Genomic DNA, 71,132 nt, shown 5'->3' with positions numbered 1-71,132 from the left:
CGATAGGTGGATTAACAACAAGCTAAACTTTGTTTTGGTATATTTCACTTGTGATTGCATGATTATAAATATTTTTTGTAATATTTTTGAATCTGATACGTTTGGGAATTTTCTTCTGCCTTTCAGGACCGGAACGAGGCTGTAGTTTTCTGAACATAACGCGCAACCCAAATGGCGTTTTTTTGTTATAAAAGTAATATTTATCGAAGAAAAATAACATTTATTGTGTAACTGGGAGTCTCGTGAGTGCAAACATCCGAAGATTATCAAAGGTAAGCGATTAATTGTATTGCTTTCCTGACTTTTGTGACCATGCTAATTTGGGGCTAGCTGTTCTAGCATTGATTGATACACTCACAAAAGCTTGGATTGCTTTCGCTGTAAAGCATATTTTCAAAATCTGACACGATAGGTGGATTAACAACAAGCTAAGCTGTGTTTTGGTATATTTCACTTGTGATTGCATGATTATAAATATTTTTTGTAATATTTTGCACCCTGCAATTCAGCGGTTGTTTAGGAAAATGATCCCGTAAAAGGGATCCGTAGCGCAGAGAAGTTAAAGTAATAACACATAAACAATTATATGTTTTCATGTCTTTATTGAACGGACTGTGTAAACATTCACAGTGCAGGGTGGGAAAAGTACATGAACCCTTGGATTTAATAACTGGTTGACCCTGCTTTGGCAGCAATAACCTCAACCAAACGTTTTCTGTTGCAGATCAGACCTGCACAGCAGTCAGGAGGAATTTTGGACCGTTCCTCTTTACAAAACTGTTTCAGTTCAGCAATAGTCTTGGGATGTCTGGTGTGAACTGCTCTCAAGGTCATGCCACAGCATCTCAATCGGGTTGAGGTCAGGACTCTGACCGGGCCTTTCCAGAAGGCGTATTTTCTTCTGTTGAAGCCATTCTGTTGTTGATTTACTTCTGTGTTTTGGGTAGTTGTCCTGTTGCATCACCCAACTTCTGTTGAGCTTCAATTGGCGGACAAATAGCCTAACATTCTCCTGCAAAATATCTTGATAAACTTTAATACATTTTTCCGTCGATGATAGCAAGCTGTCCAGGCCCTGAGGCAGCAAAGCAGCCCCAAACCATGATGCTCCCTCCACCATACTTTACAGTTGGGAGGAGGTTTTGATGTGCTGTGTCTTTTTTTTTCTCCACACATAGTCTTGTGTGTTCCTTCCAAACAACTCAAATGTAGTTTCATTTGTCCACAGAATATTTTGGAACATCCAGGTGCACTTTTGCAAACTTCAGACATGCAGCAATGTTCTTTTTGGACAGCGGTGGCTTCTTCCGTGGTGTCCTCCCATGAACACCATTCTTGTTTAGTGTTTTACGTATCGTAGACTCGTCAACAGAGATGTTAGCATGTTCCTGAGATTTCTGTAAGTCTTTAGTGGACACTCTAGGATTCTTCTTAACCTCATTGAGCATTCTGCACTGTGCTCTTACAGTCATCTTTGCAGGATGCCCACTCCTAGGGAGAGTAGCAACAGTGTTGAACTTTCTTCATTTATAGACAATTTGTCTTACCGTGGACTGATGAACATCAAGGCTTTTAGAGGTACTTTTGTAACCCTTTCCAGCTTTATGCAAGTCAACAGTTATTAATCCTAGGTCTTCTGAGATCTCTTTTGTTTGAGGCATGGTTCACATCAGGCAATGCTTCTTGTGAATAGCAAACTCAAATTTTGTGAGTGTTTTTTATAGGGTTAGCTGACTCCTGACTCCAATTAGCTTTTGGAGAAGTCATTAGCCTAGGGGTTCACATACTTTTTCCAACCTACACTGTGAATGTTTAAATTATGTATTCAATATAAACAGGGAAAATACAATCATTTGTGTCTTATTAGTTTAAGCACACTATGTTTGTCTATTGTTGTGACTTAGATGAAGATCAGATCAAATGTGATGACCAATTTATGCAGAAATCCAGGTAATTCCAAAGGGTTCACATACTTTTTCTTTCCACTGTGTAATTTAACCACTGATTTTATGTAACATATTGCATGGATATGTATTGCTTGATCATATCTTTCCATAAATGTTCCTATGGTTAGATGCTCCCAGATCTACGATAAATAGAATACATTGTACAGTAATATTGGGGTGTGCTTTAAATGGAGAGGATTTCTGGTTAAATAAATCTGTTCTATCACTAAGTACTGCTGGTAAGAGATACACACCCACCATCTAGTTGTTCTGCTGCAGTGACTCACTTCTCACCCTGCTTATGGAATCCCACTGGGGTCTAGGTCCACTCGGTCTCTGGGTACAGGACACTCGAAAAGGATGTGTCATAGTGTGAGTGTGTATTGTGTGACATAAACAGTGCATTTTTTAATAAAGAACTCAGTCTGGGTCTCAACTTACTGTTGACAGTTAGAATAGTACAAGGTGCAATTTGATTGTGCAAGGTGCAATTTGATTGTGCATCAGCAGTTTTTCTCTTGTTATATCCAGTCACTGACAGTCACTCAATTAGCCATGTCAGCTAACATTTTTTAGATTGGTAAGTTAGTCTAGCCAGCTATCTAAACGTATCTAATCATGGTTGAATTATCGACCGGCATCGAAAGGCAAGTGCCCAGGGGCCCTGACCTCTAGGGGGGCCCCATTGATTTTGTTAGTCTCTCTCACTCAGATATCATATTAACATGGCGTAAGTCATGCAAAATGTGTAGAATTGCAGGAAATTAGCTTAAAAACTGCAAAAGATTATCTCGACTCTATGACAAGATATGTAGAATTGCAGGAAATTGCCTGTAAAACTGGAAATGTTTCTCTCCGCCGCATGGAAAAATATGTAGATTTACATCAAACTTGCTTTATAACTGCAACATTTTCTCTTCACAGTGAAGATGGGGACTAATAAAATGTTTTACCCTCGAAGTGGGGGGCCTCCAAACCAAATCTCACTTCGGCCCCCAAGAAGCTAGGGCCGGCCCTGTATGTTTTGTTCCGGAGTTCCAAATTAAGCAGCAGCAGCTGAAAAGATGAGCTCCTACAAATATTGAAATTTAAATGTTTTTTTAGAGTAAAGTACATCGAGAAAAAAATCAAAAGAAAACTGCAAACTGAATAGGAGACCAAACAAGCAGCAAACAAAGAAGAAAGGCTTTTGAAAAAGTAACAATTTTTCATAAAATTATACCGTTTTCTTAGCTAGCTAAGTTGTTTACCTGTTGCTAGGCAGTTGCTAGGGACATTCCTGAAAGAAGCTAGCTAGCTAACAAGGAGTGTCTAGTTGGCAGAAGAGAAGAAGGGACAAAGAAGGGACAAAGTGGGACAAAATAAGGACAGAAGAAAAGGGAAAGGGGACATTAAGGTGAAGCAGTCCTCTAAAGACACAAAAGACAATAATACAAGAAACAACACTTCTATTGCCTCTCCCTCTACGATACGCACTTCCGGTTTGGTTTGGAGCGAGTAGTTGCATTCCGCTTTGCTCCACAGGTAGTATTACAGGTAGTATTACATTTCATTTCATTACAGTACAACAGTTTGATTTGTTTGATCTTAGCTGGCTACATAGCCGTCTTTGTATCCAAGATAATTGTGTAGTCTAGAGTAATTGTCGAGGTTACCTAGCCAGTTAGAGGTTACCTAGCCAGCTACACTTTCAAACAAAGTCAACAACGCAGCCACTGCTAGCTAGCCTATTTCACCAGCCAGCAGTACTATATCCTTTTAGTCAATAAGATTTTTTGCAACGTAAGCTTAACTTTCTGAACATTCGAGACGTGTAGTCCACTTGTCATTCCAATCTCCTTTGCATTAGCGTAGCCTCTTCTGTAGCCTGTCAACTATGTGTCTGTCTATCCCTGTTCTCTCCTCTCTGCACAGACCATACAAACGCTTCACACCGCGTGGCCGCTGCTACTCTAACCTGGTGGTCCCAGCGCGCACGACCCACGTGGAGTTCCAGGTCTCAGGCAGCCTCTGGAACTGCTGATCTGCGGCCAACAAGGCAGAGTTCATCTCAGCCTATGCTTCCCTCCAGTCCCTCGACTTCTTGGCACTGACGGAAACATGGATTACCACTGATAACACTGCTACTCCTACTGCTCTCTCCTCGTCTGCCCACGTGTTCTCGCACACCCCGAGAGCTTCTGGTCAGCGGGGTGGTGGCACTGGGATCCTCATCTCTCCCAAGTGGACATTCTCTCTTTCTCCCCTGACCCATCTGTCTATCGCCTCCTTTGAATTCCATGCTGTCACAGTTACCAGCCCTTTCAAGCTTAACATCCTTATCATTTATCGCCCTCCAGGTTCCCTTGGAGAGTTCATCAATGAGCTTGACGCCCTGATAAGTTCCTTTCCTGAGGATGGCTCACCTCTCACAGTTCTGGGTGACTTTAACCTCCCCACGTCTACCTTTGACTCATTCCTCTCTGCCTCCTTCTTTCCACTCCTCTCCTCTTTTGACCTCACCCTCTCACCTTCCCCCCCTACTCACAAGGCAGGCAATACGCTTGACCTCATCTTTACTAGATGCTGTTCTTCCACTAATCTCATTGCAACTCCCCTCCAAGTCTCCGACCACTACCTTGTATCCTTTTCCCTCTCGCTCTCATCCAACACTTCCCACACTGCCCCTACTCGGATGGTATCGCGCCGTCCCAACCTTCGCTCTCTCTCCCCCGCTACTCTCTCCTCTTCCATCCTATCATCTCTTCCCTCTGCTCAAACCTTCTCCAACCTATCTCCTGATTCTGCCTCCTCAACCCTCCTCTCCTCCCTTTCTGCATCCTTTGACTCTCTATGTCCCCTATCCTCCAGGCCGGCTCGGTCCTCCCCTCCTGCTCCGTGGCTCGACGACTCATTGCGAGCTCACAGAACAGGGCTCCGGGCAGCCGAGCGGAAATGGAGGAAAACTCGCCTCCCTGCGGACCTGGCATCCTTTCACTCCCTCCTCTCTACATTCTCCTCTTCTGTCTCTGCTGCTAAAGCCAATTTCTACCACTCTAAATTCCAAGCATCTGCCTCTAACCCTAGGAAGCTCTTTGCCACCTTCTCCTCCCTCCTGAATCCTCCTCCCCCTCCTCCCCCCTCCTCCCTCTCTGCTGATGACTTCGTCAACCATTTTGAAAAGAAGGTCGACGACATCCGATCCTCGTTTGCTAAGTCAAACGACACCGCTGGTTCTGCTCACACTGCCCTACCCTGTGCTTTGACCTCTTTCTCCCCTCTCTCTCCAGATGAAATCTCGCGTCTTGTGACGGCCGGCCGCCCAACAACCTGCCCGCTTGACCCTATCCCCTCCTCTCTTCTCCAGACCATTTCCGGAGACCTTCTCCCTTACCTCACCTCGCTCATCAACTCATCCTTGACCGCTGGCTACGTCCCTTCCGTCTTCAAGAGAGCGAGAGTTGCACCCCTTCTGAAAAAACCTACACTCGATCCCTCCGATGTCAACAACTACAGACCAGTATCCCTTCTTTCTTTTCTCTCCAAAACTCTTGAACGTGCCGTCCTTGGCCAGCTCTCCTGCTATCTCTCTCAGAATGACCTTCTTGATCCAAATCAGTCAGGTTTCAAGACTAGTCATTCAACTGAGACTGCTCTTCTCTGTGTCACGGAGGCGCTCCGCACTGCTAAAGCTAACTCTCTCTCCTCTGCTCTCATCCTTCTAGACCTATCGGCTGCCTTTGATACTGTGAACCATCAGATCCTCCTCTCCACCCTCTCCGAGCTGGGCATCTCCGGCGCGGCCCACGCTTGGATTGCGTCCTACCTGACAGGTCGCTCCTACCAGGTGGCGTGGCGAGAATCTGTCTCCGCACCACGTGCTCTCACCACTGGTGTCCCCCAGGGCTCTGTTCTAGGCCCTCTCCTATTCTCGCTATACACCAAGTCACTTGGCTCTGTCATATCCTCACATGGTCTCTCCTATCATTGCTATGCAGACGACACACAATTAATCTTCTCCTTTCCCCCCTCTGATAACCAGGTGGTGAATCGCATCTCTGCATGTCTGGCAGACATATCAGTGTGGATGACGGATCACCACCTCAAGCTGAACCTCGGCAAGACGGAGCTGCTCTTCCTCCCGGGGAAGGACTGCCCGTTCCATGATCTCGCCATCACGGTTGACAACTCCATCGTGTCCTCCTCCCAGAGTGCTAAGAACCTTGGCGTGATCCTGGACAACACCCTGTCGTTCTCAACTAACATCAAGGCGGTGACCCGTTCCTGTAGGTTCATGCTCTACAACATTCGCAGAGTACGACCCTGCCTCACGCAGGAAGCGGCGCAGGTCCTAATCCAGGCACTTGTCATCTCCCGTCTGGATTACTGCAACTCGCTGTTGGCTGGGCTCCCTGCCTGTGCCATTAAACCCCTACAACTCATCCAGAACGCCGCAGCCCGTCTGGTGTTCAACTTTCCCAAGTTCTCTCACGTCACCCCGCTCCTCCGCTCTCTCCACTGGCTTCCAGTTGAAGCTCGCATCCGCTACAAGACCATGGTGCTTGCCTACGGAGCTGTGAGGGGAACGGCACCTCCGTACCTTCAGGCTCTGATCAGGCCCTACACCCAAACAAGGGCACTGCGTTCATCCACCTCTGGCCTGCTCGCCTCCCTACCTCTGAGGAAGTACAGTTCCCGCTCAGCCCAGTCAAAACTGTTCGCTGCTCTGGCACCCCAATGGTGGAACAAACTCCCTCACGACGCCAGGTCAGCGGAGTCAATCACCACCTTCCGGAGACACCTGAAACCCCACCTCTTTAAGGAATACCTAGGATAGGATAAAGTAATCCTTCTAACCCCCCCCCCTTAAAAGAGTTAGATGCACTATTGTAAAGTGGTTGTTCCACTGGATATCATAAGGTGAATGCACCAATTTGTAAGTCGCTCTGGATAAGAGCGTCTGCTAAATGACTTAAATGTAATGTAAATGTATGTAGGCCTAATCAACTTTTCAACAATTTAGGTTAATTTAGAAACCTCAAAGTAAGCGCTTTTTTATATTGTTTTCATTGTAGGCTACCATGGACATCTCATTGTAGCACTTCTGTTAAATAATAGTAACTAACAATAGACCACTAAAGCGCAATGTAATCTGAGTTATATCACTTATTGTAGTCTGATCAATACTTTAGTGACAATTTACACTTTTTTTCAATTTGTAATTTCACCACTGACTGTTGTTTTGGACCATCTCTATTTATAGCTAGCAGATTGTAACGGGCTAATATGATGCTCCATTAGCCGTTACAGGCAGTGGCGACCCGTCATTTTGAGCCCCACATTTTTATGGGGGGGGGGCTTTCCTGTTTTGCATGTTATTTTGGCGTTAATACGTGTCACATATCAGTTTGCAAACAATGTAAAAAAAAAAAATCTAAATCATTGAGTTAATAAAGCCGCAGTCAAACATGGTCTCTTTTTTGCTTTCTTGAGTAAGGCAGCTCCAAAATGCAGGTGTTTCAGCCTAGCTCAATGTTTTCTGTGGTGGTGGTACAAGCTAGCAGATTGTGTTATTGTGTTTTGGAAGGTGTTTTATGTTTTTCTGTTTTGTAATGTTTCAAGGGTCTATTGTTATACCGGCATGTATGTATGCTCATGTCTAGCTGGTTAATGTATGTAATGTAAGGTTGGGGTAAATTAACTGAATGTCAGACCATTCTGACATGCAGCTAGCTATGTCATATTTCACATTTAAATGAAGTCTCGGAAATATGTGTGTGTGTGTGTTAGTGTGTAAATCAAATCAAATGTTATTTGTCACATACACATGGTTAGCAGATGTTAATGCGAGTGTAGCGAAATGCTTGTGCTTCTAGTTCCGACAATGCAGTAATATCCAATGAGTAATCTAACATAACAATTTCACAACAACTACCTTATACACACAAGTGTAAAGGAATGAATAAGAATATGTACATAAAAAAATATATGAATGAGTGATGGTATAGAACGGCATAGGCAAGATGCAGTAGATGGTATAGAGTACAGTATGTACATATGAGATGAGTAATGTAGGGTATGTAAACATTATATGAAGTGGCATTGTTTAAAGTGGCTAGTGATACATTTATTACATACATTTTCCCATTATTAAAGTGACTGGAGTTGAGTCAGTATGTTGGCAGCAGCCACTCAATGTTAGTGATGGCTGTTGAACAGTCTGATGGCCTTGAGATATAAGCTGTTTTTCAGTCTCTCGGTCCCTGCTTTGATACACCTGTACTGGTTGATGCACCTGTACTACACGCTGCTGCGCCTTCTTCACCACGCTGTCTGTGTGGGTGGACCTTTTCAGTTTGTCCGTGATGTGTACGCCGAGGAACTCAAAACTTTCTACCCTCTCCATTACTCTCCCGTCGATGTGGATAGGGGGGTGCTCCGTCTGCTGTTTCCTGAAGTCCACGATCATCTCCTTTGTTTTGTTGACGTTGAGTGTGAGGTTATTTTCCTGACACCACACTCCGAGGGCCCTCACCTCCTCCCTGTAGGCCATCTCGTCATTGTTGGTAATCAAGCCTACCACTGTAGTGTCATCTGCAAACTTGATGATTGAGTTGGAGGCGTGCATGGCCACACAGTCATGGGTGAACAGGGAGTACAGGAGAGGGCTGAGAATGCACCCTTGTGTGGCCCCAGTGTTGAGGATCAGCGGGGAGGAGATGTTACCTACCCTCACCACCTGACGGTAGCCCGTCAGGAAGTCCTGGACCCAGTTGCACAGGGCGAGGTCGAGACCCAGGGTCTCGAGCTTGATGACGAGTTTAGAGGGTACTATAGTGTTAAATGCTGAGCTGTAGTCGATGAACAGCATTCTCACATAGACATTCTTCTTGTCCAGATGGGTTAGGGCAGTGGGCAGTCTGATTGCGATTGTGTCATCTGTGGACCTATTGGGGCGGTAAGCAAATTGGAGTGGGTCTAGAGTGTCAGGTAGGGTGGAGGTGATATGGTCCTTGACTAGTCTCTCAAAGCACTTCATGATGACGGAAGTGAGTGCTACGGGGCGGTAGTCATTTAGCTCAGTTACCTTAGCTTTCTTGGGAACAGGAACAATGGTGGCCCTCTTGAAGCATGTGGGAACAGCAGACTGGGATAAGGATTGATTGAATATGTCCGTAAACACACCAGTCAGCTGGTCTGCGCATGCTCTGAGGACGCGGCTGGGGATGCCGTCTGGGCCTGCAGCCTTGTGAGGGTTGACACGTTTAAATGTTTTACTCACGTCTGCTGCAGTGAAGGAGAGCCCGCAGGTTTTGGTAGCGTGCCGTGTCAGTGGCACTGTATTCTCCTCAAAGCGAGCAAAGAAGTTCTTTAGTCTGTCTGGGAGCAAGACATCCTGATCTGCGATGGGGCTGGTTTTCCTTTTACAGTCTATGATTGACTGTAGACCCTGCCACATACCTCTCGTGTCTGAGCCGTTGAATTGCGACTCTACTTTGTCTCTATACTGACGCTTAGCTTGTTTGATTGCCTTGCGGAGGGAATAGCTACACTGTTTTTTATTCGGTCATGTTTCCGGTCACCTTGCCCTGATTAAAAGCAGTGGTTTGCGCTTTCAGTTTTGCGTGAATGCTGCCATCAATCCACGGTTTCTGGTTTGGGAATGTTGTAATAGACGCTGTGGGTACGAAATCAGTAGTGCAGTGCGGAACATATCCCAGTCCACGTGATCGAAGCAATCTTGAAGCGTGGAATCCGATTGGTCGGACCAGCGTTGAACAGACCTGAGCGCGGGAGCTTCCTGTTTTAGTTTCTGTCTATAGGCTGGGAGCAACAAAATGTAATCGTGGTCAGCTTTTCCGAAAGGAAGGCGGGGAGGGCCTTATATGCATCGCAGAAGTTAGAATAACAATGATCTAGGGTTTTGCCAGCCCTGGGTATGCTGATATATATCGATATGCTGATAGAATTTATGGAGCCTTGTTTTCAGATTAGCCTTGTTAAAACCCCCAGCTACAATAAATGCATCCTCAGGATATGTGGTTTCCAATTTACATAGAGTCAAATGAAGTTTTTTCAGGGCCGTCGATGTGTCTGCTTGGGGGGGAATATACACGACTGTGATTATGATCGAAGAGAATTCTCTAGGTAGATAATGCGGTCGTCTTTTGATTGTGAGGAATTCTAAGTCAGGTGAACAGAAGGACTTGAGTTCCTGTATGTTGTTATGATCACACCACGTCTCGTTAATCATAAGGCATACATCCCCGCCCTTCTTCTTACCAGAAAGATGTTTGTTTCTGTCGGGCGATGCGTGAAGAAACCAGCTGGCTGTACCGACTCCGATAGCGTGTCTCGAGTGAGCCATGTTTCCGTGAAACAAAGAACGTTACAGTCTCTGATGTCTCTCTTGAATGCAACCCTTGCTCGGATTTTGTCTACCTTGTTGTCAAGAGACTGGACATTGGCGAGTAGTATGCTCGGGAGTGGTGCGCGATGTGCCCGTCTACGGAGCCTGACCAGAAGGCCGCTCCGTCTGCCCCTTCTACGGCATCGTTGTTTTGGGTCGCCGGCTAGGATCCGGTCCATTGTCCTGGGTGGTGGGCAAAACAGAGGATCCGCTTCGGGAAAGTCGTATTCCTGGTCGTAATATTGGTGAGTTGACGTTGTTCTTATATCCAATAGTTCCTCCCGACTGTATGTAATAAATCTAAGATTACCTGGGGTAACAATGTAAGAAATAACACATTAAAAAAACGAAATACTGCATAGTTTCCTAGGAACGCGAAGCGAGGCGGCCATCTCTGTCGGCGCCGAAAGTTCGCCGACAGAGATGTATGTAACAGGATAGCTGTTGTCTCACCTTTAGGACCTCTCTTTTAGAAATGGTTGAACTGGATCGAACTGGTATGAGACTTAGTCTGGTTGGAGAAGGGCAGGGAATGGTAAGAAAAATTTGAATAAGTATACAATACGTCATCTTTTCCTACACTGGAAAGACCAAGGCACTTAGACTTCGATGGCCTGGCCTTCAAGGGTGGACTGAGGCTTCGACTGTGTGTGTATTGAGGCGGCAGGTAGCCTAGTGGTTAGAGTGTTGGGCCAGTTACTGAAAGGTTGCTGGATTGAATCTGCGAGCTGGCAAGATAAAAATCTGTCATTCTGCCTCTGAACAAGGCAGTTAACCCACTGTTCCCTGTAGGCCATCATTGTAAATAAGAATTTGTTCTTAACTGACTTGCCTAGTTAAATAAAGGTCCAATTTTAAAAATTAGTTTTCCTGATCAGGGCCATTTTAATACCGTTCTGACTGACTCTCTCCTGATGACAGCTCTGGTTTTCCTGATCAGGGCCATTTTAATACCTTTCTGACTGACTCTCTCCTGATGACAGCTCTGGTTTTCCTGATCAGGGCCATTTTAATACCTTTCTGACTGACTCTCTCCTGATGACAGCTCTGGTTTTCCTGATCAGGGCCACTTTAATACCTTTCTGATGGATTCTCCTTTAATAGGTTTTTGTTTTGTCCAATAGGATATTTTTGCTGTGGCTATCTCTCTCATCACAGGGAAGATGGTGTACAATGCTAAGTTTGTAGAGTTCCTGACCCCTCAGGATGTCAGTGTGTTCTACAGCTTCACCACACCCTACCGCCTGCCCTCCTGGCAGTATGTGCACTGGAACAGGTACCTATGACCCTTCTACTCATGCAGACGTATCTCTTCCCTTCTACGCACTCAACGATACAAGCTGTACAGTAAATCAAATCAAATGTATTTATAAAGCCCTTCTTACATCAGCTGATGTCACAAAGTGCTGTACAGAAACCCAGCCTAAAACCCCAAACAGCAAGCAATGCAGGTGTAGAAGCACGGTGGCTAGGACAAACTCCCTAGAAAGGCCAGAACCTAGGAAGAAACCTAGAGAGAAACCAGGCTATGAGGGGTGGCCAGTCCTCTTCTGGCTGTGCCTGGTGGAGATTATAATAGAACATGGCCAAGATGTTCAAATGTTCATAGATGACCAGCAGGGTCAAATAATAATAATCACAGTGGTTGCCGAGGGTGCAACAGGTAAGCACCTCAGGAGTAATTGTTAGTTGGCTTTTCATAGCCGATGATTCAGAGTATCTCTACCACTCCTGCTGTCTCTAGAGAGTTGAAAACAGCAGGTCTGGGATAGGTAGCACGTCCGGTGAACAGGTCAGGGTTCCATAGCCGCAGGCAGAACAGTTGAAACTGGAGCAGCAGCACTGCCAGGTGGACAGCAAGGAGTCATCAGGCCAGGTAGTCCTGAGGCATGGACTCATGCATATGCATGAGGAAGCACATCTACACTCATATCCTGTGGATATTGATGAGCAGCAGGTAGGCTGTTGGAAATAGAGTCAACTGGACTCATCTGGCTGCTTGGATATATATTCATCCTCTCTCTCGCTCTCTCTCTCTCACGGAATCGTCTCCCACAGAGTGCATGCAGGTGAAATCCTTCTTCTACTGTGAGTTCGAGATGAGAGATAGAGCAGGAAACTATCGATCATAGTTCTAACAGTCTGACTCAGAGGAGTGAGAAGGGGGGGAATAGAGTGGTAGGGAGAGAGGACGGATGTGAAGGGGGATGAGGGAGTCAGTTTTGTTATTTTATCCCCACCTACTGGTCAGGGACTGAGGCGATCTGTATGGTGTAAAGAAGGAATTTAGTCTTGTACAGGGGGAGGTAGGATTGGTGTGTGTGTATATATACAGTGCCTTTGGAAAGTATTCAGAACCCTTGACTTTTTCCAAATTTTTATATGTTACAGCCTTCTAAAATGGATACACACAATACCCCATAATGACAAGCGAAAACAGGTTTCTGCACTTTTCATAAAAATAAAAAACAGAAATACCATATTTCCATAAGTATTCAGACCCTTTGCTATTAGACTGGAAATTGAGCTCCAGTGCATCCTGTTTCCATTGATCATCCTTGAGATGTTTCTACAACTTGATTGGAGTCCAAATGTGGTAAATAAAATGTACTGGACATGATTTGGAAGGGCACACACCTGTCTATATAAGGTCCAACAGTTGACAGTGCATGTCAGAGCAAAAACAAAACCATGAGATCGAAGGAATTGTCTGTAGAGCTCCGAGACAGGATTGTGTCGAGGCACAGATCTGGGGAAGGGGACCAAAACATTTCTGCAGCATTGAAGGTTCCAAAGAACACAGTGGCCTTCATAATTCTTAAATGGAAGAAGTTTGGAACCACCAAGACTCTTCCTAGAGCTGGCCGCTTGGCCAAACTGAGCAATCGGGGGAGAAGGGCCTTGGTCAGGGAGGTGACCAAGAACCCGATGGTCACTCTGATAGAGCTCTAGAGTTCCTCTGTGGAGATGGGATAACCTTCCAGAGGGACAACCATCTTCGCAGCACTCCACCAATCATGTCTTTATGGTAGTGGCCAGACGGAAGCCACTCCTCAGTAAAAGGCACATGACAGCCCGCTTGGAATTTGCCAAAAGGCACCTAAAGACTCTCAGACGATGAAAAACAAGATTCTCTGGTCTGATGAAACCAAGATGGAACTCTTTAGCCTGAATGCCAAATGTCACGTCTGGAGGAAACCGGGCACCATCCCTACGGTGAAGCATGGTGGTAATGTGGGGATGTTTTTCAGCGGCAGGGACTGGGAGACTAGTCAGGATCGAGGCAAAGATGAACAGAGCAAAGTACAGAGAGATCCTTAATGAAAACCTCCTCCTCGAGCGCTAAGGACCTCAGACTGGGGCGATGGTTCACCTTCCAACAGGACAACGACCCTAAGCACACAGCCAAGACAATGCAGGAGTAGCTTTGGGACAAGTCTCTGAATGTCCTTGAGTGGCCCAGCCAGAGCCCGGACTTGAACCCGATTGAACATCTCTGGAGAGACCTGAAAATAGCTGTGCAGCAATGCTCCCCATCCAACCTGACAGAGCTTGAGAGGATCTGCAGAGAAGAATAAGAGAAACTCCCCAAATACAGGTGTGCCAAGCTTGTAGCGTCATACCCAAGAAGACTCGAGGCTGTAATCACTGCCAAAGGTGCTTCAACAAAGTACTGAGTAAAAGGTCTGAATACTTATGTAAATGTGATATATCAGTTTTTTATTTGATTTTTTATAAATTAGCAAACATTTCTGAAAACGTATTTTTGACTTGTCATTATGCGGTATTGTGTGTAGATTGATGAGAGTATATATATATATTTTTTTTTAATCCATTCCATATATATTTTTAATCCAAGTTAAGACTTAATGTGTGAATGGGGGTATTTTTGTTGGTACTTTTTATCCCTTTTCGTCCCCAATTTTGTGATCTCCAATTGGAAGTTACAGTCTTGTCCCATCGCTGCAACTCCCTTACAGACTCGGGAGAGGCAAAGGTTGAGAGCCATGCGTCCTCTGAAACAAGACCATGCCAAGCTGTACTGCTTCTTGACACACTACTCACTTAACACCGGAAGCCAGCGGCTCAAATGTGTCGGAGGAAACTCAGTACACCTGGCGACCGTGTCAGCGTGCATGTGCCCAGCCTGCAACAAAAGTCGCTAGAGCGCGATGGGACAAGAACATCCCAGCCTGCCAAACCCTCCCCTAACCCGGACAACGCTGGGCCAATTGCGTGCAGCCTCATGTGTCTCCCGGTCGCGTCCGGCTGCGACACAGCCCGGGATCAAACCCACATCTGTAGTGACGCCTCTAGCACTGCGATGCAATGCTTTAGACCGCTGTGCCACTCTGGAGTCCTTCTCAGTACTTTGTTGAATGCCTTTAGCAGCCTTGAGTCTTATTGGGTATGACAATACAAGCTTGGCACACCTGTATTTGGGGAGTTTCTCTCAGTGCCTTAGACTGCTGCGCCACTCGGGAGGCCAGTTCTCTTGGAATTTAAATGAGAGTTGAAAAGAAATTGACCCAACCCTGTTATGTAGCCAAAAGCATACAGGGGTAGAAAGCATCCAATTACACACTCCTATACCCTGTCTGTCTGTCTAACAGTTCTGCAGTACGTGGAACAGCTTTTTGACCACTCAAACCGGTTCTGTGCGCGGAATGGCGAGTATGTCATCATAGATGCCAGCTGGTCCAGCTTCGTCAACCCCTGGAGCCGCACGGTCTCCTTTGACATCGGCAGGCACAAAGTCTGCATATGAGTCACACACACACACAAATTATTGGTAGTGACACATGAACAATATATCAGGCCAGTGAGACATCACTGGAGTGTCAGTTATGCATCAGTGTCTATGAAATGTAATTAGACATTTTGTCTATGATGTTTTAGGGGTCCGGTAAATGAAGACATGTTTGCAGTTCCTATCGTCACAGATGGGAAGTTAATGGACTCTGACATCCAGGAGATAACTGAGGGGATCCACAGACTGCTGCTGCAGGTCAGCACACAGACACACACACACTTTACAATTCGCATTCTTTCTCACATGGCACTATCCTCTGTGTGTTTCTATAACAACACTTTTTCTCCTACAACCGGTCCACAACATGGGCTCCAGTGGTTACGGTAGCCATGGCAGCAATGGTTTCCACGAGCAGCTGCTGAGTATGGGGTAGCCTAGCGAGACCAACGGGAACGCCCTTGAGAACAGGATTATAGTTGAGGAACCAGGCAAATCCAAGCTGGTGAGTTGATGCCACTCTCTGCATTTCTTCCCTGGTTGTCTTCAGTATTCTAAATCAATGTCTCATGATTTTCTTTGCTTGATCACTTGCTCTGTCACAGACAGTCAGTAGTGTGTGTGTGTGTGTTGGAAAATATTGACGGTTTTGAGCTTGTAAATGCGTGCGTGTGTATATGCACATGTCTGTGAGAGTGTGTGTTTGCTAACAGATGTGTGTCTCCAGCTGGAGCTTAGCAGCTGAAGAGTCCTGTGATGTTTCTGAAGGACTCAGCGGTGCCCCCTCTGCTGGTCAAGGACATTACTGCTACTGCTGCTGCCAGTGTGAAGGAGGTCACCTATAGCGACCAGACTGTCTACTCCTACCAGCAGATCAGCTGTCTGGACAGTGTCTGCAGGTCTCACAGGGTATATACAATATCTCCATCACACTGCTAAACGTCCCATAGAAACAATCACTCTAAGGCTTGATGTGTGAGCATAACTAATAGCAGTGTCTTCTTCACCCTCTTGTCCTTCAGATCTAGGCCTGTCTATGAAGGCCCCTAAGAAGCTTTCCTCTGGCGCCGCCCCGGTGGTGGGGGGGCCCCTGGCTCTGCCCAGCAAGGCTGAGAGCGTGGTGTCAATCACCAGCCATTGTAGCTATAGCAGCACCATTGTCCATGTAGGAGACAAGAAACGCCAGGCAGAATCTAGTGAGCATACACACACACACTGTGTTAGGTTTCATTCTAATTGGCTGTTTCCTGTGATTGACCTCTCCAGAGATTGCTGAGAGTCCCGCCCCTCCACCGCTGCCAGTCAGTGTGGTATCCCCGCCCACCCAGGAGAAGGAGGCCTATAAGAGGCTGAGGCTGACCAAGCAGGTGTTGTCAGCGCACACACAAGGAGGAGCAAGCCTTTCTTGCCCGCTGTAAGGAACTTCGCAACGCCAGAACCTTCCAGAAAGACTGCTCCACGTACCTGCACAGACCGAGAGGTCTGACCAACACCCAGGGTAAGCAAAATGCATAGTTACATACACACAGTATTGTGGAAATTTGGCTTTGGGAACATTTGAGCTAGACGATAAGATCCATCTCATAGATATTCTTCAAGACTGACTGTGTTGTGTGTCTTCTCTCCTCAGAAGCCACAGGTAGCGGGAACGTTGCTAAACAGAGCACCAGAGCTCCCCCGCTGCAGCCAAGAAGGGCAGTCGAAATAAGAAATCCAAGAAGCCCCGCGTGAAATGTCCTGACTCCACTGTAAACCCCGCCATCCCCTGCAGGGCCTGAAACAGATGCCCTGGTCCCCATTTGAAGCCTCCCAGTCCCAGGCCTTCTCTGGACCCTACCCTGCCATGGTGCCAGGCTACCCCTGTCAGGCTACCCTGCTGCCCCTACCGCCCCTGCCCAGATCACTCGCCCTGACCCCACTGTCTCCACTGGCTTTGGGGAGGGCCAGAGCAGCCAGGCTCCACCCACTGCTACGCCATACAATGCCCCTATCGTCACCCCCCTTGTGCCCAACTACCTATTCCCTCAGATGGGACAAATAGGACAGCTTAGTAAAATGGGACAGATAGGACAGATTGGTCAAATAGCCGCAGCACCTTCCTTCTTTCCTGAGCAGCCCGCCTGCCAGCCCCAACCCACCCACCTTTCCCAGGACAGATGGCCTACACAACCCATCAGGCCTTCCCGTGCTAGCCCTCCTTTCCAGTGCAGGCTCAGTTTGTCCCCCAGGATTCCTACCCCACCGAAGCCTTCCCCTTCGGCCAAAGCCCCGGCCATGGAGACCAGAGAGGGGGCAGTGTCCCGCTGCTCCATCCCTTCCTCAACTGGCCAGGAGCCGGCTGAGTCTCCCCCACTGTTTGAGTTTCGCTGCAGCTCTCCCCTGCAGCTCAACCTGCTGCAGCTAGAGGAAAGCATGGCACCCCATAGTGGGGCTCCAGGGAGCAGAATAGCAGCAGAGAAGAGTCTGGCAGCTCAGCCTGAGGAGGACCTACAGCAGGTGAGACACCTGTTGTAGAAGAGGAGAGGATGTGTTATAGATTTAAGCAATAAGGCCAGAGGGTGTGGTATATGGCCAATATACCACGGCTAAGAGCAGCCACGCAGCGTGCCTGGAAACAGCCCTTAGCCATGGTATATTGGCCGTTTACCACAACCCCCCCCCACCTTATTGCTATTATAAACATGTTACTAATGTAATTAGAGGAGTAAAAATAAATGTTTTGTCATACCTGTGGTATACGGTCTGACATACCACGGCTGTCAGCCAATCAGCATTCAGGACTAGAACCACCCAGTTTATAATGTATATTATAGGTGTACCTATTAGATGTGTAGGTGAAAGCTTATTTTTGCGTCCATCTCTGATCTGTAATGGTTGTTGTTGTACCTCAGTTGGAGAGTTCAGGTTATTGTGCCCACAGTGACAGCCACTCCTCTTCCTGTGACCTGCTGGACATCCTGCTGCATGATGAGACAGACTCAACCTCTGTGTCTGGCTCCCGTTCTGGATCTGGGTCCCGCTCTGGTTCCGGGTTCAACGGCAGGGGAACGAACATCCAGCAGTGCCTCTGGCAGCATGAACGGTCAGTACAAACACAGCAGTCATCCATACCTCACCTTGCCCAACCAAACTGCAGCACTGTGTCTCTCTCAAACTCTCAACCTCTCACGTTTAAATATTCCTCTAGTCTTTAGGGAGCAGTGACACTTGCAAATACATTGGCAGTGTGGACTGTCTGGAGAATGACCCGAAAGTCAAGGCTAAGGCCATAAAGAGAGTGGAGGCTGAGTCCGAAGCTGAACAGAGCCAAGTCTAGAGTCAAGGCCAGGGGGAGGGAGAACAATTCATTGAGTACGTCCTCCGGGAACCCCTCTGGCTGCTCATGGCCAACCCTGATGAGATCATCATGATGACCTATCAGATGCCCTCACGGTGAGTCATTGACAGGACCACCAACCAATAGCAGAAGGGGGTCATTGTGCGGATGTTTTTCTTATGAAATGGTTTTTGATTGGTATTTTATTACTGTTCTTATTTGATCTTGCTGGAAGATGTTGTCAAAGGCTGAAATTAAATTAATGTTTACTTGCTCTTTGCTTATAATTACCTCCTTTTTTGTTCGTAGCTTGTGACAAAACAATGTTTCACTATGTTGGTCATCAGACCTCAGTTCTTATCAAGCCATACTAACAGAATAACTCCAAACTATACAGACAATTATTTCTACTGACCTAGACTAGTGCATGTTATCTTTAGAGTTTCCTGAAAATCCATGAGCCGACAATACTCTGTCGATGTGCCCTTGAGCAAGGCACTTAACCCTAATTGCTCCTGTAGGTCGCCCTGGATAAGAGTGTCTGCTAAATGATTAAAAAAATAAAAAAATAATGTAATTGGCTATTAGCTAATTCAAAAACCCATGTTGGTAACACTATGAAGAGTAGCTAAGTAGATGAGAAGCACAGTTGTTAATCATTTCTAACAGAGCTATCTCTCTGTGTGAACAGGGACATCCAGAAGGTGTTGAGGGAGGACCAGCAGAGACTGAGACTGATGCAGAAGAGCCAGCCACATTTCTCCTCTGTCCAGCGGAGGGAGCTAGTGAAGGAACAGCCCTGGGTGAGGATGGGGGTTCTGCCCAAGGCCATCAACGTCAAGGTACGTCAAACATCTGGCTTCACACACACCTCTCACACACAAACAAATTTACCTCCCACTCAAACACACATGCACACATACACACACACACACACAGATGTGCCTATGTCGTCATGTGGGTCAATACTGTACTAACCTACACGTATCCTTGTATTTTATCAGGAATGTTTGTACTGTGAAGACTCGGCCTCAACCCCTATCGAGGAGGACCTTCCTGATATGGAGGAAGAGGAGGGGGACTCACAGGAAAAAATGGTCTGCGTGTCAGAAAAGGCCAGGGCCGATTTGTCTTCCCAGTCCGCCCCTGGCAGTCAGACTTGAACAAAACAGGGAAATTCAGACACATACAGTGCATTCAGGAAGTATTCAGACCCCTTGACTTTTTCCATATTTTGTTACATTATAGCCTTATTCTAAAATAGATTGAATTGTTTTTTTTTTGTGCCTGTCAAAATCAGTCTGCCTGGCAACCGGCCGTGATCAGGAGTCCCAAAGGGCGGCGCACAATTGGCCCAGCGTTGTCCTGGTTAGAGTTTGGCCAGGGTAGGCCGTCATTGTAAATAAGAATTTGTTCTTAACTGACTTGCGTAGTTAAATAAAGGTTAAATAAATAAACAAATTAAAACTATCATACCCCTTTAAAAGGTACTAAAATATTTTGTCTTTCCCATTCATCCTCTGAATGGCACACACACACACTTAAGGCTTAAAAATCATTCTTTAACCTGTCTTCTCCCCTTTATCTACACTGATTGAAGTGGATTTAACAGGTGACATCAATAAGGGATCATAGCTTTCACCTTGATTCACCTGGTCAGTTTATGTCATGGAAGGAGCAGGTGTTCTTAATGTTTTGGACACTCAGTGTATATTTGTCTCACTGCTACTTTGAGAAGCTGATATTTTAGCACAGTTCATTGCTATTTTGTAGGCGCTTTCCCCCCCAGTGTTAATTAATCTGGACAGGTAAGGGTTTGTTTTGTTGTGATGGTTTTCACCCTATATTTTACTTGAATGTGGGCTATAATAACATTTTAAGGCTGGAACCTGATGAAGAAGGCCAAAACTCAGATGGTAAGATTGTGTGACTATTGTTCAAAAGCAGCTGGCAATTTCGAATATCGACAGATTGGCTTCTTTGACTCAAATCAGTGTAGTCAATGGTAGGATTATCTGTTTATGAGTGTTGTGCTTGTGAAAGCATCAAACAGATCAGGGAAAGTGCACAACAAACTGTCAGAGCGGATGAAGGGCTAGGCTGAGGCGTTCTGTTGTTAGATCAATGACTGTTCTTCAGAGTCAGACAGTTGATAGGAGAGACGCATCCAAGGATGGAATGGGAGTCCCAGGGGATCCGTATCAAAGCCATATGCTCTCATTCACGTTTCAAATCCTCATGCCAACTGACACCGGCCACTAACCTTTAACCCCGGAATTCAAATTCACCGTCACGAATCCTCAGCTGATGCGTTTGGATGTTGTGCAATTGTTATTTTGCCCTTGTCATTCACGGATTGCTAAAACGAATTTTGTAATGTCGTCGACATGTCATATGTCATTTTAGATGAATGGTGATGGTGCGCCATTAGGATAATGATGGGAAACAGGCCCGGGGTCCCTGTTTTGATGCAACAGACTGCTTTATGCACATTTGGGACTATGGGTTTACCAAGCAACAACGGGCTTTGGGAAACTAATGGGGAAAATGGCTCATGATACAGATGTCATCATTTCAAAAGTCTATGATTTGGTCTTATAATAAACTATCTATATAATAGTTTTGTTATAGCCTAAGTTATTTGTTTTGTCATTCTTTCGGCCCACATTTCTTTAAAAATGTCCTTTGACAGGTGCAAAGACGAACCAAAGATATAGGCTACTGTGTCTGTGTCAGTATCTTTCAACTCCCCGACTTTGTCGCCATTCAGTCAAATGGTAGCCTGCCGATCCAAAGCTTTGATCAGTGTATCCTCCTCTGCTTCCATGCCCGCTGTTCACACCTCGTCAAATTCGCGGCACAGGTGTGAACAGCTTCAAACCCCCTGCGGCTGCTCAACGCTAATCCGACTTGTCAGCCATTCCTTCATCAAAAGCTGACAACAGTCTGTAAATCTATTAATGTGGATTTGACAAGAAATTAACATCCGTAATGAATGTATTTTTCAGTAAACGTTTTTCTTTTATGTAAGAAATGCCAAAAGTGCCCGTTGTTGCAAAATCACCCAGCCACCCATCACTGTTTTTTCCAGTGCTTTTATCTTCTTTATTGGTGGCACTCATTAGTGCACAGTCGGTTTATTGTACTTGTGATTGAAACATGTCTGTCTAAGCAAATCGATGAGCAAAGGATGTTGAATTTGTGTTCATATTCCACGGTGAGCTATGCATGATAGCCTAGTCTATCTAGCCTATAGGCAGGCCTGTCATTTTCGTATCGGTAGTCTATATGCAGGTAACCCAATTGCGGTTTCATAGTCAAAGGGCAAAGTAGGCTAATGGCTTTTGAAAGGGGCGCGCAATTATTATGGTTTAGCGTTAATATTCAATAGGAGGCATTGGAAATGGAAGCGCGCAGCACTTTCTAGGCTACTTTGGGCACACGTTATTTCAAGTCAAGATTTGGATTTATGGTGATTAGAATTGTACAGCAATGTGCCTTTTAAAATTATGTCAAGGAACTGTAGTGGTGGTGCCGGTTTATACAACCGACCGTGGACAGGATCTAACGTTGCTCTGTAGAATATGGCAACCAATGTACCTGACGTGTTACCAGTGACACTTGGTGTGGCAGGGACATCAGAGGTGCGACTTTAACCAGGTATTGGCGTTGCTTTCCGCTGCACTAGCGGAACGTTTCATGTGCGCACAGGACGCGAAGCGCGCCTTTGTACTCTAGGAGAGGACGCCTGTGGGGGAGAGGACGCCTGTGGGGGAGATATTTTAAAAATTGAACGTGGCTGAACTGGACGCGACACAGACCTTATAATTTATTCGACTGAAATGGGATGATAATGGAATCGCTCGATCATGTTTTATTACATGTTATAAATTACAGGCCTATCACAAATGTATCTTTCAAGATTGACTTTGCATTATTTATGGACTGTTTCCATGTGCTTTAAAAATAATGAATGAATAAAATGCCTCAAACACGGGATTTTGATAATGGGAGTGTGGCACTGGCCTCTTTTCATAGGCTTATCATTTTGTTTCAATTCGTTTTTAGCAATTGGATAATAACCTGACTAGCAAGAGTAAGTGTTGTTAGTTTATGTTTCAGGCTACAGTTCCTCTTAATTGCTTTAATGTTTGTCAATTGGGCGATTCAATTGCCATGTGATACAGTGGGGAGAACAAGTATTTGATACACTGCCGATTTTGAAGGTTTTCCTACTTCCAAAGCATGTAGACGTCTGTAATTTTTATCATAGGTACACTTCAACTGTGAGAGACGGAATCTAAAACAAAAATCCAGGAAATCACATTGTATGATTTTTAAGTAATTAAATTGCATTTTATTGCGTGACATAAGTATTTGATCACCTACCAACCAGTAAGAATTCCGGCTCTCACAGACCTGTTAGTTTTTCTTTTAGAAGCCCTCCTGTTCTCCACTCATTACCTGTATTAACTGCACCTGTTTGAACTTGTTACCTGTATAAAAGACACCTGTACACACACTCAATCAAACAGACTCCAATCTCTCCACAATGGCCAAGACCAGAGAGCTGTGTAAGGACATCAGGGATAAAATTGTAGACTTGCACAAGGCTGGGATGGGCTACAGGACAATAGGCAAGCAGCTTGGTGAGAAGGCAACAACTGTTGGCGCAATTATTAGAAAATGGAAGATGTTCAAGATGACGGTCAATCACCCTCGGTCTGGGGCTCCATGCAAGATCTCACCTCGTGGGGCATCAATGATCATAAGGAAGGTGAGGGATCAGCCCAGAACTACACGGCAGGACCTGGTCAATGACCTGAAGAGAGCTGGGACCACAGTCTCAAAGAAAACCATTAGTAACACACTACGCTGTCATGGATTGAAATCCTGCAGCGCACGCAAGGTCCCCCTGCTCAAGCCAGCGCATGTCCAGGCCCGTCTGAAGTTTGCCAATGACCATCTGGATGATCCAGAGGAGGAATGGGAGAAGGTCATGTGGTCTGATGAGACAAAAATAGAGCTTTTTGGTCTAAACTCCACTCGCCGTGTTTGGAGGAAGAAGAAGGTTGAGTACAACCCCAAGAACACCCTCCCAACCGTGAAGCATGGAGGTGGAAACATAATTCTTTGGGGATGCTTTTCTGCAAAGGGGACAGGACGACTGCACCGTATTGAGGGGAGGATGGATGGGGCCATGTATCGCGAGATCTTGGCCAAAAACCTCCTTCCCTCAGTAAGAGCATTGAAGATGGGTCGTGGCTGGATCTTCCAGCATGACAACGACCCGAAACACACAGCCAGGGCAACTAAGGAGTGGCTCCGTAAGAAGCATCTCAAGGTCCTGGAGTGGCCTAGCCAGTCTCCAGACCTGAACCCAATAGAAAATCTTTGGAGGGAGCTGAACGTCCGTATTGCCCACCGACAGCCCCGAAACCTGAAGGATCTGGAGAAGGTATGTATGGAGGAGTGGGCCAAAATCCCTGCTGCAGTGTGTGCAAACCTGGTCAATAACTACAGGAAACGTATGATCTTTGTAATTGCAAACAAATGTTTCTGTACCAAATATTAAGTTCTGCTTTTCTGATGTATCAAATACTTATGTCATGCAATAAAATGCAAATTAATTACTTAAAAATCATACAATGTGATTTTCTGGATTTTTGTTTTAGATTCCGTCTCTCACAGTTGAAGTGTACCTATGATAAAAATTACAGACCTCTACATGCTTTGTAAGTAGGAAAACCTTCAAAATCGGCAGTGTATCAAATACTTGTTCTCCCCACTGTATTAGGTACTCTGCCAATCGTTTAAAATGTTATGCAAACAGACGTCAAGTCATTCTAGCCTGAAATGCCTTTTAACTGGTTTACTTAGTCGTTCTGTAAGATGGTGTAAACAAAAACAAGCACAATTTATACAAGAAGATAGTCATTTTCATTAAATTATTTTATTAGTCACATTGACATTTTTTAGGACAAAACATTCTACACATTGTTAAAGCGTCAAGTGGTTGGGGGGAAATATAAGCGTTTCTCTTGAAGGTTAAATGGCGAATGAACTATAGGCTACACGCCCAAGGGCCTTTTTTCTTCACTGGAAAAAAAGATTTATAGCCTATTTGAGGCATTGCCGAAGTATTTCGGTCTCTAAAAGAGCTTTTTATTATGCAAATCCTCTATACATAATGAGATATTTACAAAAACAAATATGAGCAGTTCTCAATTGCGCAATAGCAGGAAGTGAATTTCCGGCGACATGCGCTTTCCAGGTAACAGACGATGTCACAGCCTGGGGCCAGGTAGACTCCAAACTATTCTATTAAATCCCAAAGGCAGACAGTTGACCAGTACGGGCCACTACCAGGGCCTCCACATGGATTTGGAGTAGGTGATAGTGGGCATGTTCTGGGCTTCTTGGTTCTCCAGTCCGTCGGTAGCGCGCTGGTTGTGCTCGCTGTCTGTCTCGTACTGGTCAGAGCACAGGTCCTCACTGGAGGCGGCGGGGGAGAGGGCCGAGGAAGAGCCGCTGGCTATACTTCTGCATCCGGGTGAGGCTAGGGCCACGCTCACTGCCTCGCCGGCTGGCCAAGTGCTGCCGTTGTTGCTGGAAGTGTCCGATATTATATCCATAACCATGTCCTGGAAGTGGTCCTCGTTCAAGGGCATACACTCCAGCAGGTGGTTCAGTAGCTCGGCCGCCACCGTCGCGTCTATCCCGGGACAGTTGGACACAAACATATGGACCTCATGCATGCACTGGATGTAGCCTGCTGCAAACCTCTCGCTGGCCTCCCGGTTCATGATGTCAGTCTCTGAGGAAGAAATTAAATTAGGCCTACTTAAATTCAATTGCACTCCCACAGTGGGCGTTATATGTTAAGCCGCACCTGATATGAGTGGAGGAAAGGGTCAATAGTCTGTACCATTGCTCACTGCTTACCTTGGGGACGATCCTTGAGAATGTGCTCCACTTTTTTCACCGTCATCTCCAGGACCTCTGCATTCTCCACCTTTGACTGAAACCGAGGGAAGACGAAGTGAAAAATATTAGATTTAATTCGCTTCTATTGTATGACCGGTATTATTGCAGAAGCTACGCTCAAGCCAATAAGCGCAGCCGCGCCAGGTGAGTCTATAGAGGGGTAGGTGCGCCAAACTCACGTCGGTGTCAGCGAGCAAGGTCCGGAGCTCCTGCAAACTCTCATTGATACGAGCACGCCTCTTCTTCTCCACCAAAGGTTTTCTCGCCTGTAACAATGACACATAGGCCAGTTAGTACGTTGTACCAATGTAATAACTGCATTACTAGGGTAGGCTACTCTATAGAAACGGATCCGCGACACAACAGCGACAGATGCCCCTTACCTTTCTATCCCCTTTATTAATCCCGTAGTAGTCATCCTCATCCATGCCAAATCCGTTCTTGATGTGCAGAGCCGAGGGGGCCATGTTGGTTTTGAGCCCGAGCGGTGCAGTCAGTCTGAGATCCCAGTTTGTATTCCACTGCTATTTTCCCGATCCGTGAAAGAGAGCAGCTGGCAAACGGAACCGGTCAGATAAAATGTATACACGACAGGCGAGACGCCCTGTGATTATTGTACAATCTTCGCGAGACGTACTGCTGGCACTATAGAGCTGTTGTAGGTATTTATAAGGACTCATTTGCATATGAATGTGTGGTTTGTCTGCACTAGCCAGGGGACAACAGAGCACACACCGCGAGAGCCAATCAGAGCCCTCTCCTTTGTCTTCCGCCAGCCCTTTCTGCGCGGTGAGAATCAGTAGTGGTAACAAGTTATCTTTTGGGTTGCGTATCCGGCGACAGTGTTTTTTGATGTTGTTGATCAACCGTAGGCTATTCACTTAGGCTACTGTTTAAGAAATAATGACAATTTTTGAGAAAAAAAAGTAGCCTACAAGTGCATTGCATGGTAATAACAACGTATGTAACTTATAACATGTTTATTAGACAGCTTTTGGCATCTTCCATCTTGTCATCTGTTTGTGTCCTCCATAACTGCACAGTATAGGCTACATTCTGTGAAAGGAAATAGGATGGGGTGTAGGCTGCTATCACAAATTATATACCCATTCAGTGGGTCATCAAAGCGCCAATGTGTCCAATGTATTTCACCAGGTAGGCCAATAGGACTATTTATGGCATAACACAGAGAGATATTATGCAGATGTGTCAAAAAATAATAATAATTACATTTTAGTGGCACATAGCTTTGGACGTGGAGAATTTGTAATATGTTTTTCATTACAAATCCTGACAATCTGCTGATTATCTCAAGACTCGGTCATTTTTTTCTCTTTATTTTCTTGCCCTACCCAGTACCATTTTTCGTATGTCCCTGTGCAAGGCTCAGAAGATTTCCCCAGTGCGGGTTCTCCGATGTAACGCGATGCCTTCAGTTGGCAGCTGCTGGCGGAGGCCCCTTGGCCTAAACTGAATCAGACTGGGAATTAAAGGCCCTTCCCCAAAGAAAGCGACAGGTGTTAGCCTGCCCCTCATTTGTTCTCTCACTTCTTTGGTGACTTCTGGTTTGGGTGCAACGGCACTCTCAGATGCCCCCTTCCCTTAAAACGCACAGAAGAAATAAGTACCCAAAAAAAGACTAAGTAGACCCTAGTTTTAAATGTTAATCTTTAGAGTTCATGCATGTTTGTATTTGCTCATCCCTTACAGTTAACAAAATAACTACAGGCTTATGTTCAAGAACATTTGGGTTATTATGGTTGAGTTTACAGAGTCAGCCCAATTCTGATCTTTTGCATCATTATTGGCAAAAGAGCTGATCTGGTTGGCCAAAAGACGTACGAGTGTAAAAAGATCAGAATTGGGCTGCCTATGTAAAAACAGCCTATGTTATGTCTAGAAATGGACTTATATCCATTAGCCCAATTTCGTTGTGGGTGTGTGCACTATTCTTTTATGCACAATTGTCTATTTGTTTACGTCTGATAGAAGTGTTCAACCTTCTGGGCTCGTTGCATGTATTGTGTATGTATACAGCGCATTGTCATGCAAATTACCAATACACAATAGCGCATTTGTGTCTATCTAAACCAGCAACAAATTGTGTCATGTCACTAAATTCTACAGGTAAACAACATGATACCATTACGAGTGAGTTTTATGCACAAGATTTTCGCTACAGCAATTAGGCATCAGTAAAATATCTACAACCTAAATGAACGCCGTGTCCAAAGGCTTTGAAGTGGAGGGGTTTGGCACCTCGCCACCCCACGCTCCGCTCCAGATCTCCTCTTAATGGTCTGGACTGGGGAGAGAGCAGCTGTCTCGGTCCGCTTTTGTTCGAGAACCCGCAGAGGGACCGGGCGCCCCTCTCCATCTTCTCGCTTCCCTCCCTTCTCTGCCACCACCCGGCGGCTTCATTAGCTCTGTGGCCAATTATTATGGGTTTATAGTCAGGAGGAGAGGGACCATTTACTACAGAAACGTTTTCAATTTTCGAATTCAATAATAATTTTTTAAAATGAGGTTCATTTGTCAGGATTTTTTAAATTCACAATTGAATGAGTGGCGCAGCGGTCTAAGGCACTGTATCTCAGTGCAAGAGGCGTCACTGCAGTACCTGGTTCGAATCCAGGCTGCATCACATCCGGCCGTGATTGGGAGACCCATAGGGCGGTGCACAATTGGCACAGCATCGTCCGGGTTTGGCGGGGTATTCCGTCATTGTAAATAAGAATTTGTTCTTATTAACTGACTTGCCTAGTTAAATAAAGGTTACATTTATAAAAACATGTTTTTAATTGTAAACAAATAATGGTTTGCCTATACTGTACTTGAAAATAATTATAAACGTGTTTCCTTCTACTTCAAGTCCAGTAGGGAGTACACAAATATTGCCAGCGATCAACCAACGTCATATCCCCTGTCATCTAACCACCGCACAATTCTGATATTTTTCACTAATTGGTCTTCTGACCAATCAGATCACTTCTGAAAAAGATCTGACGTGATTGTTCAGAAGAGCAATTATTGGAAAAAAAGTTCAAAATTGGGCTGCAGGTGTAAACACAGGCTAGAAACCACCGACCTAATTTCCTCACCACATACAGGTAACTGCCAAAATAAAGGAAACACCAACATAGTGTCTTATTAGGGCGTTGGGCCAACACGAGCCGCCAGAACAGATTCAATGTGACTTGACATAGATTATACAAGTGTTTGGAACTCTATTGGAGGCATGCAACACCATTATTCAACGATACATTTCGTAATTTTGTGTTTTGTTGATGGTGGTGGAAAACACTGTCTCGGGTGCTGCTCCAGAATCTCCCATAAATTGGGTTGAGCTCTGGTGACTGACACACACACGTTAAACCTGCTATGCTCCTTTGAGACCCCTTCTTCAAAGTCACTGAGATCTCTTCTAGCCATGGTAGCTAAAATAATAGGCAACTGGACATTTTTATACATGACCCTAAGCATGATGGGATGTTAATTGCGTAATTAACTCAGGAACCACACCTGTGTGCAAGCATCTGCTTTCAATATACTTTGTATCCCTCATTTACTCAAGGTTTCCTTTATTTTGTCAGTTCTGTCCTACTGGACTAGGTAATTTCTTTAATATTACTGAAACCATTTGCTTATATTCATTCACATTGCAAGCAAGAGTATAATATGAAATAAAATGAACGTTTTTAACCGTTTTTAATAGTTTATAAATGCACAATAATACTGTAGTGGCTGTAGGCCTCAGCATCATTCATTTCTTTTAACATGGGTTTATCTCATCATGTTGATAGGATCAAAACATATTTCAATATAAGAGAGAGAGAAAGTGTCTGTGTTTTTGTGTGTGTGCGCGAGCATAGGTGTACAAATAAAATTGATAACATCTACAGAAATTCCATACACATTTTTATTAATATTGGTTAATAATATACAAAGAAGGGAGCAGTACAAAAGCTATTTGTGACTAGAGCTAAGAAGCTAAATGTTTTATCTTATTATTTAATAAATAAAGATGTTAATACAATAAATACAAGAAAAAGATTAATAAGAGCCTTCTACAATGCAGGCTACGGAAAGTAGACTTCGGAGAGGAAGTACTGAAAGGTCTGTTTATATACCACACCTAGATCAGAAACGCAACCGCCCCACAATCCAAAACAATGTCTTCTGAGTAGCATATCTATAAGATACATAACAGAGGAGGGTCTAACATAGGGATCCAGCACACACCCAGAGGGCCGGTTTAGTTTACCAGGGCCTCCACATCTCCAGCATGCCCAGGTGGGGGCTCCCGGGCAGGAGCAGGGGCTTGTCCTGGGGCCCCACCACATGGCACAGTGGCCCCTCCATCTGGCCCTGCCTCCCAGACCTGGGGTCCCCTCTGAGAGGTGTAGTGGGGGCTCCTGGCCCCTGGCTGGGTGGGGGGGTGTCGGGCCTGAGGTTGGGGTTGGCCTGAGAGGGGTGCTCTTCGCTTGAGCGGGGCAGGGATTTGAGCAGGTGGTTGAGCAGGCGGGAGCCCAATGTTTTGTCCATCCACTCGCAGCTGAGCAGCATGTTGTGGACCTCGTGCATGCACTGGATGTAGCCTGTGCTGTACTTCTGCTGTGCTTCCAGGCCTAAGGTGGGGTCTGCTGTGGAGGGGAGGAGACACTGGGTCAAACATGGGTCATAGCACAATCTGTTGGTGGCAGGATGTATTGCACCCAGACTGGCCTATTCACCAAAATACATTTGTATAATGCATAATGCATTTCTTAATCCTGAAAGGGGAGCACATTTTTGTTTTTACCTTAACACTACACATCTGATTCCACTAATCAAATGTTTAAATGATGAGTTGATTAGTGGAATCATGTGTGTAGTGCTGGGGAAATACTAAAACCCTTTGGGTCCCCATGACCAGGATTAAGAAACATTGACTAATCAATTGTTTTATGTTGAAACCAAGAGAAAACCACAATTAAATCATACAACTATGAGTACTAATACTCAAAAAGTATTATTCTTATTAGGCAACATAGGACTGTTATTCAATCACTGATGAAAATACTCCCACCAGTCTCCGTAACTACTTTCTAACGTGCCGACTAGGCCCCCAACTGCTTTCATAGAGTATTGCATGCAGGCACAACTTTGAAAACTCACTTGTATGTTTCTTCCGTCAGGTCACTTTATTGGACACTTACCACTGAATCTATGTGTCTGAACATTCTGCAGGTGTTTCACTGTCATCTCTAGAATGTCCGCCTTTTCAAGTTTCGATTGCTGTTGGGGAAAATTTAAAGTTAGTGTCAAGAAATAACTTACATTGCGTCTTTCACACTCCATATAATTGAGCATTTCTAACAATTAAAATACAGTGTGTATATAGGCCTACTCACGTCAAGACTGAACGCCCCGACCACGGTTTCTTTCAGTTGATCCAAGCAGTTATTAATCCTCTCCCGTCTTTTCCTCTCAATGAGCGGCTTGCGCAACTAGAGATGGAAAGCGATGGGTTAATGGCGACCAGATACAGACACAAACTGGACCAGATAATCACTAAGCGTGAGCATCTCCGAAGAAAGACACATGTTGATGTTTAAGTGTATCTATCGACGGGGACAAAGGCAATACCTTTCTCTCCTCCTTGGCACTCGAGTGTCTCCCCACGTTGTGCGCCATGGCGCTGGTTGTCATCTCTCCTTTACGCTCGGTATAGTTGTATATAGAGTATAGCTCTCCTCTCCCGGCTGAGTCAAGGATCTGTCTGTAAGGCCCTCCGCGCGGCGCACCCCTCTTATTTATAGGGAAGAATTAGCATGTGAATGCTCGAGCTCTTTGGCTGAGGTATTTTCCCACACACGGTGTCGCTTCCATCAGTCAGGGATGACAGGTCACTGCTTCTTTTCAATAGCCGAGGTACCAGCCCTGCAAAAAAACACAAGCGACAGATGTCCAGCCTGAAACCATGCACCCTCCATCGACCCCCCCCCCCCCCCCTCCGCTCCCCCCTCTGCTCCCTCCTCTATCTCTCTCTCTCGCTCTCTCTCTCTCTCTCGTGAAGCAAAGCGCACGGGTCCCCTCAGGATTGTCATTCCCAGGGCCGAACAAGAGTGTGTAATTACCGTGGTTACACCAGGGACCCCCTCGGCCATTCATGCCAATGAGCTGGGAAAGCATTAGGCCTACCCGAGAAAAGGCGAAACCTATCCCCTGAAGTTTCACACAGAAAAAATACCCACAACGCCTAGTGGCCCTGTGGTCATTGTTATCGGTCTGTATCGTTGTCGATACTAACAAGTGCTCAGGGAAGTGTTGATGCTGAGAAACTAGTGATTAAATCCTGAGTGAAGAGTAGGACTAAACTAATTGCTCTGAGAATTTAAGCCACAAGCCTACAGTATAACGAAAAGTGTTCATATTTTAAATTGAATGTAGCCTATGTTTCTCCTGAGATATAGCCTAAATTATGTTCGCGCAAGGGATATATACTGTATGTTCATGACTGGAAAACCTATTGGCAATTACACTCAAAGTTAAAGAAGCTTATTTTAAACTATTTTCAACTCTGCACTGGTTTAGCAATTCAGTAGGTCTAGGCTACTCAACGAATTATCAACAGGTGGTCAGGTTCGATTACAAGTGTTTTATGTTCTGAATTTCGTTGAAATAAAAATGAAATCCCTTCACCTAATGGTTTTGGGGGTATGGGTGGGGGTAAATAGGCCTATTTCCACATGAATTCCGATGCTCTTTGGGTTGTCTAATATCGACAAGGACAAATGACTTCAATATCCTTTCGGATATTGATCATGGCTTATTATTAATCAAGACTTCTTTTTTTTTATGTACAACTTTTGTTAGCCTAAGCCAGGTAGAGGAAGCGTTTTTAAACTGTACCCTAAACATATATTGTCAACTTTTTCTAACTCATTGAGTCAGGGAGAGCAGATGTCAGAGTGACCACGCAGACAGATGTCACACCCGCGCGCTGGCCCTTGGCGTAATGGATTCATGGCGGGGGCTCTGTGTTTGACTTGAGCCACGCGACTGTCAGACGAATGCTCGAACGTGGGAAACTCCGCCGAACAATGGGCGGTATTCAGCCGAACCTAATCACCATGAAGAGAGTAATAACCCTGTGGAGGGAGAAGTGGACGGTCCAGCCCGGGAGAAGGCTCTCTCTCAGTGAGCCCCGGAGCAGGAGGTGACTAATGGGAAGTTAAGGCAGGTGCGCCCTGACCCCTGGTTTTCGGGCAGGTGTGTGATCATCACAATAAAGCGTCAGTATGAGCAATAGCCTATGTGTGGTCCTTGACCACTTTTATTGGTTATTCATGCAATACATTTTGATATCACATTGTTATGCATGAGACTAACATATGGGCCTATTTGTGAATGCAACAGGTATTAATATAACGCATGTTGAATTTGCAAACATGAAACAGTGTAGCCTAATGTGGTCAATTCGAATTGAAGGCAGTCAATTCAATACGTAATTAGAATTTATAATACAACAATTTAAAAACTTTGGAAAATTAATAGCTTCTGCTTTTCAGTTTATTGAGAAGCCATTGAAAATAAATAAGAAATGTTCAATAATTGAATTGAAATTTCAGTTTACTTCCAATTGCCTGAATGACTGCCATCAATTCGAATTGACCCAAACCCTGAATAGTAGCCTATTAACAATACAAGAGATGTCCAAACAGGTTAACTCATTTTTGCATAGGCTTTGGATGATATTGTTGTTATTTATTGGAAGGATTACTGTAGGCTAAAAGGAGTGTGATCCTCAGAGCCTTAATAATGAACTAACTTTCAGTAGGTAGCTGGCAATGACAGGCGACAGGCGGACAAGTATGCATCAGCGAAGCTTTGAATGAGTGTACCGATTTGAGTCCATTTTCTAAACCACAAATCCAATCTATATGCCTATATAGTCACAATGGGTGGCCTTCTGAAGAGGCTGTGGCTGATGAATACAGTGAGTGGTGGGGTCTCTTTTGAAACTCCAGAAAACTTGGGCGACTTTTGGGGAGGCCTATAACCATACAAAGCGCAATGGGACATCTGGCCACGCGACCCACAGTCAGCCGCCTGTCGCTTATCACTAGGAAACGTCCTTCAGAGGGACACACATAAAGACCCCACAGTCGCGGAGCATGCGTTCTCTTCCAGAGAGCAGCAACGTCTCACCAAAAGAAAAACTTGCTTCATGCACAGGACTATATAGCCTAACAAGGCAATTAGATTTTAGTGGGTCAACTTTTTATATAGGCCTACCTAATTGATCCAATAGCCTATCCTAACCTACATTAGTCTATTCAATGTTGGAGTGTCAATTTCGAGTTGTGACATGCGGAGGCTCTATAATGGGAACTTCTAGAAAGTTCCATCTTGTTATGGTTCGTGGCACAGAACGGCCAAAAATCAATGAATCCGGCAAAATCGTTGAGGCAGCAAGGGGGAGAAACTATCAGAGAGACCGAATTAAAAGGCCAACTTGTGAAGAGGTGCTTGCGCCCTTTCACGCCCTCTCTCCTTACCATCTGGTCACGCGTCCCCATGATCAGAATTAGCGTGGGAATGACAATGCCACAATAGCTCCCAGGCTCACACCCTAAGCGGCCCAGTGGCCCACTCGTCTTGGCTGCTAAATTATGAGGAGCACAATCATTCCTGTTGGGCCAGTGTGCCCGTGGTCTACATCCGCTTTTTTAGGTGACTTATTCCGGATCTAGACGCATATACTGTATCTGAGGCGCTTCACACTTGCAACATCAGATTTTGTGAAATGCGCATTGGGAATGCATATACTGTTGCAACACAGTCTCACATTCAATTCGCGCATATATGTACAAAATGTATTTCAGCAGATTTCGTGCGTTTTTGTGCATTTTTGGGGTGGTTCAATTCGTTTGAAAATACATGAATTTCTGTGCTACTTAATTCGTGCGAAAAGACACGAATTTAACCAGTAGGCGACACACAAGCCGTTGCAACAACCATGTAGACGCGATCATTTGTATTTCATTTTTGTTCTTCTTAATGGCTAATTCAACGTCATGAATATACAGAAATGTTGTCTTTGTTTAACCATGTTTTAAAATGTGTCGTTGTATGCCTATATGTACTGTTTTAGACTTGCTGAACAGAATTTTTGAGAAAAGACGCACATTTACGTGCGACTCAATTCGTGGGAAATATTGTTTTATTAATGCCAATGCTGTTTTCTGTGCTTAATTTCGCTTAATACTTTGGATACTGGTGCACTTGTAATCAGAACGCCTTTTTGTCATGTAGGCAACCATACATGATTTTCTTCTAAACCCATTTCATATTTCGTGGAGCCTAAATTACACAATTTTCTTCATAATGCATGTATTACATGTTAATGTAAAATAATGAATTATCTTGGCTTACACTTATGGCCTTAAGGGAACATTTTAGCACTCGCCATATGGTTAGTGAGAAACGCCACATTGCAAATATACGGTCCCTTACTAGACGTCCTGCAACGTTTCTAAAATTCGCGGACGGCGTCGGGCCGTGCGCGGGAGAGAGATCTTTCAGGAAGTCATCAAACGAAATCTCTCGGACTTTCGGTTTCCGTTTTATAAAAATAACAAATTTTGGTCATTTTTCCGCAGTCTCGGAAATTCCCACCAGAGGGAAAATAAATAATATTGCAAATGCACAAGCACATTGCAAATGCATGTGGCCTTTTCTCCTAAACGGAAAATATTTCGAAGACGTAATGGACAGTTGGCCCCGAACAAGATGACGTCGAGGCCTCAACGCTTTTTGAGTTATGGCAATTTTTCTGGGATTAAAGGTCAAAAACGCAAAGTAGGGTGCTAATTTGACCGCTTCACGTCAAAGTACATAAGCATACGGTGTCAGGAAAAAAAGAACCAGCCATTTATCTATTGTAATTTAAGAGAAATCGTACATTGACAAATTGGTAATGTTCACAAAAAGGAGTTAAAAAAAAAAAAGTTACAGATCCAGTTGCAGTGTGTTCAGACGAACATTTTTTAAGTGGGTCTCGAAGCTCTGCCAGAATTCTGTGATTTTATGTGATTTTATGAAATAACACACACTCATTTAACCCTCTGTAAATAAGTCAGTTCTTAACATAAAGACTTAAAACTCAATATTATATAAGAGCCTACCCCAAGGAGGATATGTGTTCACTTTCAGCTTCCTATGTCAACCGGAAGTACCTTCAAATGGTGCCATAGGGTCAGTTTCGAAGGGTTAAAAAGGTCAGATCTGCCTCCCGGGTGGCGCAGTGGTCTAGGGCACTGCATCGCAGTGCTAGCTGCGCCACCAGAGTCTCTGGGTTCGCGCCCAGGCTCTGCCGCAGCCGGCCGCGACCGGGAGGTCCGTGGGGCGACGCACAATTGGCCTAGCGTCGTCCGGGTTAGGGAGGGTTTGGCCGGTAGGGATATCCTTGTCTCATCGCGCTCCAGCGACTCCTGTGGCGGGCCGGGGGCAGTGCGCGCTAGCCAAGGGGGCCAGGTGCACGGTGTTTCCTCTGACACATTGGTGCGGCTGGCTTCCGGGTTGGAGGCGCGCTGTGTTAAGAAGCAGTGCGGCTTGGTTGGGTTGTGCTTCGGAGGACGCGTGGCTTTCGACCTTCGTCTCTCCTGAGCCCATACGGGAGTTGTAGCGATGAGACAAGATAGTAATTACTAGCGATTGGATACCACGAAGAAAAGGGGATAAAAGGATGGAGTGAAAAAGTACGGTGCTTAAAGACACACAAAGCCTGCAATGGCATTGCCGTTATCTCCAGGCCGTGCCGAGTTCAACGAGATGCCCCGCTTGACCGTAGCTCGCTTGGTCTGAGTGCAGCGACAGGGACAAGAAGAAGGACCCAAATTACCCTTTGACCTCAATTTCATATTTTTTTGCTTTTGGGAGACAGAGAGAGAACCGTTAAGGTTAGAAGCACAATTTGACCTCAGGAACGTTCCTAAGGTCCTCCCGATCTGTGCAAGCCTAACATTGACCGTGTGGCATTAACCCTTAACAGTTAAAAGAAGGTGTTTACATCAAACAGTTTACAATGACATGTCTCCCCATAGGAATACATTGCCTGCTCCCCTAAATTCAACCTGAAGCCTGTGGGTTAATAATGCCTTATGAACCTGTCTTCGATGACAATGCATCAGGCCACTATGAGGTCTACCTGTGTCGATTCTAAGCTTCCTGGAGCAACCGGAAGTGGTTAAATCACCCTAAAAGTGTTTGCCATACCCAACCTGCAGTTTGAGAGAAATAGTGCATTCAACCCTATGTAAATCAGTGAGTTCTTTACGTATAGACTTAAAACTCAGGATTCTGTAAAAGCCCACTCCAACGAGGATATGTGTTTACTTTCAGCTTCCTGTGCCAATCGGAAGTGCCATAATTGGTGTCAAAAGGGCTGTTTCGAAGGGTTAAAAAAGTCAAATCTTTACAAAACTTAATATACAGTGGGGAGAACAAGTATTTGATACACTGCCGATTTTGCAGGTTTTCCTACTTACAAAGCATGTAGAGGTCTGTAATTTTTATCATAGGTACACTTCAACTGTGAGAGGCGGAATCTAAAACAAATATCCAGAAAATCACATTGTATGATTTTTAAGTAATTAATTTGCATTTTATTGCATGACATAAGTATTTGATCACCTACCAACCAGTAAGAATTCCGGCTCTCACAGACCTGTTAGTTTTACTTTAAGAAGCCCTCCTGTTCTCCACTCATTACCTGTATTAACTGCACCTGTTTGAACTCGTTACCTGTATAAAAGACACCTGTCCACACACTCAATCAAACAGACTCCAACCTCTCCACAATGGCCAAGACCAGAAAGCTGTGTAAGGACATCAGGGATAAAATTGTAGACCTGCACAAGGCTGGGATGGGCTACAGGACAATAGGCAAGCAGCTTGGTGAGAAGGCAACAACTGTTGGCGCAATTATTAGAAAATGGAAGAAGTTCAAGATGACGGTCAATCACCCTCGGTCTGGGGCTCCATGCAAGATCTCACCTCGTGGGGCATCAATGATCATGAGGAAGGTGAGGGATCAGCCCAGAACTACACGGCAGGACCTGGTCAATGACCTGAAGAGAGCTGGGACCACAGTCTCAAAGAAAACCATTAGTAACACATTACGCCGTCATGGATTAAAATACTGCAGCGCACGCAAGGTCCCCCTGCTCAAGCCAGCGCATGTCCAGGCCCGTCTGAAGTTTGCCAATGACCATCTGTATGATCCAGAGGAGGAATGGGTGAAGGTCATGTGGTCTGATGAGACAAAAATAGAGCTTTTTGGTCTAAACTCCACTCGCCGTGTTTGGAGGAAGAAGAAGCATGAGTACAGCCCCAAGAACACCATCCCAATCGTGAAGCATGGAGGTGGAAACATCATTCTTTGGGGATGCTTTTCTGCAAAGGGGACAGGACGACTGCACCGTATTGAGGGGAGGATGGATGGGGCCATGTATCGCGAGATCTTGGCCAACAACCTCCTTCCCTCAGTAAGAGCATTGAAGATGGGTCGTGGCTGGGTCTTCCAGCATGACAACGACCCGCAACACACAGCCAGGGCAACTAAGGAGTGGCTCCGTAAGAAGCATCTCAAGGTCCCGGAGTGGCCTAGCCAGTCTCCAGACCTGAACCCAATAGAAAATCTTTGGAGGGAGCTGAAAGTCCGTATTGCCCAGCGACAGCCCCGAAACCTGAAGGATCTGGAGAAGGTCTGTATGGAGGAGTGGGCCAAAATCCCTGCTGCAGTGTGTGCAAACCTGGTCAAGAACTACAGGAAACGTATGATCTCTGTAATTGCAAACAAAGGTTTCTGTACTAAATATTAAGTTCTGCTTTTCTGATGTATCAAATACTTATGTCATGCAATAAAATGCTAATTAATTACTTAAAAATCATACAATGTGATTTTCTGGATTTTTGTTTTAGATTCCGTCTCTCACAGTTGAAGTGTACCTATGATAAAAATGACAGACCTCTACATGCTTTGTAAGTAGGAAAACCTGCAAAATCGGCAGTGTATCAAATACTTGTTCTCCCCACTGTATGTGAATAGGCAACCCTCATGAACTGTAAATCAGTCATTCATCCCATCAGATTTCAAGGAAAGATTTACACACCCACACAGAAAGGATGAGGGGCTTAGACACTGAGGGGCTTAAAGGCAGACAGTGCCTGCAATAGTTACTTTTGTTCGAACTTTTAAAGAACCGTCAGACCTAGAGTTCTGAAACTTTACAAACCTGTTCTAGAGCTCAGGTCGATTAAGCACGGTGAGTTATGTGGCTCTAGAAGGTTCTCGGACCGATAAAAAGCCTCGTGCATTTGCATTGACTTCAATTCATTTTGAGCATTACGAAAATGGTGACATTTAGAAAAGTCCCAGAGTTGCAAGACTAGGTGCATTGAAACCGGCTCGGCCCATAGAGACGGACCCCGACATTTCTGTCCGATAGCTCATTCAAGGACCCCGTAGCAAGGCATGGAAAAAAGTGGAATTTCAGCACCAATTAAGGTTTTGCTCGGGCACCGAATGACCTATCGAGCCGAAACTTGGGATTCGAGGTCGCCTCACATAGGGCTAAACATAATGTGAGAACTGGACCCGCAGCTAGAACATAACTACGTATTATTTGTTTTATTATGGTTTAAATGGAAGGCGCTGTGAATTTTGGGCCTGCTCTGAAATATGTGATAGTCGGCTTCTAAACGAGTTGGAAAAAGTGAGTTTGGAGTCAGATGGTATCAGTTTGGTGTCTGAAAATATCTAATTGGCTGATGGACACTGACTTGCTAGTTGACTTTTGTGCATTTGCAATATGTTTCAACAGTGAAAAACCACCAAAATAGCATTCTGAAATCACCACTAAAAATGACATCACCATAGTCTCCAGGCCGTGCCGAGTTCAACGAGATGCCCCGCTTGACCGTAGCTTGCTCGGTCTGAGCGCAGCGACAGTGACAAGAAGATGACCCTTGACCTACATTTCAAGTCTTTTGCTTTTGGGAGACAGAGAGAGAACTGTTAAGGTTTAGAAGCACAATTTGACCTCAGGAACGTTCCTAAGGTCTCTGTGCAAGCCTAACCTTGACCGTGTGGCATTAACCCTTAACAGTTAAAAGAAGGTGTTTACATCAAACAGTTTACAATGACATCTCACCCCATAGGAACACATTGCCTGCACCCCTAAATTCAACCTGAAGCCTATGTGGGTTATGAATGTCTTATGAACCTGTCTTCAATGACAATCCATCAAGCCACTATGAGGTCTACCTGTGTTGATTCTAAGCTTCCTGGAGCAAACGGAAGTGATAAAATCACCCTAAAAGGGTTTTGCCATACCCAACCAGCAGTTTGTGATATATAGTGCATTCAACCCTGTGTAAATCAGTCAGTTCTTAACGTATAGACTTAAAACTCAGGATTCTGTAAAAGCATACCCCGATCAGGATATGTATTTACTTATAGCTTCCTGTGCCAACCGGAAGTGCCTTAAAATGGGGTCATAGGTGCTGTTTCGAAGGTTTAAAAAAGTCAGATCTTTCCAAAACTTTAAATGTGTGAATCGGTCAACCCTCATGAACTGTAAATCAGTAATTTCTCTAAACAGATGTCAAAGAAAAGCTCTCCCCCCCCCCCCCCCCCAAATCCCTCCATGAATTTCATTCATCCAGCCAGCCATCCATTCATTAATTCATTCATTAAGATAGCGGTAGCATGTACTTTTTTAAACAAGTATAATACAGTCAATTCTACGGTATTGTACTGTGTGTCATTACACAGTACTTGCTTTGATACTGCATTTAGATTTCAGCAGGTGTACTGCAATATGAAATACAGTAACTTAAGCTACTTTCCACTTTGCTGCCTGTAGTTACTGTCAAATTCACTGCGACTCCTTTACAGTGTTGCTGCTTGTAGTTACTGTCAAATTCACTGCGACCCCTTTACAGTGTTGTTGCTTGTAGTTACTGTCAAATTCACTGCGACCCCTTTACAGTGTTGTTGCTTGTAGTTACTGTCAAATTCACCACAACCCCTTTACAGTGTTGTTGCTTGTAGTTACTGTTAAATTCACTGCGACCCCTTTACAGTGTTGCTGTTTGTAGTTACTGCCAAATTCACCACAACCCCTTTACAGTGTTGTTGCTTGTAGTTACTGTCAAATTCACTGCGACCCCTTTACAGTGTTGTTGCTTGTAGTTACTGTCAAATTCACTGCGACCCCTTTACAGTGTTGTTGCTTGTAGTTACTGTCAAATTCACCACAACCCCTTTACAGTGTTGCTGCCTGTAGTTCTTCAACTTTTTAAGAAGGGTGATGGAATGATGGCAGGGGTTTTGGGATCTTGTTTTCCCCAACATGATCCAGGCACATTTTATTTAACCAATGTGCAATAATTGGCGATTACACTTGTTTTCCATAGGCCTAACAATGAACATAATGTTGTGTGAGCAGTATCGCATTTGCACTGAAACCTTCAAGTAAATTAGCCTAATTGTTGCAATATTCCCAGCACAATCGGGAAGATTTGGTGCAGTCAGTGTGTAGGCCTAAACCTGCTTCAGTAGCCTAAAGTATATGTTGAAACTTTAGACTCTTTTGCAAAATATTAGTTTTACAGACAGCCCTTGTTTTAACGGAATAATAATGGGCTAAACCAGTTATAATTTAGTCTAATAATTGGTCTTAATTGATAGGCTAGCCTAACCTTGGCATATATGCCTAAGGTTGTAACAAATGTAGGCTAGCTACTTTACAGACATTTTCTTGTTGGTCCCATATGTTTTAAGGGCCTAGTCATTTTCAATCGGTGCTTGAAATCTCTTGACACTTTAGCGCACAACCCAAGGCTCGCCCTGACTGCATAACATCAGTTATTCATTGTGCTATTTTCTGCATTGAACCCCCAAAGATATTTAATTCCTGTACCTATTGTATGTGGTATATTTTTTATTGATTCCATAAATACACGCTTCTAAATAGCCTACACATTAATTAATGTTGTAATATCTAGGGCAGACCCAGTAAACTTGAATTTAGGCTTACGTCATTTGTCCATTAGCCTTTCAGAGTCACCTGTGATACATTGTTGCATGTTGCTACAATGTTTTCACTCTGTGTTGAGGAGTCTATATTGGTCCAAACTCAACCATGTGATGACACTGCACCTGTGCATAATATAACAAATATTTAAGAGTGTCATAATAACAAGTAGAACATTACAAGTTCCAGAACACTAAATTCTAGGTTAATTTCTTGATTTGTGATGGCAGGAGAGAGGGTACATTTTAAAGCGAGGCACGTGAATGTATTATTTGTTGCAAATTTGAACAAAGGGTTTGTAGAGAAATATCGAGTTTAATATCTCATAATATTTAAGTAGGCTGTTTATTTTTTTCATTACCAAATGTCTTCTATCTGTTGTGAATGTAATTTGGGGCCTAATGAATTTAATAGGCCTTCTTTCTCCCTCCAGTGACGCAGACAGACGCTAGTGAGGAAGGGCACTGCAGGCCCTGTCATCCCTATATTGTAATTAAGAGCAATATATCGTCGCATACAGGCCTAAAATTACAGGTTAACTACATGATCGACTTCAGAATCCTCATGCTTGCATTTAAAGACTTTGATGGATTAAACCCCATATACATCAGTGACCTTGTAACGGCTTTCTTCCTGGGATGAAGGAGAGGACCAAAACGCAGCGCGGCTAGTGTTAAACATAATTTAATAAAGAATGTGAGAACACTACAAACAACAAAACAATAAATGTGAAAACCGAAAACAGTCCTATCTGGTGCAGAACACAAAGACAGAAGACAACCACCCACAATCCCCACCACAAAACAAGCCACCTATATATGATTCTCAATCAGGGACAACGATTGACAGCTGCCTCTGATTGAGAACCATATTAGGCTGAACACAGAAACAGACAAACTAGACACACAACATAGAATGCCCACCCAGCTCACGTCCTGACCAACACTAAAACAAGCACAACACATAAGAACTCTGGTCAGGATGTTACAGACCTCATCTCAATCAGCGGGCCACCTCGCACTCTCTGCTCTAGGCACTCCCTACTGCTTCAAGTCCGCAAGACATGTCTACGAACTAAGTGGGACCGAGCCTTCTGCTTGCTGCCTTGCCCCTCGCCTATGGAATGCTCTCCCTGCCCATCTGAGAGCCGCTCCATCACTCTGAACTTTTAAAACTGACTGCAAAACTCACTTCTACAGACAGTATTTTCATAGTCCTAGTCCCATTCTAAAATGTATTTAGCACCAAGCTCACTATTGGTATTTTACCTCCCTTGATTCTAAATGCACATTCTAAATGTACTTTATGTTGTTTTTATACAGTACCAGTCAAAAGTTTGGACACACCTACTCATTCCAGAGTTTTTCTTTATTTTTACTATTTTCTACATTGTATAATAATAGTGAAGACATCAAAACTATGAAATAACACATATGGAATCATGTAGTAACCATAAAAGCAATTCTTCAAAGTAGCAACCCTTTGCCTTGACAGCTGACTACAACTAAACCCCAAAAGAGATTGTATTTGAAAATAACAGTAATTTCATACATTTATTACATTGAGACACGATCACATATGTCTCTTATTTTATTAGTGGGAATACTTGGGAACAAATTCCCTGAATTAAACTCATTTTTAGCTGAATTCCTGATGATTTTAGTCTTCTTTTTTTTACCAAAAAACTAAACAGCCTGTTGCCGACCCCTGTCGTAGAAGGAGACAAAGGTAAACACAGGTTGTGTTTGTGTGTGTGTGAATGTGTAAATGATGCAGACAGTCCCCCTGTGTGAGGAGAATGAGAAAGAGAAGGCCCTGTTGGTTAAAGCCAGAGAGAGGACCATGAGATACTTAAAGGAGGAGGCTTACTACCATGAGGAGGCTTACTACCATGAGAAGGTCATCAAAAGCCTAGTCCAGACCCTGGACAGCGCTCTGGTGCTGAACAAGAGTGAAGAGGAAGGTAAGCTGGAGGAGAGGATCGATTTTGAAAGGATGGTTAGGAGGTTTGGGAAGAGTGAGAGATTGATGAGGCTATGGCTAGAAGTTGCAGGAAGCATAGACAGAAAAAGATCAAGACACCCGAAAGTAAAGAAGCTAATGAATGGGAGCCAGCCAACTAGTGAAGGTGGCAGAGGAGAAAGAGAGTAAAATAGGTCAAAGTGCAAAGTCAGTGAAAATTGACAAGGAAAACCGTTGCAGAGTTCATGGAAAAAGTCCAATAATGTGTTTGAGGGTTTTGAGAACGTCCAAGACATTGACATGTGTCACATGGTCAGAAAGCAGATCAAGCAAGACCAGATGATGTTGGATGCTTGGAAGCTCCAGCAGGAGTTAGTCGTGGGCTCTTTCAGAAATGACTGGAGAGAGCTGGAGGAGGGCATCGAACCCATGCTGGACAGAGTACAGGAAATAGCCGCTGGGGAAGTTGAGGTAAGAACACCACAGCATGCTGTAAGTCAGCTGGTAAAATGGTGGAAACAGGGAGTGAAGAAATAGCATTCAGGTTTCTTTACAACTCACATTGTGCACTATAATAGCCATCAGTATTGCCCTGGTATTTTGGATTGGGTTTTTATATAAATGATTTGTGCATGTTATGTTTAGCCCAGCCGGGTCACCCATTGTACAAGTCAGTATTTGACGTCATCCATGTCTAAGGACATCAGGAGATGGTGAAAACCAGCCACTAGGGGGCAACAGTGAGCACTGTTACCGTCAAGTAGGTTTCGATTTTGCTACAGCGTTGTGGACGGCATGGCAGATAGGTGTAAGCATCTGATTCCAAAGGTTGCAAGTTCAAAACCCAGAGATAGAAAGTTGATTTTGATATTTTTGTTTTAAGGCTATCCCAAACCTTAACCCTTACCTCAACCATTCTGAGTTAATATCTAACCTTCAAAATTCAGACTTAATGCCTAAACTTAACCTTAAACACTTAGAAATTTGACGTTTGGAACAAGTTAGAAATTTGAAGTTTGAGAAATGGATGAACGTCTAATTCTGATGTGAGACTGTGAGAGCTGGTAGGTTTAGCCATAGCCCTGCACCTCTGTCTCCTCTCTCATGCAGAATGACTTCGCTACTCTTGAGTCAGTGGTAGATTGTTTACTGGATTCATACAGTATTTATACAGAACAGACATACTATATATGAATTACTGATTCATTACTGCAGCTACAATATTCTCCCAGTATGTGAGACTTGTAAGGTTATGATACACATATTCCTACTGGGCAAATACGGGTTGAATCAACATTGTTTCCATGTAATTTCAATGAAATGACGTTAAACCAACGTGGAATAGATGTTGAATTGATGTCTGTGCCCAGTGGTCTGTATCTTGTCACTGTGATCTTGTGATTAATCATGTTAACTAATCTTGTACCGCTAATCTTCCCATCAAGAGTCAGAACTACAGGTCACCTGCTCCAGTGACTATGACCTCCTTGACCTCTGTCTCTATGACCACTGACCACTTCTCCACTGAACGCTACCCTCCAGACCACAGCCACTCCCCCCCTCTTCCTCCCTATTTCGCATCCCTCCCTCTAACCTCCAAACTACCGCCGCTCCACCCCTCCCTCTTCCCCGCCGCCTGCCCCCACTGAAGGTTCCACTGCCGACCCTGGCATGGCCATAGACCACCCATCTCCACCCAGACTGAGGGAGGACAGACAGGCAACTCTGACAGGGCTGGAACCCCTGTACTGGTAAGAAGACTGATGAGAACCAGGCTCCCTCTCTGTCAGTCAGATCCACACACATGGTGTCACATAGAGGAAAGCTAGTGTAGATCTGTCAGATTATAGCTGCGCTGGATAGATGTTGAAATGTATTATGTTTCTCACTCTGGACACTAATGGAGATCATACAGGAGAAACCAATGAGATGGATTATGATGAGGTAGAGGAGATTGTCATACTGCCTGATGAGATTGATTTTGAGGAGGTAGAGGAGATTGTCATACTGCCTGATGAGATTGATTTTGAGGAGGTGGAGGAGATTATCATCCTGCCTGATGAGATTGATTATGAGGTAGAGGAGATTATCATACTGCCTGATGAGATTGATTATGATGAGGTAGAGGAGATTGTCATCCTGCCTGATGAGATTGATTATGAGGTAGAGGAGATTATCATTCTGCCTGATGAGATTGATTATGATGAGGTAGAGGAGATTCGCATACTGCCTGATGAGATTGATTATGAGGTAGAGGAGATTATCATTCTGCATGATGAGATTGATTATGATGAGGTAGAGGCGATTATCATCCTGCCTGATGAGATTGATTATGAGGTAGAGGAGATTATCATTCTGCCTGATGAGATTGATTATGAGGTAGAGGAGATTATCATCCTGCCTGATGAGATTGATTATGATGAGGTAGAGGAGATTCACATACTGCCTGATGAGGAAAGCTTCCAAGTAAAGCAAGAGAAGGAAGAAGTGAAGGAGAAGAATGAACAGGAGAATGAGACAGAGGAGGGCAAGAAATGTCACAAGACCATCAAGAAGAGGTGAGTTTAAAGTAGACAGGAGAAAATGAATAGTGGAGGGAGGGAAAAGCTAACAGACAGATGGACACATAAAATGAGATAGTAAAGGACTGTGACTCACAGTTTTGAAGTGTTGCAGTAGTGTCCATATTGTTCCATTCATGTCAGTGGTTACTGTCTCCCTCACAGGTTTATCAGATGGCTGAGGAAGATGTTCTGCTGTGGAGGCTGCCTTCAGAAATGCTGAACTGAAATCTTCATCACACCCCAGCCAGAGATCCCAAAACACACATACACTGATGTGCGCCACAGACATACACGTCAGGGATTTACATTTTCTTTCATCCTATTTTTCAATAAACAAAAAATCCCATCCTGATGTTTGTTTTGCTCAGATTAGCCGGTCTTGGTTTTGGGAAGGCTCCAAAGCTAATAGAATACAGTGGTCTTATTTCATTAATTACAACTTTATAAGGTGTAGCCTCTTTACTCTGGGAGAACTGTACACATTGGTCTCCCGGAGTGCCTTAATAAGGTTGTGCCTCACAGGGAAGTCAAGAATAAAGAGAAAAAGCATGCACGCAGAATTGCTCACCAAACATACTTTTTGTCTAGGGTGTGTGGATTCACCTTAGCCCTCTTTAGGTGTGTGTGGATTCCAATGATGTATGTACTGTATACACCACAGGAGGTTGGTTGCACCTTAATTGTAGACAGGCTTGTGGTAATGGCTGGAGTAGAATGGTATCAAATATGTGGTTTCCATGTGCTTGATGCCATTCCATTAGCGCCGTTCAAGACATTATTATGAGCCGTCCTCCCTCCTGTGATATACACATATTTATATACATCATTGGTGGAATCATTCATGCACTCTTTTCCTGGTGTACGAGTGCCTCCCTGTGGACACTCGCGAGCCCCATGTGCCGATGCTATAGCGTTATACGACCAGCGAGGGGCGGTAGACCTCGATGCCCAACCACATTGCTAACCAGTCCACTCGTACACATAAAAGGACTAGGAAACCTAGCTAGCTAGCTATAAAACATTTAAAACAGGGGGAGGCGACAAATAAGGAAAACAAAGGAGTTTATAATCCAACGGGACATAGCTACATTTCCGTTAGCTGTTCAAGCACATCGGTGGAGAGTGAAACGATCGAGTTTGTAAGGTTTGATATTATGTGTCGTTTAAATGACAATTAGCTGGTTTGCCTACATTGGACAATGTTCGCTAACGCCAGACAGTTAAAATAGCTGTCTAGCTAACGAAGTTAGCGAGCTAGCAGAGGTCTGTCAAAAGCTTTCAAGCATACAACGTTATTTGTTAGCTAACGTTAGCCTGGCTACAGTAACTTATCAGTATGAAGTTAGCTAGCTAGATATTATCTAGCTAGCTGCTACACACGATAAGTTAGCAAGACCTTGAACACAAAAAACTAACAGGATCGCCAAAAGTAGTTAGTACAGTAGCTAGCTGGCACGGTTGTCTATTTAACGTTAGTTGGCTAACTAGGTTTCTAACTAGTTAACTAGCCAGAAAGCGTTGCCGTTGTCTTAGCTAAGTTAGCAAGCTAGTCATATTTAAAGGCCTGTTGTGTATTTAGGCCTCCCGTATAGACCACAATATGAGCTAACGTTGGTTGGCAGGCAGGCTGGAGGGGTTGCACGATAATTGATGGACACGGATTGAAATCATCTGATAATGAAACTAAAATAGTACGTTAACCAAATAATTGACTGGCTAGCAAGGTAACTACCGAGTTATCAAACATTTTAGAACTAGTAGTTTGTTAGCTAGCCATCACGAAATATTGTGCGCAGACCCTGGCTGACATCTTCACCAGACACTTTTGTATTGTGCGGTTTACTGTGCGCTTGCTGATGATAGCTAAACTAATATGGCAATGAGCGGTTGATGCAATGTTTTATTGTGGTAGTGAATAGTTAGTTACCTATGCAGTTGCTAACTAACTAGTTAGCTACACGATATTTTCCAATTTAGCTCTCCAATGCTAGCCCGTACTAGTTAAATTAGGTACCAATACCAGTCTAGCAGGCTACCGGTCTCACACGAGTTGCATGTACTAGTACCAAAATCATAATGGAAAAGCACCATGCAACCTGCAGAGGTACAATTGTGAATGAGTTATTCCCTATCTAGTTAGTTAATACTTAACAGCCTTATGTGTTATCTGCTGGTGTACGTCATGCTAAAGGCGGTCACATTGGAGTAGAGCAGAGTTGCCCAAACTTGATTTTGGGGCCTCCCCTGGGTGCACGTTTTGTTTTTTGTCCTAGCACTACACAGTTGATTCAAATAGCTAACTCGCCAAGCTTTGACTATTTGAATCAGCTGTGTAGTGTTAGGGGGGGGTGGAACAAAACATGTACCCATTGGGGTGGGTTGTGGAAACCCTGGAGTAGAGAAGTGGTGCCTAAATTAACAAACTTTAGCCTGTGAGTGAAAGGTGGATTTACCACCTGGTGAAGTTGAAAAGTGTGCTGAGATTAATATCGAATTAGCCAGAGTTCAAATTGGGGGCGGGGGTAGATGTCAGTGTTTTCAATTTCAATCTGTTAACATGTGACACATCACATATGTGACCAGGCTAGGTCTTGCTTTAGTGCTGGTTGGTTATATCCTTGGCTCCAGTGCTGGGTTCTAATTCTAAATGTAGATGCCATGCCAAGACATAGGTCAGAGTCTGAGCCAGACTGTGCCAGACTTTGGGTTCACAGGTCAGGTGATGATCCCACCTGGAAACAGGTTGCCAAAGTAGATGACCGACAGACCGAGCTGGTACATCACCCTGGGTCTCATTTAGTATCCACTGCATTTTGGCATTGGTGTAAAGTACTTGAGTAAAAATACTTGAAAGTAGTACTTAAGTAGTTTTTGGGGGTATCTGTACTTTACTATTTATATGTTTGCTAACTTTTACTTCACTACAATTCTGAAGAATATATCTGCTTTTTACTCTGTACATTTTCCCTGACACCCAAAAGTACTTGTTACATTTTGAATGCTTAGCAGGACAGGAAAATGGTCTAATTCACACACTTATCAAGAGAATTTCCCTGATTATCCCTACTGCCTCTGATCAGGCAGACTCACTAAACACACATGCTTCGTTTGTAAATTATGCCTGAGTGTTGGAGTGTGCCCCTGGCTATCCATAAATATTGCCATCTGGTTTGCTTAATATAAGGAATTTGAAATTATTTTTTACTTTTAATACTTAAGTATATTTTAGCAATTACATTTACTTTTCATACTTAAGTATCTTTAAAGCCAAATACTCAGGTATGACAATTAGGTACTTTTTTCACCACTGCATTCTGGGAGTAACTTCACTGGTCTTGACTGTACACATAACATTGCAATTGGAATCCTTGCTGTCTTTTGATAGCTGAGGACAACTCAACCCCACTCTCTTATATCGAGGCAGAGTTGAGCATTGATAACAGGTCACATGATTTGCTAGCAACAATATTAAGTGCCCATCAATCAATACTTTTATTGAATACAACTACCTACTTTCCTAATTTGTGTTGCTCAGTGCAAATGTGCTTATGCCAATTGGATCTCAGTTTAGGTAGTATTTCAAGGGCACTGCTTCTCCAGTTAAGCAACACAATTGACGAAAGTTGGTTGTATTCAAGTTTTTATTAAAAGTATGAATTTTAGTACCCCGCGGAAGGACCGCAGTTAGGTACCAACAGGTACAGGTAGGCATTTTAAGAATGACAATTTTTACAAGTATCAACTGATGGTGACTCGATGTTGTTGCTAGAAAATCACACGACCAGTCATCAATAATCAACTCTGCCTCGATATGAGAACAGAGTTGAGACTTCCTCAGCTGTCTTTGGACTACCTGTATCGTCATGTCTGTTTATAAATGGGGGACATTTTAATTTGGTCACCTTTCTGCACCCTTTCCATACAAACAGCACACCCATCCCTTCATGGTGTGAGTTCAACCCTTCCTTATCTGATCTTCTGCCAGACCAAGGAAGCCAAATTTAACACCAGGGATGTCATTGACACCTTGAACAGCTGTGATGCAGCATATATAACCCCACCCATGTCCCAGTTACCTAATATCAGTAGGTAGATCCAGCTAAGGCCTGTATTATAAAAAGTGAATGGGTAGGTCATGGAATGTGGAAATTTTGATGGGGGTGGAGGCCATAAAAAAACGGAACTAACCATGAGGGGCCGCAGTTGCTCGGGGGTCTGCTCCCCCTGTGCAATTCTACACATTTTGCCACTGGGTGGAGAGAAGATTTAGTGATTTTAGAACTAATTTCATCCAATTCTACTACATTTTGCCATGGGTCTGAGAGGAAAATTGGCTGTTTTACAGCCAATTTCCGGCAATTCTAAACATTTTGACATAGGGTGGATAGAAAGATATCATTAACGGCATACATGAGTGAGACTAACTAACAAAATCAAATGGGGCCCCCAAGCCGGTAATTTGAGCATGATAACAAGTTTAGATAGCTGGCCACTAAACTAACTTGTCAATCTAAAAATTGACTGACTATCAATGACTGACACAGCAAGAGAAACTGCTGATGCACAACCAAATGTAGAAATTGCACCCTGTGTATTCTACTATTCTAACTCACAACAGTAAGATGAGACCCTGAGTTCCCTATTTATTTATTATATATTTTTTATTTGGAAATTCATCCCAGGGATGCCAGTTTCCCATCCCCGTCCTAGATAAATGCTCAGTGAGAGAAGTTCTGACACGTCCCACTGAGGGGCTCATGCATTCCCCTGGCTCTCACTGCTCTACGCCCTGACTAGATAAGGTTATAAGCACATTAGTTTGTCTGGGTAGGGGTGTGAGTTGAGAGAAAGGATATGTGGCTGAACAGTGGTGTGTTTGTGTGTTAACTACACTATTGGGGAGAGGCTGGAGAAGTACCGGTAACAACATGAGGGGTCATGTAGAGGCCCCTTTGGAGTAGGGTAGGGCAGAGGACATTCTACCTCTGGTCAATGATTACAATCAGTCATGTCTCAAGCAACATCACCTCCCCTTATGATGCAACTGGTCAGTAAACCAATCAATAAAATCCATAGTTACAAAGTAAACAGAATTCCTGCAGTTAGCCTGCCCTTTCAACAACCTCACACACAATTAAAGTAATGATTCTAATGCTTGATATCAAATCTCAGTATGAAGGTGAGAATCATTTTGCTTTCAGCTGTTTCTGTCTTCAGATCAATCTGTTTAGCCTGCCCCTCTACAACCTGTTGTTTCTTAGCTTTATGAATCTTAGTGTCAGTATGACTTATGAATTGTGAATCAGTAGGCTATGTTGTATCTTGGTATTGGTATGATGAATAGTGAGTCATGTAATAAGTGCTGCCTGCCTTGTGTGTTGTACTCTGCCCAGTATTATAGTCCCCAGGTAAACTCCTGGCCCTGGGTTGGTTCATGGGAGAGGTCTGATTAGTACCTTTGTACTGATTGGCTCCTCCTCACTGACTCAGAGAGCTCAGTACCGATGCAGTTTGAACAACTTCTGTCACACAGTTTGGTTTAGTCTTTCTCTGCGGATCCCTTGCCTTCATTATCCCCTTCAGTTGTTGATATCGTTTCTCTCTCCCCTGTGGATAGGTAGGACTGTGCACTCGCTGCTTGGTCGACCACGGTAACTCACCACCATGCCGTTCCCCTTTGGCAAGTCCCACAAGTCGCCGGCAGACATCGTCAAGAACCTGAAGGACAGCATGACGGTGTTGGAGAAACATGACATCTCTGACAAGAAGGCTGAGAAGGTAAACAACCAATACACACACACACACACACACACACACTGATACAGACGAGTGCCTCCTAGGTAAACCTCTCTCCCACTACTCTAACATGACTAGTGACTTCAGAGATTCTATGGAAGCCATGGAGTGGGGAATTTCAAACCTGTCCCTCTGAGTTTGAACTGACTACAGTGTAAAGCAGGGCTCTAAAACCCTGTTCCTGGAGACATACCCTCCTGTATGTTTCCGCGCCAACTCCAGCTGTAACTAACCTGATTCAGTTTATCAACCAGCCAATTATTAGAGTTAGGTGCCCTAGATTAGGGTTGGAGTGAGAACGACTAGAGACGTCGGTCTCAAAAACCTGTTTAGGGTTTAGTTTCCTTTCCTTCCTTTCATAACAAGCCATATCTAGACTGAAAATAGTGTATGATGGGATCATTTCAGGACAACGTAGGATGGTGGGTGTTTGCTAGATCATAGAAAACACTATGGTGACTGATGGAGAGCTAGCTAATGTAATGTAGAGAGCTAATTTCTCCTGTCTCTGTCTTTTTTTTGTGTGTGTGTCCAGGCCACAGAGGAGGTGTCTAAGAGCCTGGTGGCGATGAAGGAGATTCTGTATGGCACCAATGAGAAGGAGCCCCAGACAGAGGCGGTGGCCCAGCTGGCCCAGGAGCTCTACAACAGCGGCCTGCTCAGCACCCTCGTAGCTGACCTGCAGCTCATCGACTTTGAGGTGAGACACTGTTTCTTTCTGTTTGTCTGTCTTTGAGACAGATGCAGGGATATGAGAGATTTCTTTTGAGATGCTGACTAGAAAGGTGGGTATCTTTGGGACGGAGAGACATTTTATGTCAATGTACAGAAAAAGACAAGACTGACTGTTCTCTTTTACTGGCACATGGACAGGCTTTCACTTTTTTTTCTTTGCTTATGTGTGTGTGTTTCACTGAGTCACCTTATCAGCCTGAGTCAGTGTGGTGTGACTCCTCTTTGACAAGCTCAACCTCCATCATTCAGTTGGTCTATGTCATTCTCACCCATCAGAAGAGACATCTGTCTTGGCTATTCCTGCTATGGGGAGGCTGAATTTGATAATAGGTGCAAAACCACTCAATGATACTATTTTGAAATGTGACGATTCACTAATGGTGCTAATGGGTGAATATGTTTTGTCACCATAACATGTATAAGAACATTGCATTCAGAAAAACTTCACTATTAGAAGTTCAAAATACGAGAACTTTGTTTAGTAACTACTGCTGGAAACCATGTCTGTTTGAAATCTGACCCCTTGTGATTTTTCACACCTTTCCAACATTCTGTCATTTCTGTTCACCATCAGGGTAAGAAGGATGTGGCTCAGATCTTCAACAACATTCTGAGACGTCAGATCGGGACGCGGACGCCCACAGTGGAGTACCTCTGCACTCAGCAGAACATCCTCTTCATGCTGCTCAAAGGGTGAGGTCTGTGGCACCTAAACCTACACTACAACCTGTTATTTACAATGTTGGGGTGTGGTGCTTTTATGTTAGGTAAAAAGTGGATAACTTTTAAGTCAGTCAAGTTAAGTTTTATTTGAAGGGAATTACCACATTGTCTCAATACACTTTACAGAAGGATTAAATCAATCGAAATGGAAAGATAAATATTGCAGAAATGGACAAACAGCAGATATTGATAGTAATACCTGAAGACATTGACAGTGTCCTATATCAGGGATAATTTTGTTCTGGAGCGGATGGTCGGAACATAATTACAAATACTTTGTAGACTGCAAATAGATATGTTTGACTGAAACATAAACATTTCAAACCTTTGTGTACATTTGTATACGATCACGTGTTTCTGTATTATGCGTGGAAATAATTACTTGGAGCTGATTTCCAGTGTTTGTAGTGTTTTATGCCCCCCCCATAAGAAACCTGGGGGGGCCAAATAAAATCCCCCGCAGGCTTCCAGTAGGGGATCCATGTCCTATATCCTATTTCAATGTCCTGTCATTTACAGTGTCATGGGTTGTAGTGTGCAGTCTAGGGTTGGCCCGATTATTACCATAGCATCGTGATGTGACAAACAATGGTTTAGCCTATTTGAACTTGACTGGTACCTGCCGTAAAGAACAAACTCTCGCAGGGCAGCACACAAGTGACATTCTGAGTAATTGTCCTATTCCTGTTTGCTATAACCTATTTCAATAAATGTGTGGTACGGAAAGCAAGAGAGGAATGTAAGGCCAGACATAGATCATTATGTTTTTAAATACCGGACACTCCTTAACCATTTTGTGTTTAGCTATTTTAAAACTTGGCTTGTATTCCCTTCTTTCTCTCCATTCGATAGGCTATATGAATATGACTGAAGGCTATGCTTCATTGTGTTGTGCATGGCTTTCTCATAATCAATCAATGTAAAGGAGTTCAATCTGTTATTTTTATCGCCTAAACAACGTAGCCAGAGGACTAATAATGAGGGAGAATAAACCATATCAATAGCCTATAGAACACCTAATGACCAGTTTTAATCAAGTTTAAGCTTATTAAGAAATAAATGATCAATGCGGACCATGAAAATCCTTCCAAGCGAGGTTGAAAACCAAATGGCCAATAACCTATTCTTAGGCTAGTAGGAGGTATATTATAAAAGCTTTACGACAAGTTAGTTATGAACGTTCGCTTATTTCCCAAATATTCTAGCCTACGATGGTGTTGTACTAAAGTTGTGGCTTTCAAAAATGAATGAAAGTCTCTATAGCCTAAGACTAGGCATTGGGTATTGTCAATCACAGCTTTATGTTAGAACAAACAATATTATGCATTTTTATATTACTTTGAGGCAATTATTATTCAGTTGTGAAGACTGTAGACTGCTATCCAGCTCATGATGTAGTCCTAAAACCACTCACTACAGTTCTTCATCAGTCACTGCTCCATCACAGCGCGCCACACACATACACACACACACACACACACACACACACACACACACACACACACACACCTGCTCCATGCTAAAGCTCCTCCACAAGAAAGGAGTTTTATAAAAGATGTGCCTGCTCTTGGCCTCTAACCAGGCTTTCAACATTATCTTTCATCATAAATCATCCAGTTGCATTCCATTTCATGTTGTAGCCCAACTGTCGTTTTTAGCAGTTTTTAAAAATATATATATAGAGTAAAAAAATATAAATAAATGTGTGTGTGTGGGTTTGGCCAATAGGGGAGGGTGATATCATCATATCACAATGTTTTATGGGTACGTAATCACGATACAACAGGTTGAAGTCGCCCAACCCTATTTGCATCGTATTAACTGGATACCTCCTTCCTATTCCAATGTCCTCCTGGCAGGTACGAGTCTCCAGAGATCGCTCTGAACTGTGGCATCATGCTGAGGGAGTGTATCAGGCACGAGCCACTGGCCAAGATCACCCTGGGGGCCGAGCAGTTCTACGACTTCTTCAGATACGTGGAGATGTCCACGTTCGACATCGCTTCAGACGCATTCGCCACTTTTAAAGTGAGTTTTTGAAGAAGAAAAAAATATATTTTTTTTTTCTTAGAACTGTATCTCAGTATCTCAGGACTGTGAGTTTCTTGGGACTTAAATAGAGGGCCTGTATTTTTGAGCTCATTGGTTAAAATACCTGTGTTGTTCTTCCAGGACTTGCTAACGAGACACAAGATTCTGAGTGCAGAGTTCCTGGAGCAGCATTACGACAGGGTAAGTCCGGGTTACATTGTGTTGAAATGTAACCCGGTAAGAACACATCTCCATGACGCGTTTCTTCAAATGTTCCTTTCGCTGAATAGCAACCTGTCACGGTTAACAGAGCTTTTTAAGACAGTCTGAGGTCACGCCAGGACAAGCTGAGTTTATTTGTGCTAAACCCCAGTCTGACTATTTCAGAGACATCTCTGAGATCCATAAAGTATACCAGGGAATATGGAAATTAACTTGCAAGTGGCAGCACAGTACTCAGGAACTGTTTTTCTCCTAACATATACGCCAGGCTTTTGACACAATGTGGCTGTTCTGAATACAAGGCAGCTCCCTGTCTATCAGTGCTGGAAGATCACTAGTTGGCTTGTCACTGAGTTTTCAAACAAGCAGATGCACTCTGAAATAGCGGCTTGACATTCACTCTCGATTATTGTCTTTCTCCCCTCCAGTTCTTCAGTGAATATGAGAAGTTACTCCACTCAGAGAACTACGTGACTAAAAGGCAGTCCCTCAAGGTAAGAACGTGGGTTCTGTTCCTGTTGTAAACACCTCTCATGTAGTATTTCTATGCGTATGTTTTTAATGGCTAAATATAGAGGTGGTCTCTTACATGGTGTTTGGTTACTGAAAATAGCAGCAAGCTGACCGATGTAGCACCACCCTGTGGATGGAGTAGGTTTTAGATTTCATCTGCCTGGTAACGTCCTCTCCTATTTTTGCCAATGCATAGCAGTATCTTCACTTTGCCTTGTGTAAACCCAACTATAATGATTAAATCTATTTTATATAGTTTTAGTGGAATCTTATGGTTCAAACATGGCATTAAATAAATAATTACTTTTTCACCTACCCCAGACTGTAATTGCAATTAATACTTAATGTTTTTTGTCACTCTGAAACAATTTAGTTGCTGGGAGAGCTTCTTCTCGATCGACACAATTTCACCATCATGACGAAATACATCAGCAAGCCAGAGAACCTCAAGCTAATGATGAACCTTCTTCGGGACAAAAGCCGCAACATCCAGTTTGAGGCCTTCCACGTCTTCAAGGTAAAATAAAATAAAAAACAGACTAGCACAAGGCTATAGTAGGCGGTGCAATTTGACTGAGTTGAGTTGGATTGTAAGAATCATTTGTCCTCTTCCTTCCCCTGTAGGTGTTTGTGGCCAACCCCAACAAGACACAGCCCATCTTGGACATTCTTCTGAAGAACCAGACCAAACTCATCGAGTTCCTCTCCAAGTTCCAGAACGACAGGACGGAGGACGAACAGTTCAACGATGAAAAGACGTATCTGGTCAAACAGATCAAAGATCTGAAGAGGCCAGCCCCCCAGGAGGCCTGAGGGAGGGGCTTAAGGTGTCCAGACAACATCTGGATAACAGACATGTCAGCAGCTGCTGCTGTTCTAGTTTTTCCACCATTTGAGGAAACGAAACAAAAAAATAATGCACCCACATCAAGTCATCAGGAATTCTCCAGCTCATTCTGCTGTTCAACACAACGGACATTAGATTTTTCTTCTGATTTATTTTTCTCCTTTAAAAAGAAGAGCTGAACATAATAGATGCTGCACATTAAGACATGTGGAAGAGTAACATCAACAACACAACAAAGGTCATTCAAGCAAATAGTAACAATGAAATCTACTACATCTGAGCGCTATGCAGACTTCTGACGCACACACATATAATGCTATAATATCAGCATAAAACTTGAGATGGCAAGGTACTAGCAAAGTGAACATTGGGGTGTTGGTTGCATGCCTTGTTCAAATGTGACAGATCCATGGCTGTGCTTGGGGCTAAACGCTGGCTGAGAGATTACATTTCCAGTCTTGCCCTGTCTACTTAGTGCCACAGACGGCAAAAAGCACATACCAGCTACAACTCTTATCTATGCCTTCATCGTGCGCAACAGTGATGCATTTTAAAATGGGCTCAAATGGCCTCACCGAACCATGCAGCTATTGGTGTTGTGAAACAGCACAAAGCAGATGGTATGGATAAAATGCTAGATATTATTTCGGTACATGCCTGAATTGGGTTTCTTTTTTTGTTCTGGGAAAGGGTGAACATGTACATATGCCATTAGTGTTGTTTTGCTTTGTAGATTTTGTTGAAACATTGACACATGGCTATACAGTACTAGTCAAAAATGGACACCTACTCATTCAAGGGTTTTTCTTTATTTGTGCTATTTTCTACATTGTAGAATAATAGTGAAGACAAATTATGAAATAACATATGGAATCATGCAGTTACCAAAAAAGTCTTAATTTTAGATTCTTCAAAGTAGCCACCCTTTGCCTTGACAGCTTTACACACTCTTGGCATTCTCTCAACCAGCTTCACCTGGATTGCTTTTCCAATGGTCTTGAAGGAGTTCTCACATGCTGAGCACTTGTTGGCTGCTTTTCCTTCATTCTGTGGTCCAACTCTTCCTACCCATCTCAATTGGGTTGAGGTTGGGTGATTGTGGAGGCCAGGTCAACTGATGCAGCACTCCATCACTCTCCTTGATCAAATAGCCCTTACACAGCCTGGAGGTGTGTTGGGTCATTGTCCTGTTGAAAAACATATGATTGTCCCACTAAGCGCGAACCAGATGGGAATGCGTATCACTGTAGAATGCTGTGGTAGCCATGCTGGTTAAGTGTGCCCTGAATTTTAAGTAAATCACTGTCACCAGCAAAGCACCCCCAACTCATCACACAACCTCCATGCTTCACGGTGGGAACCACACATGTGGAGATCATCCGTTCACCTACTCTGCGTCTCACAAAGACATGGCGGTTGGAACCAAACATCTTTAATATGTACTCATCAGACCAAAGGACAGATTTCCACCGGTTTAATGTCCATTGCTTGTGTTTCTTGGCCCAAGCAAGTCTCTTTCTTATTGGTGACCTTTAGTGGTTTCTTTGCAGCAATTCATCCATGAAGGCCTGATTCACGCATCTCCTCTGAACAGTTGTTGATGTGTCAGTGTTACTTGAACTCTGACACATTTATTTGGGCTGCAATTTCTGAGGCTGGTAACTCTAATGATCTTATCCTCTGCTGCAGAGGTAACTGGGTCTTCCTTTCCTGTGGTGGTCCTCGTGAGAGCCAGTTTCATCATTAGCTACAAGTGCTACTGCACTTGAAGAAACTTTCTAAGTTTTTTAAAATTCTCTGTATTGTCTGACCTAAATGTCTTTTAAAAGTAATGATGGACTGTTTCTCTCTGCTTATTTGAGCTGTTCTTGCCATAATATGTACATGGTCTTTTACCAAATAGGGTTAGGGGTCTGTATCTTCTGTATACCATCCCTACCTTGTCACAATAGAACTGATTGGCTAAAATGCATTAAGAAGGAAATTCCACAAAATAACTTTTTTTTAAAGGAACCCCTATTAATTGAAGTGCATTCCAGGTGACTACCTCATGAAGCTGGTTGAGAGAGTGCAAAGCTGTGAAGGCCAATGGTGGCTACTTTGAAGAATCTCTAATATATGAATTTGTGTAACACTTTTGGTTACTACATGATTCCATGTGTTATTTCATAGTTTTGATGTCTTCACTATTATTCTACAATGTAGAAAATAGTAAAACTAAAGAAAACCCCTTGAATGAGTAGGTGTCAATTTTTGACTGGTACTGTGTATATATATTTGACTTTAAATCAACAGTTGTTTTTTTTGTTAATTCTAATCAAGTACATTTTTAAAACAGTGACAGGGGTAAAATCAGACATTATGTGTTTCATTTTACTTCTGAATTGAAATGGTTTTTATTTGTACATAACTTCCAGCCAGGGCCAGCTCTTACATTGTTAACCATTAATAATAATTAGTACAGCTGAGGAATGTCATGGTATTAGCCTGGATCTCTTCTTAATCCTCTTTTTCCGTCTGTATTTAAGTAACTCAGTTCAAATGTGCTGGGTGCCAGGACAGTGGGGTGGAGGGGAGGCCGGCGGGGAGGGGAAGAGTTCTAACGGAAACATGACATTTGTGCTGAGCAGCCAGGCAATGGTCACATCAACCAATGGTTGCATGCTATGTCATCAACTGTCATTGGCTGACAGATTGCTATAACATGATGGGGTTAGCTGATATGTAAAATATCTATCCAGGCGTTTAAGATCTGGCAGGCTTCAGCAACGCTTGGGCAGAGGAACACACCCTTCATCTCCCAACTGGAATCTGATCTGGGTGTTTGTGTGGGTTTCAGGGTATCGCAACATTCTCCCCCCCACTCATCCACTCTGGTTTATTATTATATTCTAACTTCACCGCTTTCTGGTGGTGTCGCAACATTCTGATTTTACCCCCCCCATTTCATTGGGGTTAAAATTCCAGTACAATCCCAGAGCATTGTGTATGTTATTTGGAGATTGTTTACTTTACACTGACTGAGCAAATCTGCCATTTGAAGCACAGTATTTATTTGAGGGATGGAGTTGATTGGATTATATGAATATCTTGCATATATATCACTCAATAGACATGTTTAATTGCAGTGAAGGAAATGGTCAGAGTGATGTTGAGCCGAGTGCTTTTGACTGAACGCTCATCCATATATCCCAATAGACGACTGATCAGCCATTTCATTGTGCAAACCAACAGAGAACAGTACGCTAAAGACCAGTATTCCTCAATGCATATTTAAATTGCATGTTCCTCTACTGGCTGCATGGTACTCTACATACAATGTTGTGCTGGAATTTTCTTCCAAAAAAATAATTTACATTTGAGAATAGCCAAATAATCTCATGCTATGTCTGACCTCCTAACCTTTGACTCCAGTCCCAGCACATTGTGTATGGGTGCTTTCAGAAGTGTCAAAGGCTCTACAATCTAAACAGAAATAAAGGAAAAACATTTGGAATAAATTGAACCTGTGGTCAGTGTTATTAGTCTCTCATTGTCCTTTCCTGTATCTGTCTTTGTGCTGAATGTCTGGAAGAGTAAAATAAAACACGTGTTAATGATACGTTGAGACAACGGTGCTTGAGGGGATTGGGAACAGAAGCCACTTGAATTTGGACGCACAAGGTTCGATTTCAAACAAGGAAGTGAAATGGAATCTATCGTTCTTTATTGTGGTAGGCAGTTTTAGCAACAGCTGTGCTGGACTGTGGTCAACATGAATAATAGTTCTGACGGTACAGGTGGGGATGAAAGTCATGGATCTGGATGGTCTATGGTGAAAAAGAATGTCCCTGGTATAAGTGCTGCTGACAGCAGTGGCACTTCTAGTGTTGAGACCGTGAAGAGGGTCAATGTAGTGGAAAACAAAAGTAATGGAAAATTGTAATCATGTTTGATGTGACCACAAGGTCTCATTTACACCCTATTTGATTAACCAATGTCGTTAAGAAAGAGATAGGGGAAGTAACATTAGCCCGGTTCATTGGTAATGGTAGACTGTATTCTGTGCTGACCATGTGCAGCAAGGGAAGATTCTGAAAATGAAAAGTCATGTCCCTGGAGCTTCGGCTAGGCTGAGGGGGGTCATTTCTGGGGTTCCACTATCTATGTCCATATGTGATATAAAATATAGAGGGGGTTATAGTGGTGAAAGCCAAAAGGATGTTCAGTAAGAAAGCGGGGCAGAGAAGTGAAAGCCTGTCAGTATTATTGTTTGAGAAGGTTGTACCTAAGAACAGATGAGCTTCCTGGCTTTCACTGTTAGTTTGTCCCACCCCCATTAAGGTGATTTAAATGCCAAAGAATGAGGCTCTGTGCAAAGGAAAGAAAATATGTGCCATATTTTGGAGGGGAACATGATTATGGTGAATGTGGGAACAATGTCAAGGTTAAATGTAATTGTGTGAGGGGACACAACGCAGCATTTGGTGGATGCCAGGTGAAGAAAGAGGCTGGAGAGGCCCAAAGATATAAAATCACTCATAATGTCTCTTAAGCAGAGGCTGCAAGACAGATTGGTGGAACTATTAGGCATAATGATGGAGATAACAGGGTTACTCCTGGAATAAGTGGACCTACTGTATGAAATGTTGCTTATGTTGGTAAAGACACGGATACGAGACCTGTTCAGAAATCTTGTGACCTCTGATTTTGAGTGCTGCGAATTTATATGTACCAATGAGTGAAGTGGGTGAGAAAAGGAAGTCGGTTACTTGGTGGACTGAAGAGTGCACTGCGGCTATTCGAGAAAGAAATAGGGCTTACAGAGTGTTTGTGTAGGAATATGACTCCTGAGAATCTAGTTGATTTCCCAGAGAAGAGAGCTTTAGTACGTAGGATCATTAAGTCTGTCAAGAGAAATGCATGGAGACAGTTCTGCTATTCAATAGGCAGGGGTACTGAGCTGGGGGAAGTCCACTCGAATTCCAGTTTTGGTTGTGGGTCAACAAATGGCTGTAACTGATAAAGAAAAAGCTGACTTGTTGGGGAAGACATTTGCTAGGGTACATAGTGGGATAACTTTGCATGAAGTATATAAAGCAACGCAGGTGTGAGATTTTAAATGCTCATGCTAATGTGTATATGAGAAGGGATACTGTTGACTCTTCTTTGGATCCTGTTTTTACCATACATGAGATGCGTTCAGCCTTAATAGGCTGAAGATATATGGGGAAAGGGTGAATACCTAGTCAGTTCTACAACAGAATGCCTTCATCCTAAATGTGTCTTCCACATTTAACCCAGACCCTCTGAATCAGAGGTGCAGGGGGCTGCCTTAATCGACATCCATGTCTTTGGCGCCCGGGGAACAGTGGGTTAACTGCCTTGCTCAGGGGCAGAGCGACAGATTTTTACCTTGTCAGCTCGGGAATTCGATCCAGCAACCTTTCGGTTACTGGCCCAACACTAACCACAGTACCAGGTCATGATCAAATCAAATCAAATTTTATCTGTCACATGCGCCAAATAGGTGTAGACCTTAGAGTGAAATGCTTACTTACAAGCCCTTAACCAACAATGCTTTAAGAAGATAAGGAGAAAAAAAGAAAAAAAAAGTGTTAAGTAAAAAATAGATAAGTAAAACATTTAAAATAGAAAATAAAAGTAACAAATAACTAAACAGCAGCAGTAAAATAACAAGCGAGGCTATATACAGGGGGTACCATTACAGAGTCAATGTGCGGGGGCACCGGTTAGTCGAGGTAATGGAGGTAATATGTACATGCAGGTAGAGTTAAAGTGACAATGCATATATTATAAACAGAGAGTAGCAGCAGCACAAAAGAGGGGTCTGGGTAGCCCTTTGATTAGCTGTTCGGAAGTCTTATGGCTTGGGGGTAGAAGCTGTTAAGAAGCCTTTTGGACCTAGACTTGGCACTCCGGTACCGCTTGCCGTGCGGTAGCAGAGAGAACAGTCTATGACTAGGGTGGCTGGAGTCTTTGACAATTTTTAGGGCCTTTCTCTGACACCGCCTGGTATAGAGGTCCTGGATGGCAGGAAGCTTGGCCCCTTTGATGTACTGGGCCGTACGCACTACCCTCTGTAGTGCCTTGCGGTCGGAGGCCGAGTAGTTGCTATACTATGCAGTGATGCAACCAGTCAGGATGCTCTCGATGGTGCAGCTGCAGAACCTTTTGAGGATCTGAGGACCCATGCCAAATCTTTTCAGTCTCTGGAGGGGGAATAGGCTTTGTCGTGCCCTCTCCACGACTGTCTTAGTGTGTTTGGACCATGATAGTTTATTGATGTGGACACCAAGGAACTTGAAGCTCTCAACCTGTTCCACTACAGCCCCATCGATGAGAATGGGGGCATGCTCGGTCCTTTTCCTGTAGTCCACAATCATCTCCTTTGTCTTTATCATGTTGAGGGAAAGGTTGTTGTCCTGGCACCACCCGGCCAGGTCTCTGATCTCCTCCCTATAGGCTGTCTCATTGTTGTCGGCAAACTTGATGATGGTGTTGGAGTACTGTAAGTAAGCATTTCAATGTAAGGTCTACACCTGTTGTATTCGGCGAATGTGACTAATAACATTTGATTTGATTTGGGTCATGCCTGGCCATGCAGTCATGAGTGAACAGGGAGCACAGAAGGGGACTGAGCACGCAACCCTGAGGGGCCCTGTGTTGAGGATCAGCATGGCGGATGTGTTGTTCCCTACCCTTACCACCTTGGGGTGGCCTGTCAGGAAGTCCAGGATCCAGTTGCAGAGGGAGGTGTTTAGTCCCAGGATCCTTAGCTTAGTGATGAGCTTTGGGGGCATTATGGTGTTGAACGCTGAGCTGTAGTCAATGAATAGCATTCTCACATATGTAGGTGCTCCTTTTGTCCGGGTGGGAAAGGTCAGTGTGGAGTGCAATAGAGATTGGATCGTCTGTGGATCTGTTGGGGCGGTGGTTTGGAGTGGTTCTGGGGTTTCCGGGATGATGGTGTTGATGGTGTTGATGTGAGCCATGACCAGCCTTTCAAAGCACTTCATGGCTACAGACGTGAGCGCTACTGGGTGGTAGTCAGTTAGGCAGGTTACCTTAACATTCTTGGGCACAGGGACTATGGTGGTCTGCTTGAAACGTGGGTATTACAGACTCGGTCAGGGAGAGGTTGAAAATGTGAGTGAGGACAACTGCCAGTTGGTCCGTGCATGCTCTGAGTACATGCCCTGGTAATCCATCTGGCCTCGTGGCCTTGTGAATGTTGACCTGTTTAAAGGTCTTGCTCACATCGGCTTTGGAGAGCATGATCACACAGTCGTCCGGAAGAGCTGGTGCTCTCATGCATGCTTCAGTGTTGCCTTGAAGCGATTATAGAAAGCATTTAGCTCATCTGGTACGCTCGCGTCACTGGGCAGCTCGCAGCCGGGTTTCCGTTTGTAGTCCGTAATAGTTTGCAAGCCCCGCCACATCCGACAAGCGTCAGGGCCGGTGTAGTAGGATTCAATCTTAGTCCTGTTTTGACGCTTTGCCTGTTTCAAATGTATTTATTTATAAAGCCCTTCTTACATCAGCTGATATATCAAAGTGCTGTACAGAAACCCAGCCTAAAACCCCAAACAGCAAGCATTGCAGGTATAGAAGCACGGTGGCTAGGAAAATCTCCCTAGAAAGGCCAAAACCTAGGAAGAAACCTAGAGAGGAACCAGGCTATGAGGGGTGGCCAGTCCTCTTCTGGCTGTGCCGGGTGGAGATTATAACAGAACAGGTCCTCCGAGAGAGAGAAAGAGAGAATTAGAGAGAGCATACTAAAATTCACACAGGACACCAGATAAGACAGGAGAAATATTCCAGATATAACAGACTGACCCTAGCCCCCCAACACATAAACTACTGCAGCATAAATATGGAGGCTGAGACAGGAGGGATCAGGAGACACTGTGGCCCCATCCGATGATACCCCCGGACAGGGCCAAACAGGCAGGATATAACCCCACCCACTTTGCCAAAGCACAGCCCCCACACCACTAGAGGGATATCTTCAATCACCAACTTACCATCCTGAGACAAGGCCGAGTATAGCCCACAAAGATCTCCGCAACGGCACAACCCAAGGGGGGGCGCCAACCCAGACAGGAAGACCACGTCAGTGACTCAACCCACTCAAGTGACGCACCCCTCCTAGGGACGGCATGGAAGAGCACCAGTAAGCCAGTGACTCAGCCCCTGTAATAGGGTTAGAGGCAGAGAATCCCAGTGGAGAGAGGGGAACCAGCCAGGCAGAGACAGCAAGGGCGGTTCGTTGCTCCCGAGCCTTTCCGTTCACCTTCACACCCCTGGGCCAGACTACACTCAATCATATGACCTACTGAAGAGATGAGTCTTCAGTAAAGACTTAAAGGCTGAGACCGAGTCTGCGTCTCTCACATGGGTAGGCAGACCATTCCATAAAAATGGAGCTCTATAGGAGAAAGCCCTGCCTCCAGCTGTTTGCTTAGAAATTCTAGGGACAATTAGGAGGCCTGCGTCTTGTGACCGTAGCGTACGTGTAGGTATGTACGGCAGGACCAAATCGGAAAGACAGGTAGGAGCAAGCCCATGTAATGCTTTGTAGGTTAGCAGTAAAACCTTGAAATCAGCCCTAGCCTTAACATGAAGCCAGTGTATGGAGGCTAGCACTGGAGTAATATGATCAAATTTTTGGTTCTAGTCAGGATTCTAGCAGCCGTATTTAGCACTAACTGAAGTTTATTTAGTGCTTTATCCGGGTAGCCGGAAAGTAGAGCATTGCAGTAGTCTAACCTAAAGTAACAAAAGCATGGATGAATTTTTCTGCATCATTTTTGGACAGAACGTTTCAGATTTTTGCAATTTTACGTTTATGGAAAAAAGCTGTCCTTGAAACAGTCTTGATATGTTCGTCAAAAGAGAGATCAGGGTCCAGAGTAACGCCAAGGTCCTTCACAGCTTTATTTGAGACGACTGTACAACCATCAAGATTAATTGTCAGATTCAACAGAAGATCTCTTTGTTTCTTGGGACCTAGAACAAGCATCTCTGTTTTGTCCGAGTTTAAAAGTAGAACGTTTGCAGCCATCCACTTCCTTATGTCTGAAACACAGGCTTCTAGCGAGGGCAATTTTGGGGCTTCACCATGTTTCATTGAAATGTACAGCTGTGTGTCATCCGCATAGCAGTGAAAGCTAACATTATGTTTTCGAATGACATCCCCAAGAGGTTAAACATATAGTGAAAACAATAGTGGTCCTAAAACGGAACCTTGAGGAACACCGAAATGTACAGTTGATTTGTCAGAGGACAAACCATTCACAGAGACAAACTGATATCTTTCCGAGAGATAAGATCTAAACCAGGCCAGAACTTGTCCGTGTAGACCAATTTGGGTTTCCAATCTCTCCAAAAGAATGTGGTGATCGATGGTATCAAAAGCAGCACTAAGGTCTAGGAGCACGAGGACAGATGCAGAGCCTCGGTCTGACGCCATTAACTTCTCTGCGCTACAGATCCCTTTAGCGGGATCATTTTCCTAAACAACCGCTGAATTGCAGGGCGCAAAATATTACTAAAAATATTTATAATCATGCAAGTGAAATATACCAAAACACAGCTTAGCTTGTTGTTAATCCACCTATCGTGTCAGAATTTGAAAATATGCTTTACAGCGAAAGAAATCCAAGCTTTTGTGAGTGTATCAATCAATGCTAGAACAGTTAGCCCCAAATTAGCATGGTCACGAAAGTCAGAAAAGCAATAAAATGAATCGCTTACCTTTGATAATCTTCGGATGAATGCACTCACGAGACTCCCAGTTACACAATAAATGTTATTTTTCTTCGATAAATATTACTTTTATAACAAAAAAACGCCATTTGGGTTGCGCGTTATGTTCAGAAAACTACAGCTTCGTTCCGGTCCTGAAAGGCAGAAGAAAATTCCCAAACGTATCAGATTCAAAAAATATTACTAAAAATATTTATAATCATGCAATCACAAGTGAAATATACCAAAACACAGCTTAGCTTGTTGTTAATCCACCTATCGTGTCAGATTTTGAAAATATGCTTTGCAGCAAAAGCAATCCAAGCTTTTGTGAGTGTATCAATCAATGCTAGAACAGTTAGCCTTATATTAGCTTGGTTAGTTTGGTCACGAAAGTCAGAAAAGCAATACAATTAATCGCTTACCTTTGATAATCTTCGGATGTTTGCACTCACGAGACTCCCAGTTACACAATAAATGTTCTTTTTGTTCGATAAATATTACTTTTATAACAAAAAAACGCCATTTGGGTTGCGCGTTATGTTCAGAAAACTAAAGCCTCGTTCCGATCGACGAAAATTCCAAAAAGTATCCGTAATGTTCGTAGAAACATGTCAAATGTTTTTTATAATCAATCCTCAGGTTGTTTTTAACAAACATAATCAATAATATTTCAACCGGACCGTAACCTATTCAATAAAAGAGAGAAAGAAAATGGAGAGCTACACCTCTTGCGCGCAGGAACTAATCAAAGGACACCTTACTACTATTGAAAAAGCTCGCTCATTTTTCAAAATAAAGGCCTGAAACTATGTCTAAAGCCTGGTCACAGCCTGAGGAAGCCATTGGAAAAGAAATCTGGTTGATACCCCTTTAAATGGAAGAAAGACGGGCAAGGAAACACAGATTAAAAAAATTTAAAAATCACTTCCGGGTTAGATATCCTCAGGTTTTCGCCTGCAGAATCAGTTTTGTTATACTCACAGACAATATTTTGACAGTTTTGGAAACTTTGGAGTGTTTTCTATCCTAATCTGTAAATTATATGCATATTCTACGATCTGGACCTGAGAAATAGTCTGTTTACCTTGGGAACGTTATTTAAAATAAAATAAAAATCTGACCCCTAGCGTCAAGAGGTTAAAAGGTCATTTACCACCTTCACAAGTGCAGTCTCAGTGCTATGATGGGGTCTAAAACCAGACTGAAGAATTTCGTATACATTGTTTGTCTTCAGGAAGGCAGTGAGTTGCTGCGCAACAGCTATTTAAAAAAAAATAGTTTGACGGTTCATCTGAGGGCATGGCTGGATTTCTTATAAGCGTCCGGATTAGTGTCCCGCTCATTGAAAGCGGCCCACTAACAAGCTCGGTGCGGATGTTGCCTGTAATCCATGGCTTCTGGTTGGGATATGTACGTACGGTCACTGTGGGGACGACGTCGTCAATGCACTTATTGATGAAACTAGTGACTGAGGTGGTATACTCCGCAATGCCGTTGGATGAATCACGGAACATATTCCAGTGTCTGCTAGCAAAACAGTCCTGTAGCGTCATCTGACCACTTCCATATTGACCGAGTCACCTATACTTCCTTTATTTTTTTTATTTTTTTTTACCCAATTTCATGGTTTCCAATTGGTAGTTACAGTCTTGTCTCATCACTGCAACTCCTGTACGGACTCGGGAGAGGCGAAGGGCGAGAGCCGTGCGTCCTTCAAAACACAACCTGCACTGCTTCTTGACACAAGACCTGCTTAACGCGGAAGCCAGCCGCACCGATGTGTCATTGGAAACACCAAACACCTGGCGACCGTGTCAGCGAGCACTGCGCCCGGCCCACCACAGGAGTTGCTAGTGCGTGATGGGACAAGGACATCCCTGCCGACCAGACCTTCTTCTAACCTGGACCAATTGTGCGCCACCCCATGGTTCTCCTGGTCGCAACAGAGCCTGGATTTGAACCCAGAATCTCTAGTGGCCACTGCGCCACTCGGAATTCCCTTACTGGTACTTCCTGCTTTAGTTTTTGTTTGTAAGCAGGAATCTGGGGGATAGAATTATGGTCAGATTTGCCAAAAAGGGGTTATTTCTGGGGCGGCGCGAGAAATATAGGTAGAGGATATAACTTAAGACATTGATGGAGTGGTTGGTGCACGTCGACATCGACTGACCTGTATGGTGGACGGAGAAAATAAGTCCACTTCATCGATGCTACTGTTCTTTGATGAAGAGTCTCTCCTTTTTGAGCTCCAGAGTGGCACAGCGGCAGCTCACAATTGGCCCAGCATTGTCCGGGTTAGGATGGGTTAGCCGTCATTGCAAATAAGAATTTGTTCTTAACTGACTTTCCTAGTTAAATGAAGGTTATAAATAAAAATTCTCATGAAGTTAGGATTCGAGAGATACCCTGTAAGAGCTTTTTGGGGTCTTTGTGATTTCACAGCCAAGGCGGTGCAAGAAATCCTGTCAGTGAATGTATCTACAGCACAGGCCCCTGAGTCTGTGTAGGGATGTATTTTGGAGTGGTCTGTGATTGAAGAAGTGTGACGTGTTTTATTTTCTATGATTTCGTTTCACCCCTTTCCCGAAATGTTAATTGTTTTGTTTCTTATTCAATAAACCATCCAGCTAGTGGCGGTAATGCACATTTAACTCCAACCGCCGTTAAACCCCATCGAAGAAGAACAAGACAACCAGATACATTGTGTCAGTAACAACAGTAAAGGCTCACATACGAGTAGGGGATCTAGCTACCGTAGCTAGAGGAAACGAAACCCACCCGATTAGTCTTTGACAGGTACAGCAATGGTCAAGATCACTTTCCTGTCCGTCGCGGGTCAGAAAGTCGAGAAGGAGGAGAATAATGGCGAAAAGACCGAAATTCTCATAACCCATCCGATGGTAAGTTAGTGATGCATTTTCGTTGTGGTTGCAACATGATATCGCTTTGTGTGCATTGCCCTTCGATAAAACAGAGTTAGCTGGCGCTACCTCCAATAATTATTTACTCGCGCGCGGTGGGCTGTCAAGCGTCTGCGGGGCATTTTACTTGAAATGTACCGGAACACTGAAGAACGCAGTAGGTGCATTTGAACATTATTTGAGGTCAGAGCAGCCATTGTCATTTGGCAAGAAATAAAACGATGCTGTGCGGCTAACAAGCTATTTGTGGAAATGTCGGCACTTTGTCAAATAGCCGATTGGGTGAACAAAGGGGAACTGCTAACATTACTATTGAACATAGTTAAGTGGATGTTCTTAGACAAATTAGCTTTATCAACATCAATTATTTAGGCAAACGTTAGGCTATGTGAATTGAACTCCAATGTGGTCAACATTGGAGTTCAACTATTAGCTGTAAGAACCTAAACCAAGGAGGATCAAGTTATTTATTTTGCTTTAAGCATAAACCTATAATGTTTGCTGTGGATTATGAAGAATTATCTCTTGGCAAATGTGAATGGATTACAAGAAAAACATGTTACCAAACACAGGCAGCACACAAAATGGCAGATGGAGGTTACTACTGCTTGCCATGCAAGTTCATATTTCATAAGCAGCATCACTGTGCCATCAGTAGGCTACAGTTCTCAACTTGTGATGCAGTGGTTCTAGGAAAGCTTCGCTCCCCAGCATCCTGCAGTTTCAAATCCAATCAAATATGCTTTGCTTTCAGTCAGCCAAAGGTTAGAAGGATGCATCTAAACCAATTGGGGTGTATGTGTGCCTGTTTTTATCTCAAGGGGAAGTTGGCAGTTGCCTATTGGCCATTATCTTCTATAGCGTTTGTTGGAAATGTAGATAGACCATTGTCATGTTCTCAGTCCATGTAAGGCCCTCTTATCTCAATCAGCAGGGAAGGAGAACACTGGTAGCTATCTGCCTCTGTGGGGAGCACACACACACACACACATACATACGCACAGACACCCACACACAGACAGCGAAAATTATGTGTAGTCTATCCCTTCGTCCTTGTTCATTTTATCTCCTAGTTTATCCTTGAACACAGGTTGTCATAACACCACGGTTTTTGGTTTGATAGTCTGTGAGCTGTTTTCATACGCAGGCAATAGCAATGTCAGGAGAATTTCACTCCAAGTACCAGCTAAGAATAACTTGCTTTCTTGTCCCCTACGCACAGAGCTCATCCTCCAGGATAAATGTACCTATCCACCCACGTAGTTGCACATATACGGTAGAAAGGATGGTAGAAAGCCAACCCGTGACACGCTGCCAACACACCGGTTGAGCGTGTGGCAGCGGCAGATGGGGTGAGAGACTGGGGGTGGCATTACTCTCCGTCTTATAAGTGCCACGTTACTAACCACTCTGTCATCCCTCTCTCTGCCACCCACGTTGCTGTTTCCCTGCTAAAACATGCAGATTTATTCCACCTACCGTAACTATAGCTGCAGGTTTCAGGATTCACTTTTGTAGTCATCTTTCTATCTAAGAGCAGAAACATAATACTCCTAACCCAACCTGACTTAGTCTGCCCCGTCTTGATG

The 71,132-nt window shown here is 43.9% G+C and overlaps 4 protein-coding genes and 1 pseudogene across 5 annotated transcripts in view; 3 read left to right on the top strand and 2 right to left on the bottom strand.

Annotated features, from left to right (window-relative positions):
• Window positions 1–10,810: 10,810 nt before the first annotated feature.
• On the top strand, window positions 10,811–21,020 carry LOC139548501 (period circadian protein homolog 2-like; annotated as a pseudogene).
• Window positions 21,021–24,334: 3,314 nt separating this feature from the next.
• Window positions 24,335–26,121, bottom strand: LOC139548304 (transcription cofactor HES-6-like). Its single transcript, XM_071357900.1, has 4 exons — window positions 25,772–26,121; window positions 25,568–25,654; window positions 25,347–25,422; window positions 24,335–25,218 (listed from the first exon to the last, which is right to left on the bottom strand). The coding sequence occupies exons 1-4, from the start codon at window positions 25,853–25,855 to the stop codon at window positions 24,764–24,766; spliced, it is 702 nt and encodes a 233-aa protein (XP_071214001.1). The 5' UTR covers window positions 25,856–26,121; the 3' UTR covers window positions 24,335–24,763.
• A 3,168-nt stretch (window positions 26,122–29,289) lies between these two features.
• Window positions 29,290–46,216, bottom strand: LOC139548303 (transcription factor HES-1-like). Its single transcript, XM_071357899.1, has 5 exons — window positions 46,097–46,216; window positions 31,017–31,310; window positions 30,782–30,877; window positions 30,587–30,665; window positions 29,290–30,031 (listed from the first exon to the last, which is right to left on the bottom strand). Exons 2-5 carry the CDS (start codon window positions 31,077–31,079, stop codon window positions 29,649–29,651), a joined length of 621 nt encoding a protein of 206 aa, XP_071214000.1. The 5' UTR covers window positions 31,080–31,310; window positions 46,097–46,216; the 3' UTR covers window positions 29,290–29,648.
• Window positions 46,217–47,005: 789 nt separating this feature from the next.
• LOC139548301 (calcium-binding protein 39) lies at window positions 47,006–59,108 on the top strand. Of its 2 annotated transcripts, none has more exons than XM_071357898.1 (9): window positions 47,006–47,141; window positions 51,620–51,780; window positions 52,334–52,498; window positions 53,108–53,226; window positions 55,116–55,284; window positions 55,429–55,488; window positions 55,938–56,003; window positions 56,396–56,539; window positions 56,647–59,108. In XM_071357898.1, the coding sequence occupies exons 2-9, from the start codon at window positions 51,667–51,669 to the stop codon at window positions 56,833–56,835; spliced, it is 1,026 nt and encodes a 341-aa protein (XP_071213999.1). In that variant the 5' UTR covers window positions 47,006–47,141; window positions 51,620–51,666; the 3' UTR covers window positions 56,836–59,108. The 2 variants fall into 2 exon arrangements, with proteins under 2 accessions (XP_071213999.1, XP_071213998.1); XM_071357897.1 differs by having other exon boundaries at window positions 47,009–47,146; window positions 56,647–57,229.
• Window positions 59,109–69,161: 10,053 nt separating this feature from the next.
• Window positions 69,162–71,132, top strand: part of LOC139548300 (integral membrane protein 2C-like) — an 11,263-nt gene continuing 9,292 nt past the window's right edge. The window contains exon 1 of the mRNA XM_071357896.1: window positions 69,162–69,522. Within this exon, the coding sequence (XP_071213997.1) occupies window positions 69,427–69,522 (96 nt within the window). The 5' untranslated portion in view covers window positions 69,162–69,426. The remainder of the gene's footprint in view (window positions 69,523–71,132) is intronic.

Source organism: Salvelinus alpinus, chromosome 21 (assembly GCF_045679555.1).
Source record: "Salvelinus alpinus chromosome 21, SLU_Salpinus.1, whole genome shotgun sequence".
Lineage (NCBI taxonomy): Eukaryota > Metazoa > Chordata > Actinopteri > Salmoniformes > Salmonidae > Salvelinus > Salvelinus alpinus.
The sequence above is the reverse complement of the archived record's forward strand: the minus strand, read 5'-3'. Positions and strand labels throughout refer to the sequence as shown.

Bases quoted from the DNA above. Each gene is read 5' to 3' on its own strand.
- LOC139548301 (XM_071357898.1), top strand. From the start codon at position 51,667: ATGCCGTTCCCCTTTGGCAAGTCCCACAAGTCGCCGGCAGACATCGTC. The intron at 51,781-52,333 runs GTAAACAACCAA...GTGTGTGTCCAG, and splicing joins CTGACAAGAAGGCTGAGAAG to GCCACAGAGGAGGTGTCTAA. The intron at 55,489-55,937 runs GTAAGTCCGGGT...TCTCCCCTCCAG, and splicing joins TGGAGCAGCATTACGACAGG to TTCTTCAGTGAATATGAGAA.
- LOC139548304 (XM_071357900.1), bottom strand. From the start codon at position 25,855: ATGGCCCCCTCGGCTCTGCACATCAAGAACGGATTTGGCATGGATGAG. The intron at 25,655-25,771 runs GTAAGGGGCATC...TCATTGTTACAG, and splicing joins TTAATAAAGGGGATAGAAAG to GCGAGAAAACCTTTGGTGGA. The intron at 25,423-25,567 runs GTGAGTTTGGCG...CCTCGGTTTCAG, and splicing joins CCTTGCTCGCTGACACCGAC to TCAAAGGTGGAGAATGCAGA.
- LOC139548303 (XM_071357899.1), bottom strand. From the start codon at position 31,079: ATGACAACCAGCGCCATGGCGCACAACGTGGGGAGACACTCGAGTGCC. The intron at 30,666-30,781 runs GTGAGTAGGCCT...TTTCCCCAACAG, and splicing joins TCGGGGCGTTCAGTCTTGAC to CAATCGAAACTTGAAAAGGC. The intron at 30,032-30,586 runs GTAAGTGTCCAA...TCCCCTCCACAG, and splicing joins TCAGACACATAGATTCAGTG to CAGACCCCACCTTAGGCCTG.